Genomic DNA, 72089 nt, shown 5'->3' on the forward strand with positions numbered 1-72089 from the left:
CCGTATTATTTCAAGATATTATTAGTATACATAAAATATTACGACGGAGTGCTGTTCGAGTGATTTCGAAATTGTTTTTCGAGTTGGATAGGATTAAGGAAATTATGGGTTATAGCTATGGAGGTGATTGAATATGGTTCATGGGTATGCTCGTGAGGTCAATATAGTGTTTATCATTTCCGTTGCGTCTACGTACCTTTCCTGCAATATTGAATCTCGATATTGATACGTGAGTACTCATAATTTAACTTTTACATACTAATAGTGTATCCCTGACTAGTGCTCGAGTATTTAGGATTATGCATGCTTGTACTTTTGATATTGCCCTTAGACAGGTTAGGTTGAATCTTGAATTAGTTACACTTGCAGTTGAGATAAGGTATAAGATATGCATGTCCTTGGAAAGCTAGCGAAAAATTAAGAACTTTTTCTTTAGATATCGAATGGTTTCGATGAACGGATTAGAAGTTATAATCAATTGAATTTTCGATATTTTTATTAAAAATGATTATTATTATCGTCGTTTTTATCGTCGTTCTAGTTTTATCTTATTATTATCATTATTATTATCTTTATCAATAAAAGGGATTTATCATTAAAAATTGTTATTTTTTTTATTTATTACTATCGTTATTATCGTTAAAGTTATTATTAGTATTATTATTATTATTATCATTATTATCATTATTAATATATATATCATTATTTAAAAATGGTTATTGTTATTGTTATTACTATTATTACTATATTATCATTAAGATAATTATTAGTATTATCGTTAATAATGTTATAGTAACTATCATTATTAATATTAGTGTAATTAAAACAAATATTTGTAACACCTAATTATTTTGATTACTATTATTATCATTATTATGGACACGATATAAAAGATGATTTAAAAGCTATTAAACGAAACGATTAGGAAATAATGAGTAAGAGTATCATGATGAAATTAAAATATTATAAGATATTGATTTAGATAAAATTATCGTTCTTATTATTTTTATCATTACTATTATTATTAAAAGTATCGTTAGTATTAAAACTATCATTTTAACAAAAATTATCATTTTAATAGAAATGTCATTGTTACTATAAAATATCATTATTATTATTATTTTAAATTTAAATAGAATTATTATTTTAAAGATAATATTAAAATTTATCGTAAATATTAAAGTTATCATAATTAGAATTATCGTTTTATCATAATGTCATCTTAGTAATTATAAATATTGATATTTTTATAATAATAATTATTATTACAAAATAATACAACTTTTACTTACTATCAGTATAGATATTATTTTATCAAATAAATATGTGATACAAACATATTTTACTACGTGTAATAGCTTACTTTAATAATACCTATCATATTATCTTTATGATATTAAATGAACCCTATAAATTTTATTAATTATTATATATAAAAGTATATTTTATTATATAAATTTAATATAAAATTTTATTTATTAATAAATAAATTATATTATTTACTCTAATTAATCTTTTAAAAATATTTAAAAATATAAAATGACGATATTTAAACTATATATTTTTCATGTATAGATTTTTGGAAATTATTTTGAGTCAAATTTACTTTTGTTGACTTTTGCATATTAGTCTCGAGCATTAGGATTGTGGTACACTATGACTTGACCTAATTTGTTAGACAAATATTGACCAACATATAAATATATATAATTAATTTAGGTTCGTGAATCCGAGGCCAACCTTGCACTTGTTCAATGACGTTATATGTATTTTTACTACGAAATACAGTATGGTGAGTTTCATTCGCCTTTTTTACCCTTTATATTTTTGGGCTGAGAATACATGCGCAATTTTTATAAATGTTTTACGAAATAGACACAAGTAATCGAAACTACATTATATGGTTGAATTATCGAAATCGAATATGCCCCTTTTTATTAAGTCTGGTAATCTAAGAATTAGGGAACAGACACCCTAATTGACGCGAATCCTAAAGATAGATCTATTGGGCCTAACAAACCCCATCCAAAGTACCGGATGCTTTAGTACTTCGAAATTTATATCATGTCCGAAGGAGGAACCCGGAATGATAGGGGATATTCTTATATGTATCTAGTTAATGTCGGTTACCAGGTGTTCACCATATGAATGATTATTTTTGTCTCTATGCATGGGACGTATATTTATGAGAACTGGAAATGAAATTCTTGTGGTCTATTAAAATGATGGAAATAAATGATTATGATAAACTAATGAACTCACCAACCTTTTGGTTGACACTTTAAAGCATGTTTATTCTCAGGTGTTAAAGAAATCTTCCGCTGTGCATTTGCTCATTTTAAAGATATTACTTGGAGTCTTTCATAGCATATTTCGAAGAACGTTGCATTCGAGTCATTGAGTTCATCAAAGATTATTATTAAATCAATTTATAGTTAGATAGTAGATATTATGAAATGGTATGCATGCCTGTCAATTTTTGATGTAAAGAAAGTTTGTCTTTTAAAAACGAATGCAATGTTTGTAAATTGTATCATATAGAGGTCAAATACCTCGCAATGTAATCAACTATTGTGAATCGTTTATAATGTATATGAACGGGTCCTTTCATTGCACGTGGTGTACGAAAATACTATTATTTTTAATACAAAATACTACAAAATATGACACAAGTTTTATTAATTTACGGATGGGATATACCTAAACCTTGCTACAACACTATAGGCAGTGTACCTAATCGTAGAGTAGTGTAGTTTTTAGTAAGTCCGGTTCGTTCCACAGGGAGCTGGTGATACTTACTATATTTTTAACTATATTTATACAAAATATATATAATTATATAAGTAGTAATATTATTATAAAAGGGGGGTTTTACCGTTTAATGACCGGTTTGTCGATTCTATATTTTAAGCGTAAAGATAAATGACGATAATTAAAGTGCGTAAAATAATGACAATAAATAAAATGACAGTAAATAAAATTGCGAGTAATAAAATGACAGTAAATAAAGATACGATGAGAAATATAATAAAAGAATTATGCTTATTTAAACTTCCGTAATCATGATGTTTGACGTGTTGATTTTAATTTATTACCATGGGTTAATTGTCCTTTGTCCTGGTTTATTTGATACGTCTATCTGGTTTTTGTCCATAATAGTCCATCGGTCATAAATATAAAGTGCGAGTATCCTCGTCAAATTACCCTTATACCCGAAGTCAAATATTCCAACTGATTAAGGATTTAAAATGTGACGCAGCTATCACTTCTGTCAACAATTACACCAGTTATCACTGTATGTAATCCACCCCTGTTTTAATTAGTTTATGAATATTAATTCATCCACTTGATCAGAATGAATAATCAATTACCCAACCCAATTGATTAATTAAATGATTATAACAGATTCCATATGAACGTCACTAAATAGGACAACCATAATCATTATTAATTATTAGGTTAATTAATTTGAAGATAGGTTCGACAGACTCCAATGAGTTGTCACTCAATTAGACAATACCCCCCATCTATTAATAGTCAATAGTTCAATTTCCACAAGTGTCGGTCTTTTGCCCAAACCTTAATTATGGTCCAAAGTTCAATAACCCCTTCTTAATATTTTAGCCCAACATCACGATTACTTCGGCTCAAATAAGCATAATAATAACTTAGTTACGATACATTAATTTAAAAAGGAAGAACATAGCTTACAGTGGTGATTAATCGCGTAGCGTTACACGGGCAGAGTTTCGACTTTAAAACCCGTAAAATATTTCTTACAATAACCTAATTATTATTAAACTTAAATTAAACTTAATATTATAAATATAAATATATATATTCTTACAGAGGGAAAGAAAGAAAAATGAAGTGAAGGTGTTCTTTTTCATTACTACGTGAATTCCATTTTATAGGCAAATGTTGATTTGAAATTTTCACTTATGACCCCTTAACTATGCTCAATTAACAACTTTTTATTATTTATTATTTATTATTATTCTTATTATGAATTATTTAAATATTATATTATATTCTTGTGCATAGTTGACTTGTACTTTCAGCTCCGTTGCGTCGAGCGTTGATAGTTGGCTCGGGTACCGGTTCCGGATTTTCGAACGTCCTTTCGTATAATTTAATATCTTGTACTTTGCGTTTTGTAACTTGTACTCTTGTCATTTTTAGACGTTTCTCATCAATAAATTGAACCTTTTGAATTTTATCTTGTACATTTGAGCTTTTTGGACGTTTTGGTCTTTCAAATCTTCGTTTTTGTCTTTAAATCTTCATTTTCGAGCGATTTGCGTCTTTCGTCTTCGCACTTATTTATTTAACTATTACAACTAAAAATAAGGAAATTACATTTAAAAACTTTACATATTGGAACGATATTGCTACTAAATATATGTTCATTTGGAGCACTATCAAATATCCCCACACTTGAGCGTTGCTTGTCCTCAAGCAATACAGAACTTGAAATAAAAACATACATGAATCACTTTTTTATTCATCACATTTTGTACATCAGTGATTTTGATATAGCGGTATAAACAATGACAGTAACGATGGTTAAAGGTGGGTGTGTCATCCACAGTTGCCTCGGGTTTAGGTCAAAGACACTTGCAATCAAATAGCCGATTTACTTTCGGTTTCCAAAGCAAAGTGCACATTTGAAAGGTGGTTTACAGTCCCACATGACTATGAAAATGTAGATCCTTAAGGAAATTGGATCTTTATGAAAACATTTGATCTTTTTGAAAATTTAATCTAGCTTTTACCCTAGATAAGTTTTCCGGAATAACCCTTCATCGGTGTTTGCAAAATATTTTTGTGGGTTGTGTGGGTTTCAGATTTGAAAATTTTAGCTCAACACTTGTGGTTTTGTGTTACCCACTTGCTAACCTTGTATTAGGAAAGCAACACATCCAGTTTACTTGTCCCGTATATTACCTTTCGGCAAACTACCGTCCGGTTGTAAAGGAAAGCGATGAACAAGAAACTGTTAAGGCAATGTCCCGTGACAGGCTTTTAATTATGGTCCAAAAACGTGTCGGATGCTAGTACTATCCTTGGTAGGAGCAATAGTAAAGATCATCCTTTGATTTTTCGGTCTGGCACAAGGTCCTGTCTCCGACCATGCTATGCAACCACCGTTCTTACGGTTGACACCCGATTTGGTTCAGGTGACCTAATGAATTCCAATGAATTCTCAGGATTTTACGTTCAATGGTAATGAACGCATTGAAAATAGGTTTTCAGAAAACAAATCGGTTTTATTTTTGATCAAAATATTTTCTCGTTCAAGCTCGAGTTTAGATATCATTGAATTCCATGAGTTTGTAATTCTCAATCTTTAAGGTCAATCTCTAGGATTGAGTAATATCAGTCTTAAAAGCTGATTTTTGATCTTTAAGGAGATTATCCTTTCTGGGGATTTGATTCATTAGTCTTATCAAGCTAATTTGCACGGTGCCCCCCATTATGCGAGATAAATCCTTCTCATGGTTAGGATAAATCTGACCACTTGGCGACCCTGTTTGATGCTGAGGTCCGTGGATTTCCTGCTGATTTTAGAGATGACTTTTCTAGATTTTTCGTCAACCTACAGCTGGTCTGGACGACAACTTCATGACCTAAATCAAGAAGCGCGTGTCTTTTTCGGAAGACTTTACTTCCTTTTAATGATGGAATTGATTCATCGTGTAGATCCATCTTTCTTACAGTAAATCGGGTAAACCAGTTAATTTAGTCCAAAGTAAAAGCACCTGCAATAACTTTACAAAAACATGTGATAGATAGTTTTTAATTGAATAACTTGGTACATTCTCCCCACACTTGGCTTTTTTCATGCATCTTTTTATATCTTAATAAATAAATTCAAGCGTTTTAGTTGTTTCTCAATTTATGTCCTTTCCGAGGTAACAATAATTTCGGCATTAACACCTAGTTTTATCGTTCATAAATATGTATAAACATGATTTTGAATTCATTTAGTTAAAAAATTTTAAAATTTTCATAATATTTAGAAAATAAGCCAAGTATAAACCCGAGAGAATTTATAACCCTTTCCCACACTTGAGATCATGCAATGCCCTCATTTGCATGAAATCAGTAAAAATTTAAATTCATGAGGGTGATTAGTGTAGAAAAATGATTAAAAATACCGAGTTTGCAAACATATTGTTGTTATTTCACATTTGATATTTTGTTTCTTGTCGTCAAAATTAGTACCTTTTTCTGAACTTAATGACAGTCTTTGAAAGTGCGTTATTTTACCCTGTTGTTTACATGATAAAATACAAACATATATACATATTTTTAAAGTTGGGTATATTACCCCACGTTCAAAAATTTATAAAATCAAATATATTTTTTTTTTTGCATACTTTAAATCAATAAAATTAAAAATAATGATGACAAAATTTTTCACCCCGCCCTCGGGTAAAGTAATTTCGGCTCAACGACCTAGTCTTCAACTCACGACGAATTTTAGAAATCATTTTTTTTCAACTTAATGAAATAAAATAAATTTTTGTTTTTAAATTCACACAAAACTTAAAAAGAAAACATATTAATTTCATATAAAACCTAAAAAAACAAAAAAATTCAGAATGGGGGGAGAAAACTAGTTCTTTAGTGTCTGCTAGCGGAAAAGACCAATCGGATTCCATTCTCGGAACTACACGAGAACAGAACAACTAACTCTAGAGAGCATTTTCTTTTTAGAACACTTGAATCTCCCCACACTTAGGTAGCTGTGGTGTCAAAATTGTGATTAACTTCATCGTCAATTTCTCTTGGACCATAATCAACTTGCATATCTGTGACTTTTGCTTTAAGCCAGTGACCAGCTTTTTTCGTAATATCCACAAATTCAACTAGCTTCGCCTTTTATTTAGGCGACAGATTGGATACTAACCGGTTATATAACTTAAAGTTCCCCTTACTTTTAGCATCAATAACCCGTTTAAAAAGTTTCTTCATTGAACTGTTAATAACGGGGTCATTTAATTTCGTATCAACTATGGGGTTCTTTATTATCAAGTCATCATTAGGTGTTACTTCATTTTCCCCACACTTAGGCGTTATATTATTGTTAAGCATTACCGTTGGAGTTGGTAAAACAACATGGTTCTTACCAATCGTTTTTGTCGGTTCAACGGTTTTGGTTTGTGGATATTTAGACTGTCGAATCATAAAGGTGATCGATTTCTCATCATTACTAAGTGTCATTCTACCCTTTCTTACATCAAATAACGCCCCGGTGGACGCTAAGAATGGTCGACCTAAAATTAGAGGAACGTTTGAGTCCTCTTCTATGTCAATGACAATGAATTCGACTAGAAAGGTTAAATTACCTACTTGAACGGGTAGGTTGTCAGCAATTCCAACTGGGTGCTTAATGGTTTGATCAAGGAGTCGAACACTCATATCCGTTGGAGTTAACTTGTAACGACCCTGGTTTTTCCAACGTTATTTATTAATAATTATTATTATTAATACGCTTGATTAAACGAATGTATGTTATTACATTTACATGTTGCTTTAATTGCCCGTACTTGAACTTTAAATGCCCGAAACGTCTTTGTGACACCCGGAACTTGCACGAATAATATTTTAAGATATTATTTACATTCATGATTAATTTTATTAATCATTTTAATTAACTAAGGTGATTAGTTAAGTACTTGGGCTTTAATTGGATTTAATTGTTAAACTACTTGCACTTGGGCTTTATTAGTATAATGGACTTTTGACTTGGGCTTCTAAGCCCACCCTACTTATATTATGGATTAATTAGCCCACTCTTGCTACTTGTAAGTATTAGTTTGGAGGTTAACTAGTTAGTTTGTTCAATTGGAATATAGTTGGCTCATTATCCCCATGAACACCACCCTTTTACCCAACTTTTGTAAGCTTTTCCACCAAGTAACCATCAAACAACTCTCTACTCCCCTTGGGAGCTGCTGGCCGTGGGCTAGGAGTACACAAAAGAGATTCAAATCTTTTTTTTTTACTCACTTGTTCACTTGCAATCTTCATTTCAAACACACACACTTGAAAACCTCTCAACTTTCCTCTCTTTTTCTCTAATACTTGTAAGCTACTAGGAACTTTTCTTCTTCTTCTTTTGGTTACTAAAACCGTGGCCTTTTACCCCTTAAACATCATCATCAATTGTTGTTTGTTTACTTGTTCTTACTTAATATTTGAATACATGTAGTTACTAGTTATATGTTACTTACTTTCTAACTTTCAAGAACAAACTTACTAGTTTGATTTCTTCATCTTTATCTTGTTATAACAAGAACATTCAAGAACATAATCTATCTAGTTATGTTCTACATATTTTGTTTCAAAATATTAAAGTTCATAGTTGTATAAACTCTTTACTTGTAGTTCTTGAAGTAACTTTGAAGTTACTTCACTTAAAGATCAACTTGGGTTGAATCTTTAAAAGTAAGAGCAACTATAAATCATCTTCTTGTTTAGTTAGCTTTCTACTTTATTTATTTCAAAGATTATGAGTTCTTGTTGTTAAAATCATACTTGCAAGTCATGGAAGTAAACTTAAGGTTTACTTTGCTTAAAGATCAACTTTGGTTGAATCTTTAAAGTATGAGCAACACTTGAACTAGCTACTTGTTTAATTAACTTGTTTCTTTACTTTATGCATTTAAATTACTTGTTTGTTGGTTTGTTGGTCAAGAACTACAAGTTGGCCTTGATCTCATACTCTTGAACTTAAAAGTTAACTTATAAGTTTCAAGAACATAGAAGTGTAACTTACAAGTTACAACTTCAAATACCTTTGAAAGATCTAGGTTATCTAGCTTATGGTCTTCTTAAATTGTCATAAACAAAAGCTATAAAGCTTACATACACTTTACTAGTTGTTGATTTAAGTTTATAACTTGTTTTTACTTCTAAAGTTCATGTAAGTGTTGAAACTAAGCCTTGATGTAACCTTGGTTCATCAAACACTTACAACACTTGCACTTGAGTTATGATGGACAAACCTTGGTCAAAATGATGTTAACACATCAACGAGTTATACACTTGAAGCTATACGCATCAAGAATGAGAACCGTGATGAACATCAAGCACCGAGACAACCGGAACTCTCCAAAACCCACTGTTCTGTCCAAAACCTACTGACCTGATGCTTCTGGAACAGACCAGTAGACCTGGGCTGTTCTAACCTTGATTTTTAGATAGAACTTTTCGAGCAGATAACTTTTCATATAGGACTCGTCTTAATCCGAGTTACGGTTTAGGATTTATGGCCCTCCGATCGTTACCATGTCCTTTAACGTTGTGCAGAAATTTCTGACCTACTCGCACTTAGACCGTCGCCACGGTCAAACCAAGACGAGTTTGCTTCTGTAAATTTTACCACACATAAGGGACTCGTAGACGGAGCCATGACCACTGGTCTCACCTTAATTCAGTAAGGGTAGAGGCTGTGGTGACTGACCGAAGTCAGCCTTTGTTTTAAACGACTTTCATAAACGAGTCTTACTTGTTACCTTTTGTTTAATGATGATTGATGATGACCCTTATGACCTTAATTACGTACTTGTAAACCTTTTGAGACGACTTATTAACTTAGTGCTATTTGACTTAGGTTGAGGACGTTTGGACCGTTACTTGCACACCACTTTCCGACTACTACCTTACCATTACTACTAATCATTGTGAGTTATAGCATTCCCTTTTTACTTTAACTTATTTTGGGAACTGAGAATGCATGCGGATTTTATGTTTTACATACTAGGCACGAGTACTTAAACTTTATATATGTGTGGGTTATATAACGGCAGAAACATTCCCTTTAGCTCGGTAACGTTTAATCATTGGTTTTTGAACCGTGAACGCGAATCTTAGATATGGATCCATAGGGTTTGACATCCCCACTCGGGCTAGTAGCGCTAGCATTTAACGAGTGTTTAATACTTCGAGGTTATACGCACTTGCCAAGTGCACTTTAAGGGGGTACATTAAACGTTAAGTTAGTTACCGGGTGCCCACGGTTAAGCATATACTTTTACATACTTTTGAAACGCTCGTTGTAGCACTGAAATCTCGTGGCCTACTTACATTACTGTTATACTTAAACTATAGCTCACCAACCTTTGTGTTGACCTTTTTAAGCATGTATTTTCTCAGGTGCTTGAAGTCGCTTCCGCTATCTTACTAGTCGTGCTGTAGAACCCGCTGCCTAGAGTTGTTATCGCATGACTACTTATGTTGCATTCAAACTTTTTACTTATGAACTTATGTTATGTAACGAGCATTATGGTCACGTACCCTTATTTAATGCTTCTACTTAGTGAAGCATACTTTTGATTTGTAAAACAATTGACGTATGTTATGACGTCACTTTTATTAATGAATGCAAACTCTGTTTTTAAAGCGCATATAGTACTTAACCTTGTAATGATCCTGTTGATGATGGTCCGTACATGATGATTTAGTACGGGGCGTCACATTTGGTATCAGAGCATTGGTTGTAGGGAATTAGGATGCATTAGTGAGTCTAAGACCGACCCGAGTAGGATTCACTAATAGGGCTAATCTACAACTTGTTAGTTTACTTGTTTCCGCTGAACTTACTGCATGCTGCTGCTTACTGTTACTGCTATATGCCGTATGCTACTACGTGATTTCACTACTGCATGCTATTACTTGCTTCCGATGGCATGCTAGTTTCATACGATTACTGATATTGCCATGCTACTTATTGTTATACATAATTTAAACTGTTGGCCTATTATTTGCTTGCTTTATGACATACTGACATGGAAAATTTATTTTTCCTTGTTCAGATGTCGGACGTTCCACCTGCTGACATCCCGAGCGGCTCAGGCCCCGTTGTTCCACCCACTGCTGCACCTGTTGCTGCTGCTGCTGCCGACATTCCGGCCCCGACACCCACTGGCAACCCCGGCGCCTCTAGTTCTGGAGCTAGCTCTAGTGTGCCTATCCCGGCGTCTTCTTCCAGACCCCCGAGGCAACTGGCTCGCATTGGTGGCATGGAGATCCCCGCGGAGTTCGGGGAAGGTCCCTTCCGTAATCACTGGCGCACACCTTGCCGACGCACTGCCGACGACCGCTTAGCCGTGATTACGCCAGGCCGACACCGACAGATGTTGGCCGCTTTCGGATATGTTGAGCCACCCGCGCCACCACCGCATGATTCAGACGACGGTTCTTCCACCGATGCTTCTTCAGACGACACCTCATCTGACGACTCCAGTGATGAGGAGGATCCCGCTGACCGACCGATTCAGGCACCTTCTACCCCGCCGAAGAAGCGGTATCGCTTCGCTGGCATAATTCCTGGTCGTACTGTCACTGACGCTTATGGTCGGCGTCTTAGGATCACTGCTCGTAAACGGCTGGTGCCGTACCCCGCCGACCCACAGATATTACCGTCTCCACCCAGAGCCGGACCATCCACTTCAGCACCACCGGCTCCACCTGCACCGCCAGCACCACCTGCCCCACCATCTTCCTCTAATGAGGAAATGAGGCGGGAGATTGAGATTCTCCAGACTCGAGTTACTGAGCTCGAGGAGCAGTTGACTCATGTTTTGGACATCTTGTACCCACCATCGCCGTAGGACTTAGTACTAGATTCTGTATTGTAATTTCTTTTGTAATTTCATATTTCACTTATGTAATGTACGAACTTATTGTAATGTATGAACTTATTATCATTAATGAATGGAATTTGTGTTGCTTACTTCTTGCGCAAGTGTTCTATTTACGTTATCATCTCATGGTTTTGTGGTACTTATATCTACTTGCGTTATTTAATCAACATGTGTTGTGCTGTTTTCATGTTGGTTGTTATATAATGTACTATTATTATTTGCATAATGGATTTTGACTTGAGTCAAAATGATTGTATAGAACATCATGGCCAACGGGAGATCTATCCCCACCGCGGCACAAATTGAGGAAATGATTAACGAGCGAGTCGCTGCTGCACTAGCTGAAAGACAACCCCAAGCTCCACCACCACCGCCTGTCAATCCACCTGTCATTCGAGATGGGTGTACTTACAAGGAATTTCAAAGCTGCAAGCCACACTACTTCAATGGCACTGAGGGACCCGTCGGTCTCACCAGATGGTTCGAAAAGTTGGAATCGGTATTCAGGGTTAGCAATTGTTCTGAGGCTAACAAAACGAAATTTGCATCTTGCACACTTTCTGATGGCGCGCTTACATGGTGGAATACCATGGCCCAAGCGCAAGGAATTGATGAGGCGTATGCTACGCCTTGGGAAGAATTTAAATGTGCTATGATCGAGGAATACTGTCCGAGAACCGAGATTCAAAAGATGGAAATCGAATTTATGCAATTGAAAACCGTAGGGAACGACCTTAACAGCTACAACCGTAGGTTTTTGGAATTGGCTCTTATGTGTCCAACCATGGTCACCCCCGAATTTAAGCGTTTGGAGAAATACTTCTCGGGACTTCCTAAGTCCATCAAGGGTAATGTTACCTCATCCAAGCCACCAAGTGTTCCCGAAGCAATGCGCATGGCGCATACTCTCTTGAATCAAATCATCCTTGACGAGCCGGAGAAGGCTAAGTTTGAAACTGTTAGTGGTGAAAAGAGGAAATGGGACAACAACCACAACAACAACAGGGGTAGGAACTATGATCAAAACCCGGCAAAACGACATGAGGGGTTCAGGCAAAACAACAACATGCACAACAACAACACCAACCCCAACAACAACAACCGCACCAATCCGAACTACAAAGGAACCTTACCACAATGCAATAGGTGCTACAAGCACCACACTGGGTATTGCAATGTTATCTGTGAGAAGTGCCAACGATCTGGACATGTTGGCAAGGATTGCAAGGTTACCACTTTGAATGTGAAGCCAAACCACAACAACAATGGGCCTAAGAAGTGTTATGAATGTGGAAAGACGGGCCATTTCAGAAACGAGTGTCCTAACAAGCGTAAGGATGGCGGACCACCACGTGCTAGAGCCTTCAATGTTAATGCAATAGATGCACGCGACAACCCCGACTTGGTAACAGGTATATTCAAAAACAACAATCTTTTAGCTTCTGTCCTATTCGATATTGGTGCCGATAGGAGCTATGTGTGTAGACATTTTTGTGATAAGTTAGATTGGTCGTTAGTTCCTTTGAAGGAAAGTATGCTTGTCGAGGTCGCCAATGGAAAACTTGAAAAGGTTGACCATTTTAGTCGTGGAGCTATTATCAACATAGCTGGTGCAGATTTCGAAATTGATCTGATAGCTATCAAACTGGGAAGTTTTGACGTGATCGTCGGTATGGATTGGTTGAGCAAGATAAAGGCCGATGTTATCTGTGGAGATAAAGCACTTCGCATACCACAAGGAGATGGCGAACCACTGGTTATCTATGGAGAGAGATGTACCTCGAAGTTGAACCTCATTAGTTGCGTGAAAGCGCAAAAGATTATGAAGAAGGGACGCTTTGCTGTCCTAGCACATGTGAAAGTGGTAGAAACTGAGGTGAAGAAAGTGAACGACGTTCGAATTGTGAACGAATTTTCTGATGTCTTCCCAGAGGAATTGCCTGGATTACCGCCGCAGAGAGCAGTAGAGTTTCAGATTGACTTAGTGCCAGGAGCTGCACCTGTAGCTCGCGCACCTTATAGACTCGCACCTTCCGAGATGCAAGAATTACAGAGTCAACTACAAGAGCTATTAGATCGAGGGTTTATCCAACCAAGCTTCTCGCCTTGGGGCGCACCTGTGTTGTTTGTAAAGAAGAAGGATGGATCCTTCCGTATGTGTATCGACTACCGTGAACTCAACAAATTGACTATCAAGAATCGATATCCTCTTCCACGAATTGATGATCTTTTTGATCAACTATAAGGATCGAGCGTTTATTCAAAGATCAATTTGCGATCCGGATATCACCAGCTGAGGGTGAAGGAAAGTGACGTGATGAAAACTGCATTCAGGACCCGTTATGGTCATTATGAGTTCCTCGTGATGCCATTCGGTTTGACAAATGCACCTGCCGTGTTCATGGATCTCATGAATCGTGTCTGCAAGCCTTACTTGGATAAGTTTGTTATCGTCTTCATAGATGATATCCTCATCTACTCTAAGAGCGAAGAAGAACATGAGCAACACCTTTGACTAGTGCTTGAACTCTTAAGACAAGAGCAACTTTACGCCAAATTCTCCAAGTGCGAATTTTGGTTGAAGGAAGTACAGTTTTTGGGTCATGTTGTGAGCGACCAGGGTATCAAAGTTGATCCCGCCAAGATTGAAGCCATCAGCAAGTGGGAGACCCCCACTACTCCAATGCATATTCGCCAATTTCTAGGTCTCGCCGGTTATTATCGAAGGTTTATCGAAGGATTTTCTCTGATTGCGCGTCCTTTGACCGCACTGACTCACAAGGGCAAGAAGTTCATTTGGGAACCCACACACGAATCAGCATTCCAAACTTTGAAGAAGAAGTTAACCTCCGCACCTATCCTATCACTTCCTGAAGGCAGTGACGACTTTGTTGTTTATTGCGATGCATCGAAGAGTGGTTTTGGTTGTGTATTGATGCAACGATCAAAGGTTATTGCCTATGCCTCCCGCCAATTGAAGATTCACGAGCGGAACTACACTACACATGATCTTGAACTTGGAGCCGTTGTCTTTGCACTCAAATTGTGGAGACATTATTTGTATGGAACTAAGAGCACTATCTTCACCGATCACAAGAGTCTCCAGCACATCTTCGATCAGAAGCAATTGAATATGAGACAGCGTCGATGGATCGAGACGCTCAACGACTACGATTGTGAACTCCGTTATCACCCTGGCAAGGCCAATGTTGTAGCTGACGCTTTAAGCCGAAAGGAGAGGACGGCACCTCTCCGTGTTAGGGCTCTGAACATCACCATCCATTCGAACCTCAACAACCAGATCAGAGTAGCCCAAGTTGAGGCTCTCAAGGAGGAGAACATATCTCACGAGCATTTGAACATACTTGTCTCTCGATTCGAGGTTAGAGAGTCTGGACTCCGATGTTATGCCGGAAGAATTTGGGTACCTTACTATGGAGATCTACGAAGCCTGATACTTGATGAAGCACACAAATCGAGATATTCGATTCACCCCGGTGCAGGTAAGATGTACCACGACCTTAAAGAACAGTATTGGTGGCCGAATCTTAAGAAGGACGTTGCGACTTATGTTGGTAAGTGTTTGACTTGCTCGAAGGTTAAAGCCGAGCATCAGAGACCTTCTGGGTTACTTCAACAGCCGGAAATCCCACAATGGAAGTGGGAAAGGATCACAATGGATTTCATTACTAAGCTGCCGAAGACGGTGGGCGGATGCGATACTATTTGGGTTATTGTTGACCGCCTCACCAAATCTGCACACTTCCTAGCGATGAAGGAAACTGATACAATGGAAAGACTTGCTCAGCTGTACATCAAAGAGGTTGTATCTCGTCATGGTGTACCTTTATCAATCATCTCCGATCGCGATCCCCGTTTTGCTTCCAGATTTTGGCGTTCTTTGCAAGAAGCCATGGGAACTCGTCTTGACATGAGTACTGCTTATCATCCTCAGACTGACGGGCAAAGTGAACGAACGATTCAGACCTTGGAGGACATGCTGCGTGCATGTGTCATTGATTTTGGAAAGGCCTGGGAAAGGCATTTGCCACTCGCCGAATTCTCGTACAACAACAGTTATCACTCAAGCATTAATGCTGCACCTTTTGAAGCATTGTATGGTCGTAAGTGCCGATCTCCTATTTGTTGGGCCGAAGTAGGCGAAAAGCAAATCACCGGACCCGAGGTAGTTCACGAAACCACGGAGAAGATTGCTCAGATCCAAGCTAGACTTAAGACTGCCCGTGATCGCCAAAAGAGCTATGCCGATCTTAAACGGAAAGACTTTGAATTTAATGTTGGTGATCGTGTAATGTTGAAGGTTGCACCTTGGAAAGGTGTGATCCGTTTTGGAAAACGTGGAAAGTTGAACCCACGATACATTGGTCCTTTCGAGATCTTGGAACGTGTTGGACCAGTTGCATACCGTTTGGATCTACCAGCACAATTGAGCTCAGTTCATCCTACCTTCCATGTGTCAAACTTGAAGAAGTGTCTTGCTGCACCCGAACTCATCATACCATTGGAAGAACTTACTATTGATGACAAACTCCACTTTGTGGAGGAACCGGTTGAGATTATGGATCGTGAGATCAAAACCTTGAAACGCAACAAGATTCCGATTGTACGAGTACGATGGAATGCCAAACGAGGACCTGAGTTTACTTGGGAACGAGAGGATCAAATGATGCGGAAATATCCTCATCTTTTCCCGACTCCTCCATCTACTTCAGCTTAAATTTCGGGACGAAATTTTCTTTAACAGGTGGGTAATGTAACGACCCTGGTTTTTCCAACGTTATTTATTAATAATTATTATTATTAATACGCTTGATTAAACGAATGTATGTTATTACATTTACATGTTGCTTTAATTGCCCGTACTTGAACTTTAAATGCCCGAAACGTCTTTGTGACACCCGGAACTTGCACGAATAATATTTTAAGATATTATTTACATTCATGATTAATTTTATTAATCATTTTAATTAACTAAGGTGATTAGTTAAGTACTTGGGCTTTAATTGGATTTAATTGTTAAACTACTTGCACTTGGGCTTTATTAGTATAATGGACTTTTGACTTGGGCTTCTAACCCCACCCTACTTATATTATGGATTAATTAGCCCACTCTTGCTACTTGTAAGTATTAGTTTGGAGGTTAACTAGTTAGTTTGTTCAATTGGAATATAGTTGGCTCATTATCCCCATGAACACCACCCTTTTACCCAACTTTTGTAAGCTTTTCCACCAAGTAACCATCAAACAACTCTCTACTCCCCTTGGGAGCTGCTGGCCGTGGGCTAGGAGTACACAAAAGAGATTCAAATCTTTTTTTTTTACTCACTTGTTCACTTGCAATCTTCATTTCAAACACACACACTTGAAAACCTCTCAACTTTCCTCTCTTTTTCTCTAATACTTGTAAGCTACTAGGAACTTTTCTTCTTCTTCTTTTGGTTACTAAAACCGTGGCCTTTTACCCCTTAAACATCATCATCAATTGTTGTTTGTTTACTTGTTCTTACTTAATATTTGAATACATGTAGTTACTAGTTATATGTTACTTACTTTCTAACTTTCAAGAACAAACTTACTAGTTTGATTTCTTCATCTTTATCTTGTTATAACAAGAACATTCAAGAACATAATCTATCTAGTTATGTTCTACATATTTTGTTTCAAAATATTAAAGTTCATAGTTGTATAAACTCTTTACTTGTAGTTCTTGAAGTAACTTTGAAGTTACTTCACTTAAAGATCAACTTGGGTTGAATCTTTAAAAGTAAGAGCAACTATAAATCATCTTCTTGTTTAGTTAGCTTTCTACTTTATTTATTTCAAAGATTATGGGTTCTTGTTGTTAAAATCATACTTGCAAGTCATGGAAGTAAACTTAAGGTTTACTTTACTTAAAGATCAACTTTGGTTGAATCTTTAAAGTATGAGCAACACTTGAACTAGCTACTTGTTTAATTAACTTGTTTCTTTACTTTATGCATTTAAATTACTTGTTTGTTGGTTTGTTGGTCAAGAACTACAAGTTGGCCTTGATCTCATACTCTTGAACTTAAAAGTTAACTTATAAGTTTCAAGAACATAGAAGTGTAACTTACAAGTTACAACTTCAAATACCTTTGAAAGATCTAGGTTATCTAGTTTATGGTCTTCTTAAATTGTCATAAACAAAAGCTATAAAGCTTACATACACTTTACTAGTTGTTGATTTAAGTTTATAACTTGTTTTTACTTCTAAAGTTCATGTAAGTGTTGAAACTAAGCCTTGATGTAACCTTGGTTCATCAAACACTTACAACACTTGCACTTGAGTTATGATGGACAAACCTTGGTCAAAATGATGTTAACACATCAACGAGTTGTACACTTGAAGCTATACGCATCAAGAATGAGAACCGTGATGAACATCAAGCACCGAGACAACCGGAACTCTCCAAAACCCACTGTTCTGTCCAAAACCTACTGACCTGATGCTTCTGGAACAGACCAGTAGACCTGGGCTGTTCTAACCTTTATTTTTAGATAGAACTTTTCGAGCAGATAACTTTTCATATAGGACTCGTCTTAATCCGAGTTACGGTTTAGGATTTATGGCCCTCCGATCGTTACCATGTCCTTTAACGTTGTGCAGAAATTTCTGACCTACTCGCACTTAGACCGTCGCCACGGTCAAACCAAGACGAGTTTGCTTCTGTAAATTTTACCACACTTAAGGGACTCGTAGACGGAGCCATGACCACTGGTCTCACCTTAATTCAGTAAGGGTAGAGGCTGTGGTGACTGACCGAAGTCAGCCTTTGTTTTAAACGACTTTCATAAACGAGTCTTACTTGTTACCTTTTGTTTAATGATGATTGATGATGACCCTTATGACCTTAATTACGTACTTGTAAACCTTTTGAGACGACTTATTGACTTAGTGCTATTTGACTTGGGTTGAGGACGTTTGGACCGTTACTTGCACACCACTTTCCGACTACTACCTTACCATTACTACTAATCATTGTGAGTTATAGCATTCCCTTTTTACTTTAACTTATTTTGGGAACTGAGAATGCATGCGGATTTTATGTTTTACATACTAGGCACGAGTACTTAAACTTTATATATGTGTGGGTTATATAATGGCAGAAACATTCCCTTTAGCTCGGTAACGTTTAATCATTGGTTTTTGAACCGTGAACGCGAATCTTAGATATGGATTCATAGGGTTTGACATCCCCACTCGGGCTAGTAGCGCTAGCATTTAACGAGTGTTTAATACTTCGAGGTTATACGCACTTGCCAAGTGCACTTTAAGGGGGTACATTAAACGTTAAGTTAGTTACCGGGTGCCCACGGTTAAGCATATACTTTTACATACTTTTGAAACGCTCGTTGTAGCACTGAAATCTCGTGGCCTACTTACATTACTGTTATACTTAAACTATAGCTCACCAACCTTTGTGTTGACCTTTTTAAGCATGTATTTTCTCAGGTGCTTGAAGTCGCTTCCGCTATCTTACTAGTCGTGCTGTAGAACCCGCTGCCTAGAGTTGTTATCGCATGACTACTTATGTTGCATTCAAACTTTTTACTTATGAACTTATGTTATGTAACGAGCATTATGGTCACGTACCCTTATTTAATGCTTCTACTTAGTGAAGCATACTTTTGATTTGTAAAATAATTGGCGTATGTTATGACGTCACTTTTATTAATGAATGCAAACTCTGTTTTTAAAGCGCATATAGTACTTAACCTTGTAATGATCCTGTTGATGATGGTCCGTACATGATGATTTAGTACGGGGCGTCACATAACTCACCTACACCTAATCTCTTATATAATGAAAGAGGCATAACATTCACACTTGAACCTAAATCTGCTAGTGCATCATACATGACACAGTCACTAAGTAGACAAGGAACAATAAATTCACCCGGATCACCTACCCTAGGTGGAGGATTTGGTGGAACTGTCTTCACCGGGTTTACTTCTACTGTTTTTGTTTCTTGCACTTTTTTATTCTTCTTCTTCTTCTTTTCAGAGGTATCACAAACTTTATTACCTATTACTTGCTCATACTCAACTCCTTTTCTTGGAAACGGGATGGGTGGTCTGTATGGTGCCACCACTGGCTTTACATACTCGGGTGGTGGTGGTGGTGTAACTTCTTCATTGTTACTTACATCTAAAACCTCCCCATCTTCTGATGCTGGTTTTTCAGAATTTGTTGAAACCATATTAACATTTTCATTCCGAGGATTTACTTCAGTATTACTCGGTAGCTTTCCTTGTTTCCTTTCACTCATCAATCTAACAAGAGTACCTACTTGTTTTTCTAGATTCAAAATAGAAGCTTGTTGAGTTCTAAATGACTGATCAAACCTCTCATTCGTTTGAGTTTGAGTTTCAATAAATTGTGTTTGAGATTCAACTAGCTTAAATACCACTTCTTCCAGATTTGACTTTTTCTCTTCGGTTTGTTGTGGTGGTTTATACAAGCCAGGTCTTTGTTGAATGAAAGTGTTGTTTTGAGTTGGTTGGTTATTCGGACCTTGTTGGTTATACGAGTTATTGTCGGGTCCTTTTGGATTGTAAAGAATGTTTTGATTTCGATTAAAGTTTAGCCTTGGCGGTTGATAATTATTCTGATAACTATTTTCCAGCCTTTGGTTCATGTAGACAACATTCTTACGTTGTTCCATCGTTTGTTCAATGTGACAGTCTTTCATTAAGTGTGGTCCACCGCATTGCATTCAACTGATTCGTATTGCGTGAATATCTTTATTCATCTTTTCCATTTGTCTCTCGAAAGCATCTATTTTTGCGGAAACGGAATCAAAGTCATGGCTAGAATCGGCTCTAGCTGCTTTAGATGATCGAAAGATATCTTTTTCTTGATGCCACTCATGAGAGTGGGAGGCTGTGTTATCAATAATTTTGTAAGCTTCAGTTGCGGTTTTCTTCATAATGGAACCACCAGCTGTTATGTCGATGTCTTTTCGTGTAGCGATGTTTACGCCTTTATAGAAAATTTGCACTATTTGAAAAGTATCTAATCCGTGTTGAGGACATCCTCTCAACATCCTTCCGAATCTTGTCCACGCCTCATATAATGTTTCATTTGGTTTTTGTGTGAACGTAACAATTTCTCCTTGAAGTCTCACGGCTTTAGATGCCGGAAAGAATCTTTGAAGAAATTTCCCAACTAAAACATCCCATGTGTCAATCGTTCCTTCAGGTAATGATTCTAACCAATCTTTGGCTTCTCCCTTTAAAGTCCATGGGAACAACATAAGATAAATAGTTTCATCCTCAACTTCTCGGATTTTAAAGAGATTACAAATCCGATTAAAAGTTCGAAGATGTTCGTTTGGATCTTCTTTTGGCGTACCACTATATTGGCACTGATTAGTTACCATATGTAGGATTTGTCCTTTGATTTCATAATCTGGCGCATTAATGTCTGGCTTAATAATGGCGTGACCTTGGCCCGTGCGTTTAGCTCTCATTCGATCTTCCATACTTAGAGGTTCCGTTACTTCCATAATTGAATTCGTTGAATACGAATCACTAGAGGACTCTGATTTAACGGTTTGTGGTTCAGGAGGAATGATTAGTGGTTCTGGATCTTGGAATTGTCCCTGAATATTCTCCGGATTCTCAATTGTGAGGTCGGGTTCAAAAGATGGATTTTCGGAAATTTGAGTTGGAGTTCTTGGTCGACTAGATGATGATTCTAAAGAAAAATCAACGGCGACAATATTGGCTAGATGTCTTGATCGAGTTACAGGTAGTGAATGTATGAAAGGTGGTGAACGTTTTACTCGGTGCATTCACTGAATATCCTATTAGTTTTTAAAAGGAAAGAAAAATTATATAAGTTATCCAATTAATAGACTTTTCTGATTTTGCCCACGTTTCGAATAGCCAAAAGATGCAGCAGAGGGGCAGGATTCGTTTGGTCTCAATATAATTGAGTACTGTTTGGCTCCAATAACCAGGTCCACGTACAAATCCAACTATTACTACGAACCAGAAAATTTTGATGTCTATCAATTTAACCACTTAAAATAAATTTTCGTAATTTTAAGAAATTTAGATAAGAAGTAGAATAAAAATCTATGTCCTAAAACTAGAATAGCGAGAAATAAGAAAGAAAAAGATTGCGCGTCGAAAAAGGTCGAAAAATAAAAGGTCGAAAAATAGGCGTCGAAAAATAAAAATAAGAAAGTAGCGCGAAAAACGGCGTCGCAAAATTCTAAAGCACATAAATCTTAGTCTAAGGAATAAGCACTTAAGGGATTTTACAGCAAACCTAAAAATTCTAGAAATAAAAATAACTATGCAAAACTAAACTTAATACTAAAAATTGTAACTATAGTCTAAAAATCTAAAGGTAATAAAACTTAAAAAAAAATTATTATTTATTATTTTTAAAAAAAAAAATTTTTTTTTTTTAAAAAAACGATTTTTTTTTTACAAATTAATAATTTTTTTATAATTATTATTTTTTTTCAAAACTTTTTTTTAATTCATTTACTATTCATGAATAGTAAATGAAAAGAAATTAATTAATTTACTATTCACATGAAAGCGACATGATAGAAATTATTAATTACAAGTTACATAATATACCCCTGAAGTATTTAATAAATACGACTTTTTAAAACTTTACGTATCAAATTTTGATTCTAAAATATTATTATATTATTATATTCTATTTCAATATTATTATATTATTATATTCTATTTCAATATTATTATATTATTATATTTTATTTCAATATTATTATAATTAAAAATATAGCGTTTTAGCGCTCCCCGGCAGCGGCGCCAAAAACTTGATGTGTTGCACGTGGTGTACGAAAATACTATTATTTTTAATACAAAATACTACAAAATATGACACAAGTTTTATTAATTTACGGATGGGATATACCTAAACCTTGCTACAACACTATAGTCAGTGTACCTAATCGTAGAGTAGTGTAGTTTTTAGTAAGTCCGGTTCGTTCCACAGGGAGCTGGTGATACTTACTATATTTTTAACTATATTTATACAAAATATATATAATTATATAAGTAGTAATATTATTATAAAAGGGGGGTTTTACCGTTTAATGACCGGTTTGTCGATTCTATATTTTAAGCGTAAAGATAAATGACGATAATTAAAGTGCGTAAAATAATGACAATAAATAAAATGACAGTAAATAAAATTGCGAGTAATAAAATGATAGTAAATAAAGATACGATGAGAAATATAATAAAAGAATTATGCTTATTTAAACTTCCGTAATCATGATGTTTGACGTGTTGATTTTAATTTATTACCATGAGTTAATTGTCCTTTGTCCTGGTTTATTTGATACGTCTATCTGGTTTTTGTCCATAATAGTCCATCGGTCATAAATATAAAGTGCGAGTATCCTCGTCAAATTACCCTTATACCCGAAGTCAAATATTCCAACTGATTAAGGATTTAAACTGTGACGCAGCTATCACTTCTGTCAACAATTACACCAGTTATCACTGTATGTAATCCACCCCTGTTTTAATTAGTTTATGAATATAAATTCATCCACTTGATCAGAATGAATAATCAATTACCCAACCCAATTGATTAATTAAATGATTATAACAGATTCCATATGAACGTCACTAAATAGGACAACCATAATCATTATTAATTATTAGGTTAATTAATTTGAAGATAGGTTCGACAGACTCCAATGAGTTGTCACTCAATTAGACAATACCCCCCATCTATTAATAGTCAATAGTTCAATTTCCACAAGTGTCGGTCTTTTGCCCAAACCTTAATTATGGTCCAAAGTTCAATAACCCCTTCTTAATATTTTAGCCCAACATCACGATTACTTCGGCTCAAATAAGCATAATAATAACTTAGTTACGATACATTAATTTAAAAAGGAAGAACATAGCTTACAGTGGTGATTAATCGCGTAGCGTTACACGGGCAGAGTTTCGACTTTAAAACCCGTAAAATATTTCTTACAATAACCTAATTATTATTAAACTTAAATTAAACTTAATATTATAAATATAAATATATATATTCTTACAGAGGGAAAGAAAGAAAAATGAAGTGAAGGTGTTCTTTTTCATTACTACGTGAATTCCATTTTATAGGCAAATGTTGATTTGAAATTTTCACTTATGACCCCTTAACTATGCTCAATTAACAACTTTTTATTATTTATTATTATTCTTATTATGAATTATTTAAATATTATATTATATTCTTGTGCATAGTTGACTTGTACTTTCAGCTCCGTTGCGTCGAGCGTTGATAGTTGGCTCGGGTACCGGTTCCGGATTTTCGAACGTCCTTTCGTATAATTTAATATCTTGTACTTTGCGTTTTGTAACTTGTACTCTTGTCATTTTTAGACGTTTCTCATCAATAAATTGAACCTTTTGAATTGTATCTTGTACATTTGAGCTTTTTGGACGTTTTGGTCTTTCAAATCTTCGTTTTTGTCTTTAAATCTTCATTTTCGAGCGATTTGCGTCTTTCGTCTTCGCACTTATTTATTTAACTATTACAACTAAAAATAAGGAAATTACATTTAAAAACTTTACATATTGGAACGATATTGCTACTAAATATATGTTCATTTGGAGCACTATCACAACTATGTACTAGTTCCTGTTGAAGATTAACAACACCAAACCACTTGAACACCATGAGAACCCATCTACTATTCGCTGCTGTTTTATGGTTCGATAAACTCAACAGCACCTCACCTACAACTTCTCTTGTTGTTAATTGTTATTGTTGTCCGATGTTGTCACCATTAAACCACAACCAAACCACCTACTACACTCACTATTTTCTTAATTCTATTCGAACACCATGACTACAACTACCATCATGAACCCACAAATCACCACCATCACACGTTTTCCTTTTCGTTTCCTATTTCTATTTCTTCAATCATCATCACGTTTGAAACCATGACCTGCTACAACCATTTTACTAAATCGAACTAGTGTTCTGTTGTAATCCTTAACTGCTACTGTCGTTGTAAACCATCACCAAACAACCACCATCAAAACTCAACAACCACCTTCCTTTATTTTATTTTTCTCTGTTTCTGGTTAAACAAATCAAACAGCATGCGTTATAATATTTTTATACATACATTCTAACATTGAGAAGATGAATGTATGAGAGCATAGGGTAACATTAGTGGCCGACACTTTTACAAATAAGCAACCCCCACTTGAATTAATTATGGTAAAGTGGTTTGCTATTAATATTTCTCCGCACAGGTATATTTTTTTCTTGTGTTATGACTACCGAAAAATTTATATTACACAACTAAAGCCTACAAATTTTTCTAGTGGGCCGTGTGATAAAAGGTTGGGCCGCTACCAGTTAACTAGATTGATAATGGGATTGAATTATTGGGCCGTAAGAAGTTTAGTCATATTTGTTGGGCCGTGTACTAGATTTTTGGACTGCTTTGTCATATAAAAACCACGAAGACCTCCTGTACCTGCTACGATATATTTTTTTTTTATTATTCGATCCCTATGGTAACTAAGATACGAATGATAATGATATACGTTTGTATATTGGGAGGATGTTACACGATGGAGGGGATGATAGCATGTTATGTGGATGAGAATGAAGCAATTAGGAGATGACTAAATGATGATTAGATTAGAATACGATGATGATGAGGTGTTATATTTATGATACCGTATGATGATAATATAAGATTTATGATGTATAAGATAATGATGAGGTTAGGATACATGTTTTGATGATGATGATATTGATGATGATGCCATGATGAAGATGATGATTGATGACTAGGTTATGCTGATGATGATGATGATAGTGTCGATGGTAATATTGATGATGTTGATAACGTGATTACAATAAGATGATGATGTTAGAAAAATGATAGTGGGTATTAGGATGAACACGTATATAGATGATGATAATTAAAATGATAAACGATAATAATAATGGTGACGATGAATATGATAACGAATGGTTGATGATGATAAATGGCGATGATACGATTAGATGATAATGATTCAAAACAGAAATGATGAAATGGAGGGACGGTTAAGGATGTTATTGGGTTAGCGGGACGTCGCGGGTTCAAACCCGGACTTGGACACATTTTTTTAGGACTATTTCTTTGAGGTAGTTTACTTATTACTCATTATTATTATTATTATTATTATTATTATTATTATTATTATTATTATTATTATTATTATTATTATTATTATTATTATTATTATTATTATTATTATTATTATTATTATTATTATTATTATTATTATCATTATAAGTATTATTATTTTTAGTATCATAATTATTATTATTATCATTATTGAGTATATTTACTAATATTATTATTATTATAAAATAATACAACTTTTTATTTAATATTATTAATATTATTTTATCAAATAATTTTTAGTTATATAACACTATAGTTAATACATATCAATATTAACGTTTTGTAATAAATACAAATTATTTTACTTAAAGTACATAAAATAGAAATATTTAAATTAGTTATTTTTGAAACATATAATTTACTAAAATAATAATTATATCCCTAATAATATATATAAATTTGTTCGATTACAATTATATGTGTTAATATATATATAAATGATATAGGTTCGTGAATCCGAGGCCAAACCCTGCATTGTTCAATGTCGTCATATGTATTTTTACTACAAAATACAGTATTGTGAGTTTCATTTGCTCCCTTTTTAAATGCTTTTGCAATATATATTTTTGGGACTGAGAATACATGCGCTGCTTTTTTAAATGTTTTACGAAATAGACACAGGTAATCGAAACTACATTCTATGGTTGGATTATCGAAATCGAATATGCCCCTTTTTAGCTTGGTAGCCTAAGAATTAGGGAAATTGCCCCTAATTGACGCGAATCCTAAAGATAGATCTATGGACCTTGACATGTCCCATTCGGGTTACGAATGCTTTAGTACTTCGATTATCATGTCCGATGAGAGTCTCGGAATGATGGGGATATTCTATATACATCCTGTTAGTTCGATTATCAAGCGTTCACCATATGATTATCAACCTTTTGGTTGACACTTTAAAGCATGTTTATTCTCAGGTACGAAAGAAATCTTCCGCTGTGCATTTGCTCATCTTAGAGATATTACTTGGAGTCATTCATGACATATTTCAAAAGACGTTGCATTCGAGTCATTGAGTTCATCAAGAATATTATCAAGTCATTTATAGTTTAGATATATTATGAAATAGTATGCATGCCTGTCAACTTTCGATAAAATGAAAGTTTGTCTTTTAAAAACTAATGCAATGTTTGTAAAATGTATCATATAGAGTTCAAGTACCTCGCGATGTAACCAAATGTAATGTATTCGTCCAGATGGATTAGGACGGGTCGTTATACTTAATCTATTTAATTTATTTAATTAACAAAAAAGAATTGTATTCACCCCATCTACAAACTTCCTGTTGTTAAATCGGGGCCAATATCAATTATTAAAAATGGTACTTAGATTATTAATGCAGGAAGTAAGATGAGTGGACACACCAGTATCCATATTCCATCCAGTTGTACTGTAATCCCGGAGAGTCATAATACTAAAAGAGTTAGGTAAAATGGTCTCATGTGTTGGTGCACTCCGGTCCACAGTAAATGATCCAAAAGTGGGTTGTTGAGCTGCAAAAGAAATGTGAGCTACCGGGCAAAAGGAGTTAGGCTGGACACGGTTACAACTTGTAGGAGTTGGTAATAATTCACCCTGGGCTAGGGCAACACGATTGACAGGCCCATATGTTGAAGGCCCAAAAGTTAGGGTACCATATGCAGAAAAAGGAGCCTGGACAAAAACAGATGGAGAATAGGGCCGGGTAGCAAGAGATTGGGCTTGTAACATCTACTGGTGGTGTAGGACCATAGATCTACATGAATACGGTGAATGGAACGAATAACCACATAAAAGACAAGGAAGCTAGAGAGAAAATGCGAGAATTCTATTCCACGGCTTCCTTGAATCATTGAAGTACATTGGATATTGTTAGTTTCTATGGAGCTCCTAGGTCCTTTATATAGCCCTCATCTAAAGGACCTCTTGGGAGTATGATTGACTCATTTCTAGGGTTCTAACAATCTCCCCTCATGAGGTAATCATACTTCCAAACGAATACTCCATAGGAAATACATACAAAATTACATGAAAGAAAGATGCTATTGCTAACTAGCTCCCCTCACGAATATTGCATGCCCGTTGAAGTAGATCTTGAATGTTGAAATTCCTCTACCTTCAATGGTCTTTAAGAATGCATAGTGGAATGCGCATAAAACTAGTCATTCATCGTTGCATCACTTCATGTTGTTGGAAAGACACTTCGAATTCTTGGAAGCTCCCCTCTCAAAGTCAACAAACTCCTAATACCTCATTGAAGCACAATTCTAATCTCAATTAGAGTCTTTGATATTGGAGCCAGTGAGGAAAAATCTTCTTCGAATTCTCATAACTCCCCTCCGACACTTTCCTTGATTAGTAAGCTCGAAAAACTTGAGAATCCCATCACAAAATATACGGGAACGAATTAAACCTTATAGATTGTTAGCTCCTTTGAAGTTCCTAACATCTCAACTAATCCCCCAAGGATGTGGAAGTCGCTTGTCGTTTTCCTTTGCTCACTCGTCAAACAAGTAATGCTTTGAGTTTGTCTCTTTGAAGTTCGAGTCCAATACCGTATGCGTATTGAAGTCATAGTCGAATCATCACCCGTCTTGATTAGAAATATCAAACGTACTACTTGTGAATGTACTTCTTCAAAGCACTCGTGGGCTTTCAATCATGATAACAAGACTCTCACCTACTTGAACTATGCATGACTTCGAAATCCACATATAGGTGGGTTCAAATCTTTATGATACCCCCGTCGGATTAAGGAATTCTTTGAGACTTTAGACTTTCCTCGAAGTCCCGTGAAGTTGCTTTCCCTCGGACATGTATTCATCGACAAGCTCTAATTCAACCTCAGTGAAGCGGTATTTCACTTTCGATTTTCTTCACTTTCTTTGTCAAACCAAGTAATAACTCGTATATGTACATCAACCATATACATATCTCTCCCACAATGATGCTTTCACAGAGAAAAAGCTTCATTTTTCCAAGTGGTTGATGTAATCGACAATTCCCCAAAGTATCTCAAAGAACGTGTATGAGAAAAGTCGAGCGAATCGGACACTCAAAACTTTTGAAAATTTTGCATTTGAAGTCCAGATTCTCACAAGGACCATTCTTGCAAAAACCGAGATCCTAACAAGGACTGAAGTGGTAACTTCTGATTCGGATAGGGACCTGTTTTGCAAAGTCCTTGAAACTGACAGGGACTAAAATTGTACATATTATCAGATTCTCACATGGACTTGTTATGTAAAGATTCAAATCCGCACAGGGGTATTATAGGTAAAATAGTCAGATATGCACGTTGGGCCTTGTCAGATTCGGACAGGCCTATTGCGCTTGAGTGATTCTGATAGCCCAAATTAATTTTGCTGGACTTTAGAGGTTAAACAACCCAATTCCCATTTGGACGGCCCAATAACTTTTTAGATGGATCATAAGCCATTCTCACAGTAAGTTAGAGCCAATTAAACAATCCATTCGGAAAGTGAATCGTCCAATACAACTGAAGCATCTGCTCTTCATCTGTTGCTCGAATATGGATTATCATTGTAAGATTATGCAAAACTGTTGTTGAGAAAATTTGTAATATAAGTACTTGTTGTGTGAATCAGAGTCATAACCGCCATCGTCCGAATACGATTAAGAATTGAAACCTGGAATTGTTGTATATGTTCCACGATGTTCTTCATCAGAATTTTGCCAATATTTCAATGATGATGAATTAGAGTACAAAATCACTTCCTATTACTTCCATAAGCAGTGACTAAGTTTTCTTAATATGAATTCAGCATCAAAACATCATCAATCATGGAGAATTAGTGATGAACAGGTGAAGAAACCTTCGGTTGAGCTTCAAAATCAAACACGAGATCGACATAGTTTCAGGCCATAATTCATGAATAAAATATACTTAGAATCATTATAGGAAGACTCGTCGATCATTCTCATAACCTGAAACTCATTACTTCTTTCGAATTTGAAGATTGAACATACGTTTGACTTTTGTTCATGAACTTTGACTTCGAAATTCATCATCGATTCTTCGAATTAGGATTTGAGAACTTGTATAAAGTTGCACGAGGAGAATTCACACACATCTGAACTTTTACTTTTCTCGATTTTAATCTGAAACGATCCGGAGCTCAAATCACGTTGACTTTTTGAAGAACGAAGGACTTTGAGATATAATCACTCAAATTTGTTGTTGTTTGAGAAAATAGATGATGAACAAGTGTTAGTATTTTGTATAGGAACATTTTGCTACATTCAACTTGAGATGAGAAACATCCTTTGATAATTTGAGTGTTTGAGCTATTGAAGAATACGAACAGTAGCAATTTTTCTTCAAATCTGAAAATATGAATTTCTGAAATTTGTAACTGAATGATAATCAGATAATGATCAGAAATGTTTTTGTGAATTTATGTTTGTGATTTGTGTTGATTTTGATAAGTTTTGGTGATGTCTGAATGTCAGATTCTCACGGTTAAATATGATTTGAACGGATGAACATTCATCAATATTCATGCGGATCATCTTCGATTTGTTGAAGATACGACATGTAGGACCATAGATCTACATGAACACGATGAAGGAACTAATAACCACATAAGAGACAAAGAATCTAGAGAGAAAATAAGATAATTCTATTCCACAACTTCCTTGAAGCATTAAAGTAAATTGGCTATTGTTAGTTTCTATGGAGCTCCTAGGTCCTTTATATAGCCCTCATATAAAGGACCTCTTGGGAGTATGATTGACTCATTTTAAGGGTTCTAACAGCTGGGCCGCAAGTAATTGGAGAATTTTAGGCCTGATTAAGGCCAGTAGAGCGGCCGGAGGTAGCGCAAGAAGTATTTGATGGCCTTCGATTAGATCCACTGTTCAAATACCGATAATGATTCTCAAATCGGTAGGTTCCCTTTAAAAAAATTGCTGCAGACCTGGGTGGTCTGTTGCAGTGGATTGTATAACACCTCGCCAAATTTCAACTGACGGCGTGTTAATCATAGGTCCCACAGTAACGATTACGCCCTCTATATTAGACGTTTCAAAAGCATTCACATTCAATTTTATTAAAAAGAATTGACTTAAAACACTAGTCAACAATTGTAAAGAAATACCATTATGATCGTAACCACAAGCCAATAGTATTTAAAAAGTATATATGCGAATTAATATTATATGTGACAATATCTTATTTAAAATAAAAACATGCTGACTCCACAACAAGACCATGTACCAAGTAGCAATCAGCGAAAGCATACCTCTTAGGACCTGAGAACAAACACGCAAAAATAGGTCAACTATAATGTTGGTGAATCTACAGGACTACATGTTTAAGTAATCATAAACAGTATATAAAAAACAGTAGTTCAGAAAAATATAGTTTGTTTTTGAACAACGAGATTTGTTGAGTAACAACCCAAGTGTTGTAATAAGTATATACTTTCCAATGAGCACTTGAATACTAACTTAACACCATGAATAGCATAACGCTATACGATTTCCTTTTACCCTATGCTATATACACTTGTCTGAGTGAAAATAGTAACAAAGAACATGCACCCAAGTTATGTAGGGTGAGGCTCGTCTAACCTAACGGATCTGTCCATCTAGTTTGCGCTTACCGAAAGGTAATTAAAGTATTCAAGCTAAGGATTTGTGGACATAATTCATATGTATACAAATTACTCATGTCAGAAGTAAATTTTTTTGTAAACAACGTGTTTTATCATCCCAAAATAGTAAGTAAAAGTGGGACTGTAGACTCACCTTGCACACACGGTAAATAGTAGTCAAAAGTAATACGTAGATCGGATGATTACAATACTATAACGCAACCTAATCATTTTGATTGTTCAAGTAAGTTTATAATATCACACTATGTTATCCCATAGTGTACATGTACGTGGTTATGTAGCTCGGTCCGACTCGGTAAGGTTGTAAAAAGTCAACAAAAGTCAACACAGTTTATGCAAGTCAACAAAAGTCAAACTTGGTCAAAGTAGTCAACCAAAGTCAAATACCTCAGTAATTTATGTAACCTTGGTCAATGAATCAACCTTAGGTCAACTAGCGCTTTTACTAGTTATCGTATCATTTCGGTTTCATATAAGTCATACAAAAAACAAGCATAATATACAACTCATAAATCATGGAAATATGATAAACTCTAGATCAAAATAAAATGTTGTAAGCTTTCTATAAATTCTATCCATGCCCTTAGATGATTTCTATAACTCATGTTTCATACAATTTTCACCAATTCAGTTTTTGCACGAGCAACAGTTTTATTTCATTTACCATTTATTCTAGAAAAATTCAATTGACACATGTCCAATGGAATTTGATCACTAACATCCCAAAGTTTAAGTGGTAAAAATATCTAAGTATTTTGTTTAGCCATTTGGTACAGTTTTGCAAAGAAGTCGGACTTTCTGATTTGAACAGAATCCAGACATGCTGTTTTAGGACACATGTAACACATAATGTATAATGTTTTAGATGTTGACATATAAATGAAATGTGTTTCTAATCATACAAATACCAACATATCAGAAGGAAAAGTCTTTAATCAACTTCTAGTTCATGTTAGACCAAACTTTGTGCATACAAGACATAATTGACTCTAATCAGGTAGTCATTTTCGGACGCTATTATCCGGACATCTAAAACAATTATCATACATAATATATATGAGAAGTGAATAAATAATTATGTACTTTTAAGAAATTAAAATCTCTTATTCCAAAAATCATGTTAAATTAGTCGTTTGCATCAGTTTAAAGTGTTAATCAACAAAAGTAGTCGTTAATATTTAATCTAGCATAACACCAGCAATCCGAATCCTATTTGCATGAATCTTAAGTCTAACTTGAGTGATTTTTGATTATCTATCTGATGGTACACATTTCATATTCCAAATCAATAAGCATTCAACTCATAAAATTCGTATTCAACGCATAATCATTTCAAAACTTCAATTAAGCATAACCGGAGCAATTCTAAACAAAATTGAGTGATTCTTGCGAGAAAACTTATTAATGTTTTGATCGAATTCCATCTAGATATATAACCTACTTATTTCATGTCATACATACAGTTTAGGTCAGTTTCAAAAATGAATTTTACACATAATGCATAAACAACACAATCTAACAATCAAACACACAGAATTGGTCATGGATTGAGCTATTACAACATGTACTCTGAGTAATTGATTGAAAATCAAAAATTAAAAATTTGGGTTTTGAGTTTTATACCTCTAGATATCAAATTACTTATATCAATTCGTAGAGGATGACGAGAACAACAACCTTCGTGTAGATTATTTTAGCAAACGAACAAAAATTGACGTGGTTGTGTAGGGTATGATGATCGACGAAGAGGGAGAGAGCAGGAGGGAGTAGTCAACTTTTTTTTGGGGTTTAATTAGGTTTAGGGAGTTTATCTTCTATTATATACTTTCCATATTAGGGCCTAATGCATCAATTTAAATTACATGACCACAAATTAAGTCCATTAAGGGGTGAAAGGGGAGGGGTCGGTCGAATGGGGCCCAAGGGGTGTTCCTGGGCTCGTTTTGTCTAGTTACATGTACTCGTGGTCCCTTTCTGGTGTCATTTAACCGTACCGAAGTCCCGAAATGTTAAACCGATCGTTAAAACGCAACCAAGTGATCCAATTTATTAAAATCATTAATAAATTGAATTTTATTTATCTAAGTTAATAATTATTAAAAATAAATGTTAATTTTTTACTTCGCGTAATTCGCTATCCTAAAAGACATCTTTGCAGTTATTCAAACCGTAACGTCTTCCTACGTATTTCACTATCCGAAATAAAAGTATGCATTTAATTAAATTAAACACACAAGTTTTTAGGTAAACACCGTTAATTTAACTAACAGACAGCTAACTGAAGTAACGGAAAAAGTAGGGTTGTTACATTACCTAGCCGTTATTGAAAATTTTGTCCTGAAATTTTAGTGAACTTCCGTTGAAGTCGTTTCGTCAGGAAAAAGTTGCAGATACTTTTATCTTATCTAATCTTCACGTTCCCACGTAAACTCTGGTCCTCTCCACGCGTGGCACCTAACTTTGACAATAGGTATGTTGCTTTTCTTGAGACGCTTAACCTCACGGTCCATGATTTTAACGAGTCATTCAACAAAATGAAGCTTGTTATCGATACACATTTCCTCTAAAGGAATCACTAAATTCTCATTAGCTAGGCACTTCTTCAAGCTTGACACATGGAAAGTGTCTTGTATCTCACTGAGCTCCTGTAGCAGTTTCAATATGTAAGCCACTGATCTAACTCTTTCAGTTATCTCGAATGGTCCAATATATCTTGGACTCAGCTTACCTCATTTTCCAAACTGAACTACACCCTCCCAGGGTGATACCTTGAGCATGAATTAATCGCCCACTTGAAATTCTAAAGGTCGACTTCTAACATCGGCATATCTTTCTGACGACTTCGAGCCATTTTCAATCGTTCTTGAATTTGCACGATATTCTTCGTTGTCTCCTGTATAATCTCACGACCTGCCAATTGACTATCCCCTAGTTCGCTCCAGCATACGGGAGATATACACTTTCTGCTTAGAGGTCTCGGACCCTGAGAGGTCTATCTCTCTCTTTTCTACTTAGAGCATCCGCTACCACGTTCGCCTTGCCAGGATGATATTGGATCTCACAATCATAGTCATTTAGCAATTCCACCCAACATCGTTGTCTCATGTTGAGTTGGTTCTGATCAAAAATGTGTTGCAAACACTTATGGTCAGTGAATATAGTAAACTTGGTTCCATATAGGTAGCGTCTCCACATTTTGAGTGTGAAGACTATAACTCCTAGTTCAAGATCATGCGTGTTGTAATTTTGTTCGCGAATCTTTAATTATCGCAACCCATAAGCAATAACCTTGTTTCGTTGCATCAGCACATAACCTATTACTTGATGCGAGGCATCACAATAAATAATGAAGTATTTATTCTCCTCGGGTAGAGATAATATCGATGCAGTCGTTAATTTTCCTTCAACAATTGGAATGAAGTTTCCTGTGATTCTGACCACTCATACTTCTTGCCTTTGTAAGTTAGCGCGGTTAACGGTCGGGAAATTGTAGAAAAACCTTCGATGAATCTCTTGTATTAACCAGCTAGACCCAGAAATTGTTGGATCTGAGTTGGAGTCTTTGAAATTTCCCAATTCTTAACCGTTTCTATCTTGGCCGGATCGACTTGATTTCCATTGGCGCCTACAACATGACCAGGGAATTGTACCTCTTGTAACCAAAAGTCACATTTTGAGAACTTCGTATACAATTGTTCTTCTCTGAGCATCTTCAATACTGAACGCAAATTTTGTTCGTGTTCTTCCCTGTCCTTCGAGTACACCAATATGTCATCATTGAATACAATGATGAATTTGTTCGGGTATGGCTTACACACATGGTTCATGAGATCCATGAACACTGCTGGTGCGTTCGTCAAACCAAATGGCATTACTTTAACTCATAGTGTCCATATCGTGTTCTAAACGCCGTCTTAGGAACATCAACTTCTTTGACCCTTAATTGATGATATCCATATCTTAGATCAATCTTTAAGTAACAACTAGATCCCTGCAATTGGTCGAATAAGTCATCAATCCTCGGTGCTAGGTACCGATTCTTGATTGTCAACTTGTACAATTCTCTATAGTCAATACAAAGTCTCATTGACCCATCTTCTTCGAACAAGACCGGAGCTCCAACTCTGAACTCCTTGGCCTTAAAGCCCATCTGTTTGCACCTATCACGGATTAGAGTATTACAACCCTGATGTTCTTCACCTTGGGGAGCTCTTATTCCTTATGAGCAACTTGCTCCTCATCTTGGCATTCATAGCTAACAATGCTTCAGCAATCAAGTTGTCGTTCCCTAGTTCTATAGAATACATGTTATCTAAAGAAGAGATAGGGTTCTTAACATTGTGAAAAATATCCTTAGATATAAAACTTCTATCAGTGCCAGTGTCAAACAAAACATAAACATAAACATGTTGATCATTGAGTGAAAACGTACCCGTAACTAACTTTGGATCATCAAGAGCTTCTATGGAGTTGATGTTAAACGCCCTGCCTCGAGCTGTTCCAGTATTGTTGTTCTTAGGACACTCTTTCCTAAAGGGACCCGATTGTCTACAACCATATCAGTTCTTGCTCTCGGTGTTAGTCTTGCAGTCCTTGGCCAGATGACCAACTTTCTTACACTTGTCACAAATCCTAGCAGTACAGTTTCCAGCGTGGTGCCTGCCATACCTTTGAGATTGGGGTAGTTTACCCTTATACCCAGAGTTTGCATTAGGGACACCAGTGCCATTCTTTGGAGTTTCCTGCTTCTTGAATGGTTATTAATTAGGGTTTTTATCTTGTCCACCATTCCACTTTCTCTTGCCGTCATTCGACTTAACTTCACTGGCGGTAGCATTCTTCCCTCTATGAAAAATCTGATCAATCAATTAACTGGCCATATCTATAGCCTCTTGAACAGTTCATGGCTTAGAAGTAGTAACACCGCCTTGTAAATTCTCAGCTAGGCCTTCAATGTACTGTTCAACTTTTCGATTCTCAAGAGTACTGACCATTTCGGGACACATCAATGCCAATTCAAAAAATATCTTATTGTAGCTGGTAAGATCAGTGCCGAATAGCTTCAGTTCATGGAATTCTCACTCCATCTTCTTGATTTCATTACGAGGACAGTACTCCTCGATCATTCTTTTCTTTAGAGTTTTCCATGGAAGAGCATAAGCTTGATCATGACCTAGGGGTTGCGAGTAGGAATTCCACCAAGTAAGCGCACTGTCAGATAGCGTGCCTGTAGCAAACCCAACACGATCAACATCATTACACCCACTGATGCGAAAAACCAACTCTAGCTTCTCAAAGCATATGTTAAGACCAACTGGTGCTTCAGTTCCACTGAATGAGTGTGGATTACAGCTTGTGAATTTCTTATAAGAACATCCAACTCGACCATTATTGCCATTGTTGTTGTGGTTAGGACCACCGTTGTTGTTGGTTCCATGATTGTTGTTCAACTCTTGCAGCAAATCAGCCATTTCTGCCGCAATACCTTCGGCAACAAGTCTTCAGATTTGAGCAGCGGAAGATTCCTTAGGAGGCATTATCTTCACAGTAAAATAATACACCATATTAGTCTCAATGGAAACAACGTCTTGAAAGTATACTAGCAACAAGTAATGATGCATAGTAAGTAGTAGAAAATTGTAGAGATTTTAGTAATGAAGAGTAGTGTTAAGTGGTAATAGTACTGATAAATAGTGACAGTAGTGATATGTAGTGTTACTAACAATAAGTAGTGAAAAACTGTGATAATCATAGTAGTGTTCCTACAACACATGCAATTATCCATCACACAAGCATCAAGTATACTAACTATATAATATCACACACGCACAAAGTATGTAAACCAATATCACACAATATGTAAGATAAAAGTCATTCATATATAATGAAATAACCATCATATCCAAACAAGATAATAACCCAAGTGATAGCTCAAGTACTAGTAGCCCGGTAAAATCACACAGGTAAGTCTGATAAAGAATAAACAGTAGTAGAAATAAAGTCTAAGAAGTGGAAGAATAAATCTAAATAAGTCACTTCTTGGTTCTGGTAGAGAAAATAGGACCATCCCTCATCTTCCCCTGGCCTCATAGCTGCTTAACTTCTCCTTTGTTTCCTTTAGCTCCTTCTAGAGTCCGGCAACCAACGCCTCAAGTTGTGTAAATCTCACGCCGACTTCCTTATCACACGTTCCGAGCTCATTTTCTAAAGTGTACTGATGACTATGGTAAATCTCCATCCTTTCTTCTAGACGATCAATCACGTCAGGGTAGGGTGTGACATTGAGGACGTCACTCAAAGCATTCACTCGAACTTTCAATGAAGAACTTCCGTTGGCGTGAATCAAAGTGCTGAAATAGACATTCACTGGGGTTCCGTCGATAGGAACAATAACGTTTCTTCTGGAGTTCGACATCTGTCACAGCAACACAAGCACGAGAAATAGAGAAAGATGAGACAAGAAAGAAATCATAGTTAGTCACATAAGATAAGTCACGTTGCAACTAAGTACACATACAGTTATAGATTAGACCCACTAGTGTATCCTACAGACACACTAACGTAATCCTAGTTCCCTATAACCGTAAGCTATGATACCAACTATACCACCCCTCCAAATTCCATCTGACGACGTGTCAATCATAGGTCCCCCAGTAACGGTTAGGCCCTCTATATGAGATGTTTCAAAAGCATTCACATTCAATTTTATTAAAAATAGTTAACTTAAAAACACTAGTCAACTATTGTAAAGAAATACCATTGTGATCATAACCACAAGCCAATAGTATTTAAAAAGTATAAATGCGAATTGTATGTGACAATATCTTATTTAAAAGAAAAAGATGCTGACTCCACAGCAAGACCATGCACCAAGTAGCAATCATCGGAATTATACCTATAAGGACCTGAGAATAAACACGTAAAAACAAGTCAACAATAATGTTGGTGAATCTATAGGTTTAAGTAATCGTAAACAGTATCTGAAAAATAGTAATTCGGAAAAATATAGTTTATTTTTGAACAACGAGATTTGCTGAGTAACAACCTAAGTGTTGTAATAAGTATATACTTTCCAATGACAACTTGAATACTAACTTAACACCACGAATAGCATAACGCTACGCGATTTCATTTTTCCCTATGTTGTGTACACTTGTTCAAGTGCAAATAGTAACGAAGAACATGCACCCAAGTTATGTATGGTGAGGCTCGTCTAACCTAACGGATCCGTCCATCTAGTTCGCGCTTACCGCAAGGTAATTAAAGTATTCAAGCTAAGGGATTTTTGGACAAAACTCATATGTATACTAAGTGCTCGTGTCAAAAGTAATAACATTTGTAAACAACGTGTATTCTCATCCCAAAATAGTAAGTAATAGTGGGACTGTGCGCGCACGGTAAATATTAGTCGAAAGTAGTACGTAGACCGGACGATAACAATCGTATAACGCAACCTTATCATTTGGATTGTTTAAGTAAGTTTATAATATCACACTATGTTATCCCATAGTGTACATGTGGTTATATAGTTCGGTCCGACTCGGTATGGTTGTAAAAAGTCAACAAAAGTAAACAAGTTCATGCAAGTCAACAAAAGTCAAAATTGGTCAAAGTAGTCAACCAAAGTCAAATAACTCAGTAAGTTATGTAACCTTGGTTAATGAATCAACCTTAGGTCAACTAACAAATTTTAGATCATAGTTTTTCATGTACGCGTTTACTAGTTATCGTATCATTTTGGTTTCATGTAAGTCATGCAAATAACAAGCACAATTCACAACTCATAAATCATGGCAATATGATAAACTCCAGATCAAAAGAAAATGTTATAAGATTTCTAAAAAGTCTTACCATTCCCTTAGATGGTTTCTATAACTCATGTTTCATACGATTTACACTAATTCAGTTTTTGCACGCGCAACAGTTTTATTTCATTTACCATTTAATATAGAAAAATGAAATTGACACTTGGCCAGTGAAATATGATTATGAACATCCAAAAGTTTAAGGGGTAAAAAGATCTAAGCATTTTGTTTAGCCATTTGGTACAGTTTTGCAAAAGAAGTCGGACATTTTGATTTGGACATAATCCAGACATACCGTTTTTGGACACATGTAGCACATAATTTATAATGTTTCAGATGTTGACATACACATGAAATATGTTTCTAATCATACAAATACCAACATATCAGAAGGACAAGTCCTAAATCAACTTTTAGTTCATGTTAGATCAAACTTTACGCATACCAGACAGAACTGACTCTAATCAGGTAGTCATTTCGGACGCGATTATCCGGACATCTAAGAATAATTAGCATACATAATCTATATGAAAAGTGAATAAAAAACCATGTACTTTTAAGAAATCAAAAGCTCTTATTTCAAAAATCAAGTTAAATTTGTCGTATGCATCAGTTTAAAGTGTCAATCAACATAACACATTCCAAATCCGATTTGCATGAATCTTAAGTAGTCGTATATATTCAATCTAGCATAACATTAGCATTCCCAATCTTATTTGCATGAATCTTAAGTCTAACTTTCACATTCCAAATCAATAAGCATTCATCTCTGAAAATTCGTATTCAACGCATAATCATGTCAAAACTTCAATTAAGCATAACGAGAGCAATTCTAAATGAAATTGAATGATTTTTGTGAGAAAACTTATTAATTTTTCGATAGCTTTCCATCTAGATACATATAAACTACTGAATTCATGTCATACATATAGTTAGGTCAGTTTCAAATATGAATTTTACACATAACGCATAAACAACGCAATCTAACAATCAAACACACACAATTGGTCATGGATTGAGCTATTACAACATGTACTATGAGTAATTGATTAAAATTAAAAATTAAAAATTTGGGATTTGAGTTTTATACCTCTAGAGATCAAATTACTTATATCAATGCGTAGAGGATGACGAGCACAACAACCTTCGTGTAGATTGTTTTAGCAAACGAACAAAAATTGATGTGGTTGTGTTGGGTATGATGATCGACGACGGGGGAGCAGTTGACTTTTTTTGGGGTTTAATTAGGTTTAGGGAGTTTATCTTCTATTATATAGTTTCCATATTAGGGCCTAATGCGTCAATTTAAGTTACAAGACCACAAGTTAAATCCATTAAGGGGTGACAAGGGAGGGCTCGGCTGAATAAGACCCAAAGGGTGTTCCCGTGCTCGTTTTGTATAGTTACATATACTCGTGGTCTGTTTCTGTTGTCGTTTAACCGTACTGAAGTCCCGAAACGTTAAACCGATCGTTAAAACGCAACTAAGTGATCAATTTATTATAACAATTAATAAAAAAATTCATTTTTCTAAATTAATAATTATTAATTTTTACTTCGCTTGATTCGATATTCCAAATGACATCTTTGCAGTTATTCAAACCGTAACGTTTTTCTACGTATTTCACTATCTGAAATAAAAGTATGCATTTAATTAAATTAAACACACAAGTTTTCAAGTAAACACCGTTAATTTAATTAACAGATAGTTAACGGAAGTAATGGAAGAAGTAGGGTTGTTATAGATTGGGCGATTGAGCAGGGGATTCGGTTGCACCACCAATGCCAATGAGTGAGATGAATTCAGAGGGCATTCAATCGAGGTATGATTTTTTTCTATTAAGTGTCATTTCTTCCATAGCTAACATATATCGAACGGTTTCAAGAGACATAAAGGGTGTACGATGTATGATGATATGAGAGGCATGTGAGTATTTCTCAGGCAGCCATTAACCGCATACATGACAGGGTCGTTGTCTTCAACCTTTCTTCTGAGATTGGTAAGTTGGTGTAGTGACCCAAAAGTTTCCATGATTATATATTATATGAGATTAATATTTATATGAATAAATGTTTCCAACATGTTAAGCAATCAAACTTGTGAAAACTTGATTAACTAAAACGGGTTTAGTGTTAACGTTTGACCACCCAGTTTGTCCGATGATTCACGAACGTTATAACATGTATATGATATGATATTATATATATGAACATATATAGTTTAACATTATGAAATTATTATTAAGTATCTCATTATGTATATTAACAATGAACCTTATACATAAAACAAGACTACTAACTTAAGAAATTCAAAATGATATCTATACGTAACGATTATCGTTGTAATAACGTCTTAATATTTATATATCATATTAAGATACATTAATACATCATGTTATCATGATAATGTAAGAATTTAACATCTCATTAGATTTAATAACAATGGGATTACTTACATTTAACGAAATCGTTAACTTAAAGGTTCCGAAACAACATGTACATGTAAGGACTAACGATGACTTAACGACTCAGTTAAAATGCATATACATGTAATGTATTAAGATGTATTGATACACTTTTGAAAGACTTCATGACACATATCAAAGTACTTCTACTTAACAAAAATACTTACAATTTCATTCTCATTCGTTTTCATCAACAGTTCTACTCGTATACGTACAGTAGATGTACTCGTATTGTACGTAGCTTTTAGATGTATTTACTATTGATCTATACCAATAAAAATCTACTCTTAGCAGCCCTCATTTAGTCAAAAAACATGTGGAACCATCATTTGGCAACTAGCATGAATTATTAGACTAAAAATCAAATTACAACTTGCATATAATGGACACCATATTCACGTTTTCCTTCATCATACACACACTTTTATTTTTCAATTTTCTTTCATCCATTTAATCTCTCTTGTTCCATGATGATGTTCTAAGTGTTCTTCATCATTTTCATCAAAATCTACTTCAATCTAGCTCATAAATCCAACCTTTGATCAACCTACAAAACAACTACTCAAGAACACTTCAATAACACTTTCAAGTTTACTAGTTTACTTCCAAGCTTTCTAATCCATTCCAATCAATCATCTAAGATCAAGAAACCTTTGTTATTTACAGTAGGTTATCTTTATAATTCAAGGTAATGTTCATATTCAAGCTTTGATTGAATTTCTATAACTATAACTATCTTAATTCAAGTAGTAATCTTACTTGAACTTGTTTTTGTGTCATGATTCCACTTCAAGAACTTTCAAGCCATCCAAGATCCGTTGAAGCTCTAGATCATTTCTTGTCATTTTCAGTAGGTTTACTTACTATACTTGAGATAGTGATGATGTTCATAGCATCATTCGATTCATATATATAAAACTATTTTATTCGAAGATTTAAACTTGTAATCACTAGAACATAGTTTAGTTAATTCTAAACTTGTTCGCAAAAAAAGTTAATCCTTCTAACTTAACTTTTAAAATCAACTAAACACATGTTATATATCTATATGATATGCTAACTTAATGATTTACAACCTGAAAACACGAAGAACACTGTAAAACCGGACATACGCCGTTGTAGTAAAACCGGGGGCTGTTTTGGGTTGGAAAAATAAAAACTATCTTAATCTTTGAATTTGAAGTTTGTTTTCTGGAAAAATAATATTTCATATGAACATGATACTATATCCAAAAATCATGGTTAAACTCAAAGTGGAAGTATGTTTTTCAAAATGGTCATCAAGATGTCGTTCTTTCGACGGAAATGACTACCTCTTTCAAAAATGACTTGTAACCTGTATTTTTGTCTATAAATTTATACTTTTTATGTTTAGTTTCATAAATTTCAGTTCATTATGAAACCATAGCAACTTGATTCACTCAAAACGGTTTAAAACGAAGAAGTTATGGGTAAAACAAAATTGGATATTTTTGCTTGTTTTAGCTACGTGAAACTTTGTAACAAATCTATACTAACCATAACTTAACTAACTTATATTGTATTATACATGTAATCTAACATATATAATGTAATCTTGATAGACCATAGACACGTATACAATATTTTGACATATCATATGGACGTCATCTATATATATTATTTGGAATAACCACAGACACTCAATATGCGGTAATGCTCGAGTTAGCTATATAGGGTTGAGGTTGATTCCAAAATAATATATATAATTTGAGTTGTGATCGAGTCTGAGACTTGTATACACTGGGCCGTGGATTGATTCAAGATAATATATATTGATTTATTTCTGTACTACTAACTGTGAACAACTAATTGTGGACTACTAACGTTGGACTGTTAACTTAACAAATTTAAATCGTTAAAACGTAATAAAAAATATTATTAATATATTTCGATCATACTTTAATATATATGTATATATTTTTTATAGGTTCGTGAATCGACCCGTGGCCAAGTCTAATTCTCGACAAATTGATAATCTGTGAAAGTGAGTTATAGTCCCATTTTTACTATCGAATATTTTTGGGATGAGAATACATGCAGTTTTATAAATGTTTTACAAAATAGGCACAAGTACTTGAAACTATATTCTATGGCTGGATTATTATATCAAATATCACCCTTTTTAGTCTGGTAATCTAAGAATTAGGGAACAGACACCCTAATTGACGCGAATCCTAAAGATAGATCTATCGGGCCCAACAAGCCCCATCCTGGTTACGGATGCTTTAGTACTTCGAATTTATCATATCCGATGAGAGTCCCAGAATGATGGGGATATTCTAGATGCATTCAGTTAAGGTCGGTTACCAGGTGTTCACCATATGAACGATTTTGATACACAGGTTATGTGTATCATGTTTTGTACACGGGTTACGTGTGCGATAAAATTTAAATCTTGTGGCCTATTAATAATACGATTTGATATATAGGATAAACCTATAACTCACCAACATTTTTGTTGACTTTTAAGCATGTTTATTCTCAGGTGATTATTAAGAGCTTCCACTGTTGCATGCTAATTAAAGACAAGAATTGGAGTTAGCATGCTTGTATGATAATGTTTAAAGAAAAACTGCATTCAGAAAATAAATTGATGTAATATATTATTGTAACCCATTATGTAATGGTCGTGTGTAAACGTTGTACTTTAGATTACCAATATTTGGTAATCTACGCTATGTCTTTTAAACTTTTATCGATAAAATAAAGGTTATGGTTTGTTTTAAAAATGAATGCAGTCTTTGAAAAACGTCTCATATAGAGGTCAAAACCTCACAACGAAACCAATTAATATGAAACATTTATAATCGATATGAACGGGACATTTCAGTTAGGTAGCTATATGGTCGATTTTTATGCAAGTACTCCTTAACCGAGAGACTGACCATATCTAAGCCACGGAGTTTGACATTTAATTACATGGTTTTAGCTTGTTTGTTGTCGAGAAATAGGTTTTCAAGAAACATCCACGCGTCGTGGGTTATGTCGGGCTCAGATTTCAATAGTCATTCAAGCAGGGAGTGAGATATGGTGTTGAAAATCTAGGTTGATACAACAACGTTGGCTTTACCCAATCGGCATCGCCTTGTTCTTTGGGAGTGGGCGAACGGAGAATAAGGTCTGAAACATCGAAACTGACATAGTGGGCTGTGAAGAGTTTCTTCCAATGTGAGTAGTTTAATTTTGCAAGATCAAGCTTTACGGGCATCAAGTGATGGACAGAAGTGGCGATGCATATTTTGTCATATTTGTTGGGAGCCATGATAGGTGTAAATGATTTGTAGGATGAGGTAGGAAATGTACAGGATGAAGAAAATAAAAAAAAGAATTAACGAATTGCTGTATGTTTTTGGTTTTGCAATGGCCTGATACTGATATCGGGTAAAAAGTCATGTTTTTACCCTGATATTATGGCCCAGAAATAATAAAGTTCCAAACTTTATCACCAAAATAATCGCTTTGTCGGTTAAAATTGAAGATCAAGTAATTACAAAGACGATGCAAAAAGAATCAAGCGAAACGGATCTAAAACGAAGGATTCTAGAGCGAAAATGGTGAAAGACAAGTTATGATCCTGGAAACCAAGTTACGATCCAGGGAATGAGCAAGACGATCCAAGCAAACAACAGACCAGAAGTCCACACCGGCCTGCCACACCGGCTTGCACGCTGGCTTGCCAGTGTGGCGCCGGCTTGCCATGATCACCCTACACCGGGCACTTGGAACGGGCTTGGCAGCCGGATTGCCTGGCACCAGCCACCCACGCCGGCCTGTGGCACCAGCTTGCTAGGCCGGCTTGCCAGCCATTGCTAGCCAAAATCAAATCTATAAATTGGCCATTTATCATCCAATTTTACACACACTTCAATTCACTTCTTTCTCTCTCTTTCTACTATAATTAGTCATACTTTCAAGGTCTTCAACTCCGAGTGGGAAAATTAGTACGCAGATAAGAACGCCGAAGATTGTATTATGAACGATCTAGAGTTTGAAGTTGTCAATTTTGTACTTTCAGAACTCCTTTAATCTACTGGTACTTCTATCATTTGTCTTTATATAATGTCTTCTATTATTGTGATTTATGATATTGTTACCATGATTAGGAAGTAGTTATCTTTAGTGTATACTGTGATGTAGTTAGTTATAATACCGAAATAATGTTATGGTTTGTGTATGTTGTTGATATGCTCTCCGATTATGCTTTAAACTCAATCGCTTTTCCAACTAATAGAACGTAGTTATTGGCTTTGTTATTGGGAAATCACGAACCCCGATTCAGAGTATACTATCTGTGTCACCCCTTGGTAAGAGAAGTCTGTCAGATACAACGCAAGCTTGACCGAGGCACACCAGTTGTAGTAAGTCCACCGAGCTTTGGATTCCTCCTGAGGACTCTTTCGTAGTGAAACATCTAAATAGGCCCATAGTACATTGTCGGTCCTAGACCATTGTAGTGTAGTCACCAAGCATATAAACTTCGTACGTGCATGCTAAAGCACAACGGTCGTTGTAAGCTGTACCTCTGCTAAGTAAGGCCATGGAACCCGGCCAGTGATGATTAGTACACTTCACCATAACGCGATCTTAAGCAATGCACCTCGTTCGAGGGATTCATAGTTAATTAAAGAACTGTTTGTTTAAACTCATAAAGGATTAGACTATTAGGATAATCGAACATGTTTATGGAAGTCACACCGACTTGGCATGGTGTTCTTTATGGTTAAACTCCTTTTAAGGGCCTAACTTTCTTTTAAAAACCAATCATTAACGAAAGCATCGACACACATTACTTCTTTTGGATATGGCATACTTTGTAGTTCATTATGCTTAAGAAAGTTTAGACCTTTTGGAATGTTAATACGTCACCTAACCGAGTCGCTCAATTGGATGAGCCATCTGAACATGTATGCCTGTAGTCAAGTTGCACAGGCATCGGGGTATGGGACATTGCTGTCTATTCAGAATCTTCAAGCCTAACGCATTACCCAGTGACATATCTAATGACAAGGGCGGTAGGACCAGTGTAATGAATACAAAGCCACTACCTATCCATGAGCCATCACTCCATAATCTCGGTAAAGTAACTAACAAAATCATAGTATACACTTGCTTTAACCTTATCTGAATCACAAATTTTATCGCATTTACTTTCTTTTATCTTATAAACTAGAAAACCCAAAATTAGATAATTTACAACTACTCCTCTACTTTAGGATTATCTTAAGTTAAATAGGTTCGATTCTTCTGACTTCTTAAAAAGTCGACCCTAGGTCATACTTCCCTTACTCACCATAATAAGGAGTAGTACGATTTAGGCCCCGCTAAATATAAATTTAAAACTATTGATCCCAACCTGATAGCTAATTCCGTCATCCTGCGACCTAACGACACCGCATAAATAAAACCATCCGTTTTGGTTATATGAAGAGAGGTGTGAGTTTTTGGCAGCGCTGTCGGAGAACTGGTGTCAGACAATGCTGCTTCTATCAAACCTATTTGCAAGCCTTAAGTGGTGTCTAAGAAAGACAATTATACACGAACTTGGTTGTTGGATTTTTCAAACAGTCGCCAATTATATTGGGACCAAAAGGATCCCACCTCTCCGTAGTCGATATGGCCACTAGGTTTGTTAAATAGTTCGTGCGAAGCTGTGTTGTCGAAATACCAGGGAATCAGTAGCAAGAACCAAAAAGATATTAAACTTAGGATAATTACGTTAGATTACCTTAGATTACTTTAGACTAAATTAGGAACTTAGCATATCTACCTAAAATTTAAAAACAAAGGGCATTCTCAGTGTATGAACCATACCCGATCAAGACCAGGGCCATTGTTATTCGTACCTGATCCAGACACAATAATATCTAAAGCACGCAAGGAAGAATGAATCATAAACTAAATGGCATTACGCATTACTCTAGCAGAAACACCAAACCCTCGATTGAAGGTCGAGGAGGTCGTTCGAATTAAAACATCATATTATACAGCTCATTCAAAATGGCTGTCAATTTCATGGATAACCGAATGAAGATCATAATTCTCACCTTGATAAATTCATATCTCTTTCGAACTCCTATAAACAGCCAGGGATAGTACAAGATATCGTCCGGCTATACTTGTTCCCCTATTCTCTCACTCATCATGCACATACATGGTTTGAAGGATTGGAAAAAAGATTCCATCACATCATCGACGGAGATGGCTACTAAATTCCTAACCAAATATTTCCCTCCTTCTAAAGAAACCAAGCTCAAGAATGACATCACTAACTTTAAGCAAAGTTACAGTGAATCTCTTTACACCGCATGGGAGCGATTCAAAACCCTACTGAAGAAATGCCCTAATCACCAGCTAGAACGTTCAGCCCAAATCTGTGCCTTTTACAATGGTCTTACGGTAAATCATAGGACGACAATCGATGTAGCAGCTCAAAGAAATCTGATGAACTAAACTGCAGACGAAGCATGTGAGTTGTTCGAAAACATGACAATGCATCATCATGACTGGAACAGTGGTAAAACAACTTCATCATCTGCTCCACTCTCTGCACTTAATAATCAAATGGAGGCCATCAAATACCTCACGGACAAGATGGAGTCTCTTGCCAAACACCTTGGAGAATTGAAGACGCAACCGCAGCAGGTTAACTAGGCTCAGTCCTGTACTAACTGTACCAACCCGCAACCTATAAAAGAATATCAAGTTAAGTACGAGAATCCTGACGGTTCGGTCTTTACGTTCAATATCCTGCTCGTCAACCAAATCTTGGATTCAATCAACAACCCAGAGTTAACCAATTTCAAAGAAATAACCAACTTTTTTGCTATCGTTACCCTCCTTATCTACCCCAACAACCTCAATTGACCTACGATGAACCACTTCCACTCACTGGACCACCGGCTGAGGAGAACTCTCCAACCACCCAAATTACAAAAGTAGCCAACCCTGCTCTCGAGACTGATGATCAGTTGACTCAGTTCATTCAAGGACAACAACAACAACTAAATTAGAGAACCGCATCTAGAAAAGACCAGACGGAGATACTCATGCGAAACCAATTGGCTCTGCTCAAAACTCTAGAAACGCAGCTCGAACACTTATCACAACGCCTTGAAACCCGACCACAAGGAAGATTACCTAGTAATACTATCCAAAATCCCCACATAGAAGAAGCTAAGAAAATTGATTCCATAATCCCAAAGGAAGAATCAATGAGGAGGTCAGCTAGGCTCAAGAACAAATCAACAAATACCCAGAAGCTTCCCGCTCCGAATCTAGTTCATGTAGCTTATCCTGGGAGGCTAATGGAAGAACCATCCAAGCTTGATACCTACAAGCTTGACGGAAGATTCCTGGACACCATGTCCAAAGTTCCCAACCAGAAGAGGCATATACGAAGGCTTCTCTCTACAAAGGAAAGAATACCAGACTCCAACAAAATTCCACTGAGCGAAGAATGCTCAGCATTGCTCAGAAACTCTCTACCCAAGAAGCTAGGAGATACAGGCCGATTCATTTTCCCATGTTCAATCTACTAATTTGGAACCTTTCATGCACTAGCAGATTTAGGAGCAAGTATCAACCTCATACCTTATTCTCTCTATAAGAGATTAGAGCTAGGAGACTTAACACCAACCAAAATGACAATCCAACTTGCCGATCACACAATCCAATATCCTAAGGGCATAGTTGAGAACGTCTTGGTGAAAGTCGACAAATTCTTGTATCCTACGGATTTCGTAGTAATGGATAATAAGGAAGACCTACATACGCCAATAGTATTAGGAAGACCTTTCATGAACATGGCTAGGACTATCATTGATGTGTACAATTAAACCCTGATCTTATGTTAACATGGGGAGAGTGTTACCTTCAAAATTGACCGACCTACCAATCTTTCTGGACAGGCAGAGATGTTTGCTATTTCCACCAGACGAATCACTTTCGATGATGAGTCCCCACCACCAGCCGATGATATCGAAATGGGTGTCGAATCACAGTCTGCTGACGACCCAGAAATGGAAGAAGAGGATCCCAGTGAAGAAATAGAGGAAGAGTCTGAGGATGTAGAGGAAATAGGAGACGTAGAGAAAACTGCGACAATATCCTCTCTAAGCTCGAAAACAAATCACAAACGTCACGAAGAAATAATGAGGCTAGAGACAGAAGATCACAATTTAATATTTGTTTCAAGAAGAAAACTGATAAGGCTGCCAAATTTAAGGATATAGAGATTGACCCCGCCAGTGTAGAAGTGAAACACCAGAATACTGAAGAAGCCCTTTTATCAGACGAATCTACAGAAGAAAGCTATACCAGTGATGATGAGGAAGAAGAGCAAAATGAAGACATTCTGAACGATTCATATTCTCTACCAGCAGCACCAGATCAAGAGGAGTCAGGCTCTTATTCAGATCACTTAGATATACCAGTAATATCTAATCACACTGATATGATAACCTTCATCAATGATATCGACGAGTTTTAAGATATTCTCGAAGCCATCCATAAATCAACAATCACTTTCACACCTCGTTTGAAAGAGCGGATCAAGGCTATCGAAGATGAATACAACCTTTATCTACTAAGAGAAGATGATAATGTTGAACCCTTAGAAAGGCGCATTCAAGACTGTATCACTACTCTTCACGATCATATCTACCATGAAGAAAGGCTACGAGAGCACAATTCAGTGGTTTGCACTATTCTCGAGACAAGATTTTATTGAGATCAGAAGATCATTTACTCTAAGGTTTACAACGCCTTAGCCGGATCTGCACTTCCGTTCTCAGCAAACCAACGAGCACTACTGACTCTCATCCGGAAGCATATGGATCTTTACAACAGAGACCTGACTTATCACTCTGATTCACAAATGATTGAAGATATTCACAGCCTCTTCGTTCTCTTGGAAAAAGATAATTTCGAAAGTACACCAGGCATACTAGTGATCTACGTAACAATTGATCACCATGCCGATCTGATCATAAAGGAATTATGAGATGTAGTAGCAGAAGAGGAAAGACGCAACAATCCGTTCTCACATCTGGAACCCGACCGAGTTAACATTACCACCTTTGTTACAAAGCAATTGGAACGTATCTTCCACGAGTCCACGGATCCTAGTTTCACATTTAAAGTTGGATGCCGGGAGGTATATTCCAAGACGGTGACATTAATGCTTAATTCATGATTGCTTCTCACTTCTTTCTAGCTTCGCCTCTTATCAAATCTGTGCTGAGCTACAGTTTCCTTCTGTGGAGACCACTGTTCAGAAGATTTTGAGATACTAAAGATACAATTTTTGAAACTATTCAAATATCTCCGAAATGAACACCCAGTTAGAGAAACAATTACCACCAGTACGACCTCGATGATTGACATTTATAGATCAATCAGCAGAGCCGTAGATTATGTTCTTATCGGACTCCAAAATTTGTCACGAGCTGAAACAGCCCATTATCTCACCTTCAGAAGATCTTCGAGAGAATTGATCTTCTACCACTTTTGGTCTGACATTTTCTCAGATGCTATCTACTAAGACTCACATTCCCTCAAGAAAACTACGATTACAACTACAAGAGAGGAATGTCTGCTTTTCAACAGTAGGCCTCATTATGATCGAGCCAACGAACCTAAACAAAAGCGCTTCTCGGGAGACAACTTGTGCAATAAAGTAGAGTAGAGGATAATAAAGGATGACAAATGAGCTGATCAATAAAGGATGTAACTTACAAGCCAGCCAGTTTCTTCACAAGCAACCTCGACAGTATGTTGGGAAGTACTCATTCCTTTCCACTCGTTATTAGCTCTAAAAATTATCCTACATCCTAGCTTATCATTAAGTGTGGGATTCCAACCCAATAAACACTAGGCAAATAATCCCAAAAATATCTAAAACTTCTAAGTGTGGGATACACTAGGAACATTGGGGACAATGTTTGTCTAAGTGTGGGATGATGGTGTAACCTTTTAAATGATTTATCACAATATACATGTTACAAATATTCTTAGTTCTTAAGCCAAATTTCAAAATTTTTAAACAAAAGAAATCCTTTTCGAAAAAGTACTTTCGAAAAACAAAAATGTTTGTAAATGAAAATTAAGGCTTAACCAAGGCATAAATCTTTTTGGGACGAACCAAATCTGTAATAGAGCATTGCATGACTGGGCATTATAGACCTAAATTGATTATGGTGAGGCACCCAAATAAGACCATATACGCATTCATCTTTAATGCTTTGCTATTTTCTATTGAGAGTGCCGATGTTTGTGCTCAGAATCAGAACTTGCAATAGATCTGCATTTCTGAGTAACGAAATGTGATATAGGTATAGCCAGAAGAGCTAGCCATTTGTCAAAGAAACCCTACACACATACACCACCACCTTTATCACATCAAAACCGTCATCCAAATCGTTTGCATTTTCACTATCACTTAAAAAATCCAGAAAATGAGATTTCCTCAGAAAAAACCAATGTTGTAAACTTCTCAAGTATCACGGCAAACATCTTGGAAAAAGTTTATCGACAGAAAGTTTCTCGAGATAAAATCTCCAAAAAAATAATAATTTGTTATTCAAAGTTCTGAGAAAAGATGCAAAACTTATAAACAACAAAAATGAAGAAACGTCGAAGAAGAACTCGATCGAAAATTGCCTGTGCAAAATCACTCCAAAAGGAGAAAAGTTCAAAAGTGCTTCTCAAAAATATCAGCACTCCTATCTATCTTCCCTTTCTGAAATTCAGAATAAAAGTATTTAAAAAGACTATTTTACCCCTTCACACCCTTTAAACAACTTCACCATCACTCCAAAATTCCTTTTTCACCCTTCAAAATTGACAAATGACCTAGAAGCTATGGTTATTACCGCCTTCACATTAGTAGCAACTATTTTACCTATCTATCTTCCCTTTCGCGCTTATAATGAAAACGCAAACCACTTAGGCCAATAGAAAGAAAACTTCGAAAAGATTTCTTGAAGTTAAAAACGGGGAGTTTGCTTGAGGACAAGCAAAGTCTAAGTGTGGGATATTTATTATCGGCTAAAAAGTCATGTTTTTACCCCGATATTATGGCACAAAAATAATAAAGTTCCAAACTTTATAACCAAAATAATCGCTTTGTCAATCCTTACCGGCAGCCCCTTCACATATGCGTCAATCTGTTCTTCTTCGTCTTCAAACACTCCTGGGCACAACAGAGATAACTCCGTGAATCGTCGCTCATACGAGGTGATATCGTACCACTGAGTTTGTAATTCTCTAATCTCTGCCTTGAGCTTATTATTATTCATTCCTGGGACGGTACTGCTCATTCAACATGTGTTTGAATGCTGACCATGGTAGTGCGTAAGCAGTATCTTATCCCACCTGCTCGAGATAGGTGTTCCACTAAGTTAACGCAGTACCTGCGAAAGTATGCGTGGCGTATTTCACTCTATCCTCTTCAGCACATTTGCTTATAGCAAATACAGATTCAACCTTCTTGGTCCACCATTTCAGTCCGACTGATCCTTCGATTCCATTGAACTCAATGGGTTTACAGGAAGTGAAAGCCTTGTAGGAGCATCCTACACGATTTCCTGTGGAATTAGTTCCACTGCTAGACCCTGAATTATTGTTGTTATTTTGCATTGCAGCCTGTACTACGGCTATGTTCGCAGCAAGGAAAGCACGGAAATCTTCCTCCCTCATGTTCAGAGTTTGTCTGGTCGTTGGAGCCATTTCCTTCAAAAATAGCCAAAAGAGTTAAGTTAACCATATAGAATATCAGGACTAGTCAATAGTATTTTGTAGCATAATATGAACTTATTATAAAAGCTTTTTCTTCATATTAGCGTTTTATAATTGTAATTCGGGTAGTACCTACCCGTTAAAGTTCATACTTAATAGCTAGTACAAAAATTAACTACTACTATTAAGATAATATTCTACCATGAAAAACTTAATTCATTAATACTTCACGCTTAAACTTCTGGTACAATATCTTACAATCATACAATACCGCTATATTACATAAAACATAGCATACGATAACTATATACAAAATGCGAAGCAATGGTAGCTGTTGAGACGAATCTAGATAGACTCAAGTCGTTCAGTAAAAATACACAACTCATAGGAGCAAAAATAACACATGCACTCTGGTTTTACCAATACTATTTCCCACTGTAGGTCAAGTGGAAAATAACCTTTGTAGCCCTTAATAGTGTAGCACGTTGTGGTGTCGTCAAAAGGATGGGAGTTACGTAATACCTAACAGCGTCGTAATAAATCAAGAACCTTGGTTGTCACCTCAACCACCAAATCCGATACCAGCGGAAATGTTTGATTAAGGATTTGTAATCCCATGTCTTTTTCCTCTGTTTGGCGAGAGGCAAACAAACCAACCCAAATACATAACATGCTTCTTTTAGTTGTATATTTGCAGCTTTTTTTAAATAATGAAGTCCTATATCGGGATATATAGAATCAAAATAAGTTCGCAAACCATGGCCAAAAATCGCATTAGGGTTTCCATAATGTATAGCCATAGAGAAAATACTGGCCAACTTACGATTTCCCCAAGGTGTGATACACCACCTATCAAAGGAAAGCCTTTTATAAACCAAGGCATGTTCGGAATGCTTATCAAATGTCTTGCAAACTAATTTCGCCATAAACAACTGAGTCGATGAATCCTGACCAACGCTAGACAAGATTTCATCAAGCATTTCCTGCGGCAGATCTTCTAAAATGTTCGGTTGTCTATCCCTAACATCCATTTTGTATTTCGTTTTATACTGTAAAAGAGACGAAATTATACCTAAGTCTGTAGAAGATAATGGAAATAATAAGACATTTTAAGCAATTTTTACATATAGCATAAAAGCACAAGCACGTTAGCATACATATATTACAAGACATGGTAAAACTTATTATTTGCGAACTCTTGAATCGGACTCACTTGTTTCTTCCTCTTCTGACTTAGTTCGTTCTGCTAATTTCCTAGGGATAAACCCGCCACACCTAACATGAGCAGCCCTTTTCACAACTATTTAAAAAAAATCTAGCTTCTTAGATGTTCCCGGTTGATAATTAAAATTTAAGTGATACTGGTGTTTACGGTATGAATGGTCAGGGTTATTCCTGATAACTAATGGTCCATCGGGCCTGGGATCGGATTTCTCTATCTTAATAGATGGAGATTTTCCCTTATTTTTTTTTTCTTTTCTTTAAACTGAATCAGTGTAATTTCTATCATTTCATCAGAATCCTCATCGGGATTCTCTTCCGGTTCCTCAGGAAATTGGGAGTCTTCCCAGTATTTTTCTTCCTCAGCGGAGACACCATCGACCATTTTTAACTTTGGTACATTGGTTGAAGATTTTGACTCAATATCTGAGTTGCTTGAGTGACTACTATAATTGGAGTCGTTTGATAGCCTAGCATGATCGGATGAAGTCATCTAACACATAATAGCAAGCACGTTAAGAGATTAATATATCACATAATATTTACATGTTAAGAGTATATTGTTTCCAACAAAAGTGTTAAGCAATCGTTTTTAAAAAAGACACGGTCGAAGTCCAGACTCACTAATGCATCCTAACAAACTCGGTTAGACACACTAATGAAAATTTTCTGGTTCTCTAAGACCAACACTCTGATACCAACTGAAATGCCCCGTTTATATCGATTATAAACGTTTTATAATAATCAGTTTCATTGCAAGGTTTTGACCTCTATATGAGACGTTTTTCAAAGACTGCATTCATTTTTAAAACAAACCATAACCTTTATTTATATGATAAAGGTATAATTGACATAATATAGATTATCGATCAATGATAATCTAAAACTACAAAGTTTACACACGACCATTACATAATGGTTATTAATATGTTACAATAAAAGATGTTTTCGAATGCAGTTTTTAAACAATATAATACAAGCATGCTTACTCCAAATCTTGTCTTTATTTAGCATGCAACATTGGAAGTCTTTTAATAATCACCTGAGAATAAACATGCTTAAAACGTCAACAAAAAATGTTGGTGAGTCATAGGTTTAACCTATACCATAAATCGTAATAATAATAGACCACAAGATTTCATTTTTCATAAATAGCATACATGCATATAGCAATCTATATAAAAATCATTCGTATGATGAACACCTGGTAACTGACATTAACATAATGCATATAGAATATCCACCGCATACCGGCACTTCGCAATCAGTATGCCATATATACCGGAAATCGCAATCAGTATATATATAAATCGAAGTATTAAAGCAGTTCATATCTCTGACTGGGGTATGTCAAAGCCCATAGATCTATCTTTAGGATTCACGTCAATTAGGGGCCATTTCCCTAATTCTTAGGTTGCTAAGCTAAATGTGTGATATTCGGTATAGTAATCCAATCATAGAATGTAGTTTCAAGTACTTGTGTCTATTTTGTAAAACATTTACAAAGCTGCATGTATTCTGATAATGCTAAAAACGAACATATATTTCATAACATTATCCCTCAAGAAAGACAAGCTTTTAGTTGCAATTGTTCTATTTACAAGTGATATTCGTTTAAATAATAAAAGGTGAAGACAAAAGACAGATTCGACGAATTGAAGACGCAAACGACCAAAAAGCTCAAAAGTACAAAGTACAATCAAAGTGGTTCCAATTATTGATGCGAAACGTCTAAAAATTACAAGAGTACAAAAAGCGAAACGCAAAGTACAAGATATTAAATTGTACGCAAGGACGTTCGAAAATCCAGAACCGGGACCAAAGTTAACTCTCAACGCTCGACGCAACGGACTAAAAATTACAAGTCAACTATGCACACGCATATAATATAATATTTAAATAATTCTTAAAATTATTTATATATTATATATATTATTATAAACCGTCGGCAAGCAAAGAAACAAAGTCTTGTGAGCTGGAAAAAGGGGCCATGCGATCGCATGTCCTGGAAGGCAAAAAGCCATGCGATCGCATGGTAGTAGGTGACAGGCCTGATGCTATAAATTCGCGTGTTTTGGCTCAGTTTTTAATCATATATCCATCTCTCTATCTTACTTAACGTATATATATATATATACATATATATATATATATATATATATATATATATATATATATATATTTATATTGTAATTTTAATTTTAATTTTAAATTCTAATAATAAGGGTTTGTTAGCGAATGTTGTAAGGGTGTAAGTCGAAATTCTGTCCGTGTAACGCTACGCTATTTTTAATCACTGTAAGTTATGGTTAATGTTATTTTTAAATTAATGTGTAATGACCCGGACTTTTTCGATCAATTTATACTTATAAGATTAATATTTACATAAATTAAACCTTACCAACATGATAAGCAATCTAAATTGTTGAGACTTATGTTTTTGAAAAGAGTTTTACACAACGTTTGACCGTCCAATTTGACCGATGATATCACGAACTATATAACATACGATAATTATACGTTTGTGTATATATATGTATTTTTATATATTTAACATGATCTAAGAATGTTTTAACATCTCATTGTGTACTAATAACAATGAGTTATAAGTATATTTTGAGACTACTAACTTAAGTTTTCAAAACGATAACTATATGTGACGTTCTTCGACTTAAATACTTAAAACTTATAATGCTTATACATGTATCGTATAGATATGTATTTTATCACTTTTAAAGGATTTATATACATAAAATAATATAAGTATATTTACAAAAGATAGCTATATTTGAATCCTTGTTCCGTTTTCTCAAGATTTTTATACGTATATCTAGGGTATATGTACCCGTATCATACCCAGCTTCTATACGTATTTACTATTGGTATATACACATCACAATCACTTTATTAGCAGCCATGAGTCAGCCAATTTTGGATCTTAGCATGCATGATTAATCAATTTGGCATATTACAAGACTTTTGCACAATATTACAAATTTATACATCTTTTCACCACCATTTATACTCCATTCCATTTTCATTTTTACTACACATTTTCTCTAACCAAAAACACACTCTTAGGAACCTTAAGTGTTCTTCACAATCTCAGCAAATAACCATGAAGATCTAGCTTCAAAAACAACCCTTAATCATCATAAGAAAATCCATTCAAGAACACTTCAAAAATCCTTCCAAGTAAACAAGTTTACTTTCAACCTTTCAATCCAACTCCACCACTCTTTTGATTCTAGGATTTTTCTCATCTCTTACAGTAACTTTGTCCAAGTAACTTGAGGTAGTAACCTTATTCATAATCTTATTCAATTCATATTCATATAGCTATCTTATTTTGTGGTATAAAATTTTAACAACAAGAACATAGTTTGAATGATTTCAAACTTGTTCACAAACTAAATAGATCCTTCTAACTTGACTTTTAAAACACTTCAAGACCTGTAATATATCATAATGATATGCTAACTTAACAAGATATAACTTGGTTTTACAAAGAACACCTTAAAAACTGAATCTACGTCGTCGGAGTGCAACCGGGGGCTGTTTTGGGTTGGATAATTAAAAACCATCTTAAGCTTTGAATTGGAAGTTCATATTCTAGAAAAATTATATTCCTTATGAATATGTTAACACATAAAAATTTCATGGTTTAACTCAAAGTGTAAGTATTTTTAGAAAAATGATCATTAAATGTTGTTTTTATGATGGAAAATGATCACTTTCATAAGTTTCACCAAAGTTTGACCTATAACCTGTGATTTCGAATACAACCTAAGGTATTTTCAGTTCATATTCTTAAAATTTGACTCGATCCAAGGAAGTGGCAAGTTGAACCAACAAAAACGGAGTTGTAATGAAGAAACTACGACTAAAACAAGATCGGGTATGCGAAGCTAGTTTAGCTACGAAAATATTTGGAGAAAAATTAAATTAATCATATATTTCTAATTAATATGGTATTTCATATATATTTACTTATGATTTGATTTTATATATTTCAGGACCACCCGTAAACAACACGAGAAGATTAATCATAAGACCTCATGATTGTACGCAACACGTCATTTGACAACACGGTACTTTATGTACGCAACACGTCATTTGACAACATGGTACCATGGGTCAAGATTAATTCTGATCAATACGAATACTATGGGGTCTTTATTTATTTTATTGAGAAACTAATTGTGGACCACTAACATCGGACTGCTAACAACGGACTAAGAAAATATTAAAAGTATATATATATATATATATAACGATTACTTAAAAAGAAAATATGTTGATATATTATATATATGGTTAGGTTCGTGATATCTATCGGAGACCAAGTCGTGATAAATACCTTCAAGGCAAAAGTGAGTATATAGTCCCACTTTTAAACTCTAAATATTTCGGGATGAGAATACATGTATTTTATGTTTTACGTTATGGACACAAGTAACTGAAAATATATTCTACGTTGAGTTGTACCACTGGCATACTTCCCTGTAGCTTGGTAACTAATATTTACAGCGGTATTGTAAACGCGAATCCTGTTGATAGATCTATCGGGCCTGACAACCCCAACCGGACTGGACGACCAATATTCAACGGTTGCACAGTACTTCGTTTTGTGACTACACTTGGTACGGTGTAGTAAGATTTCATATTAAAGGGAATATGCGACGTGATTAAATGTTAAGTATGGTTACCAAGTGCTCAACCACTTAGAATATTTTTATGAAAATGTTTATATATGAAATCTTGTGGTCTATATATATATATATTGCTGCCGGCACTAAACCTATATCTCACCAACTTTATGTTGACGTTTTAAGCATGTTTATTCTCAGGTGATAACTAAAAGCTTCCGCTGCAACATGTTGAATTTAAGCAAGATCTTGAGTATGCATATTTGTGTCAAAAATAAAACTGCATATCGGAGGATTTGTAATGTAAAATATGTTGGAAGTCGTATTGTTATTATCACATGTAAAGTTTGTAAGTCTAAGATTATCGCTAAACGATAATCATTATTAAGTTGTTTAAACCTTGTATTTGTAATAAAAGCTATGGTTTGTATTGTAAAAACGAATGCAGTTTTTGAAAAATGTCGCATATAGAGGTCAATACCTCGCGATGAAATCATATGTTATTATATTCGTCCTTATGGTTAAGGTTGGGTTATGACATGTGGTATCAGAGCGTTGGTCTTAGAGAACCAGAAAATTTGCATTAGTGTGTCTTATCGAGTTTGTTAGGATGCATTAGTGAGTCTGGACTTTGACCGTGTTTGATTTTGAAAACTATTGCTTATCCTTGTTGGTTAAAAATTAATATGTAAATATTATGTGGTATTAACGTGCTAGTTGTTATGTGATAGATGTCTGGCTTAGAACTTATTATCACATTCAGTGACTCCGAACCAGAATCTTCAGATGGTGTTCCAGTCATTAACCTATCCGATGATGAAAACGACACCTTTGGGGAAGACTCACAAGTTCCGGATGAATCAATTGAAGAGGAACCAGAAAGTGATCCTGAGGAGGAAGAAATACAGGAAATTACGAAAGACAAGTTCGAACGAGGAAAGAAACGAAAGGCTACTGAAATGGAAAATCCAAATCCCGAGTCTAGAGAGGATGTTGTGGCACCAACTCCACCAGATACTTCCACACCTATTCCCGCTATTCCTATTAGTCCTACCCCGACATCCAGTTCTTCGGTTCCTCAGCCAAAACGCAGGGAGACAACCAAGATAACCTTTAAGCGATTTCTTTGAACACAAATGCTTTGGGTTAAATGATGCGCTGTTGTTTTAAACCATGGGATCATATAATGTTTTGTATAATATTACTAGTGTGGTTTGCTTAATGTTTGATGTAAGATAAGCATATGTAAAATGGTGAAGTGTGAAATGCAATAATTTTCCATGGTTAAGTATTATTTGGGTGGTAGTAATTGATTTTTGTACTAAGCTATTAAGTATGAACTTTAACGGGTAGGTACTACCCTAGATATAATTATAAAACGCTAATAAGAAGAAAAGGCTTTTATAATAATAACTGGTTCATATTATTAATAAGCTATGATGTACTGTAAATACATACTACATCTATAATATTCCATGTGAATAATTATTTTTTTTCATTCTTGTTGAAGATTATGGCGCGATTGAACCGAATGACGGAACAAGAAATCCAGGAACTCATCAATCAGCGAGTGAATGACAGAATGTTATGGGTCGAGGCTGCAAGAGGTGTTGCAGTTAACCCAAATCCTCGTGTGGGGTGCACTTACAAAACTTTTCAAGGTTGCAAGCCCTCATCATTCAGTGGAAGAGAAGGACCGGTTGGTTTAACCCGGTGGATCGAAAAGATTGAGTCTGTGTTTAAAATCAGTGGTTGTATTGAGAAGGACATGACCAAGTATGCATCGTGCATCCTACAAGATAGTGCACTCACGTGGTGGAAAAACTATGTGAAGGCCGTAGGAGGAGATGTAGCTTATGATACTCCTTGGGAAGAATTCAAAACAATGCTAATCAACGAATATTGTCCAAGGAACGAGGTTAGGAAGTTGGAAGCTGAATTACGAAGCCTGAAAGTTGTTGGTACTGAACTCACCAACTATAATCAGCGATTCATGGAATTAGCTTTGCTATGTCCCGAATTGGTACCAACCGAAGAACGAAAGATTGAACTGTACAAAGACGGTTTGCCTAAAAAGGTCAAGGCAAATGTTACAGCATCCAAACCCAAGACTATTCATGAAGCTATCACCATGGCGAACGAGTTGATGGACCAGATTATTCTGGATAAGAACACCGATGTCAAGACATCGGGAAATAAAAGAAAGTGGGAAGGTAATCATCAACAATCCAACAAGAAACAAGAAACCACGCAAGGTGCGGGTAGCGGTTCAAACTCAGGTTACAAAGGACGAAATCCTTTATGTAACAGATGCCACAAACATCACTCTGGTTATTGTAATGTGGTGTGCAACAAATGTAATCGAAAAGGTCATCTTGCTGAAGATTGTAGGGTTCCCGCTACAAATACAAACGGTACCAAGACTCCTGCCACCAATGCAAATAGAACTGCCTTGGCCACTGTTACTTGTTACGGGTGTGGGAAACAGGGTCATTATAAGAGCCAGTGCCCGAATCCAGAGAAGAATAACGGATCTGCACGTGGAAGAGCATTTGTTATTAATGCTAGAGAGGCGTATGAAGACCCGGAACTTGTTACGGGTACGTTTACCATTAATAACTTATCCGCATCTATTATATTTGATACTGGTGCCGATAGAAGTTACGTGTGTAGAGACTTTCACGCTAAATTGAATTGTTCATCATTACCTCTAGATGCTAAGTACATGATTGAGTTAGCTAATGGTAAACTAATTAAAGCCGATAAAATTTGCCGTGATTGTAAAATAAATTTAGCCGGAGAAACATTTAAGATTGATTTGATACCCGTAGAATTAGGAAGTTTTGATGTAATAGTCGGCATGGACTGGATGTCCAAAATAGGAGCTGAAGTTGTGTGCGCCAAGAAGGCAATTAGCATTCCTCGTAAGGATAGAACGCCATTAATGATTTATGGAGAGAAGGGTAACTCAAAGCTAAAACTCATTAGTTGTTTGAAAGCTCAAAAGTGCTTGAAGAAAGGGTGCTATGCTATCTTAGCACATGTTAATAAAGTCGAAAAGAAAGAAAAAGAGAAGTGCATCAATGACGTGCCTGTGGCAAGAGATTTTCCTGAAGTATTTCCGGAAGAGTTGCCGGGATTACCTCCATTTAGATCTGTAGAATTTCAAATAGATTTAGTACCAGGAGCTGCACCAGTGGCTCGTACTCCCTATAGACTTGCACCGTCCGAGTTAAAAGAACTTCAAAGTCAGTTAAAAGAATTACTAGACTGTGGATTCATACGACCAAGCACTTCACCGTGGGGAGCTCCAATTTTATTCGTCAAGAAGAAAGACGGATCTTTCCGAATGTGGATAGATTATCGTGAATTAAATAAGTTAACTATCAAGAATCGGTATCCACTACCGAGAATTGACGACTTATTTGATCAACTCCAAGGATCATGTGTGTACTCGAAAATTGACCTAAGATCGGGTTATCATCAATTACGTGTCAAAGAAGAAGATATACCGAAAACTGCTTTTCGGACACGCTACGGTCATTACGAATTTTTGGTCATGCCGTTTGGATTGACGAATGCGCCAGCTGTATTCATGGACCTCATGAATCGAGTTTGTAGTCCATATTTAGATAAGTTTGTTATCGTTTTCATTGATGATATTCTTATCTATTCCAAGAGTGAGCAAGAGCATGAACAGCATTTAAGGTTGATATTAGAGTTATTGAGAAAAGAACAGCTATATGCTAAATTTTATAAATGTGCTTTCTGGTTGAAAGAAGTGCAATTTCTTGGCCACGTTGTTAGTAGCAAAGGAATTCAGGTTGATCCAGCAAAAATTGAAGCCATTGAAAAATGGGAGACTCCTAAGACACCAATGCAGATACGCCAATTTTTGGGTTTAGCCGGTTATTATAGAAGGTTTATTCAAGATTTTTCCCGAATAGCTAAGCCGTTGACAGCGTTAACGCAAAAAGGGAAGAAATATGAATGGACTTCTGAGCAGGAGAGTGCATTTCAATTACTGAAAAAGAAGTTGACTACGGCGCCTATTTTATCGTTACCAGAAGGGAACGATGATTTTGAAATATATTGTGACGCTTCGCGACAAGGTTTTGGTTGCGTTCTTATGCAACGGAAGAAAGTTATTGCATACGCATCCCGACAATTAAAGATTCACGAGCGGAATTATACGACGCATGATCTAGAACTGGGAGCAGTCGTGTTTGCATTGAAGATATGGAGACACTACTTGTATGGGGTTAAATGCACTGTGTTTACTGATCATAAAAGCCTTCAACATATTTTCGATCAAAAACAGCTGAACATGAGGCAACGTAGGTGGGTTGAGTTAATAAATGACTATGATTGTGAAATTCGTTATCATCCCGGGAAAGCGAACGTGGTGGCCGACGCTCTAAGCAGAAAGGAACGAGAACCAATTCGAGTACGAGCGATGAACATAAAAATTCGCATGAATCTCAACTCACAAATCAAAGAAGTTCAACGAGAAGCACTTACTAAAGAAAATATAGGAAATGAAATAATGAAGAAGTATGAGAAGCAACTCGTTATGCGGGAAGATGGAATTCGATATTTTGCAAATCGTATTTGGGTACCGAAGTTGGGTGGATTAAGGAAGTTGATATTGAATGAGGCACATAAGACAAGATATTCGATACATCCTGGAGTTGGAAAGATGTACCAAGATCTTAAGACGCATTATTGGTGGCCTAATTTGAAGACAGACGTTGCAACATATGTTGGGGAATGTTTAACTTGTTCCAAAGTCAAAGCAGAACACCAGAAGCCGTCAGGGTTACTTCAACAACCAGAAATTCCAGAATGGAAATGGGACGGTATTACCATGGATTTCATCACGAAGTTACCAAAGACTGCCTGGGGATACGACACCATTTGGGTGATTGTTGATCGTCTCACCAAGTCTGCACATTTCTTGCCTATAAAGGAAACGGATAGAATGGAGAAACTATTACGATTGTATATAAAGGAAATTGTTTCAAGGCATGGAATACCTATTTCCATTATATCTGATCGTGATAGTAGATTTACCTCAAAGTTCTGGCAATCACTACAGGAGGCCCTAGGAACTCGTTTGGATATGAGCACCGCATATCATCCGCAAACCGACGGGCCGAGTGAAAGAACAATTCAGACTCTTGAAGACATGCTCAGGGCATGTGTGATCGATTTTGGAAACGGATGGGATAAATATTTACCATTAGCAGAATTCTCGTATAATAATAGTTATCATGCGAGCATTAAAGCTGCGCCATTCGAAGCATTGTACGGAAGGAAGTGTAGATCTCCTATCTGTTGGAATGAAGTAGGAGATCGACAATTAACTGGTCCCGAGATCATACATGAAACTACTGAAAAGATAGTACAAATCAAGGAGAGATTGAAAACAGCCCGTAGTCGCCAAAAGAGCTACGCCGATGTCCGAAGGAAACCATTAGAGTTTCAGATCGGTGACATGGTTATGCTAAAGGTGTCACCTTGGAAAGGTGTAATACGTTTCGGTAAAAGAGGTAAACTGAACCCAAGATATGTAGGCCCGTTCAAGATCATCGAACGCATTGGACCGGTAGCTTATCGACTCGAGTTACCGCAACAACTCGCCGGAGTACATAATACATTTCACGTCTCGAACCTTAAGAAGTGTCTTGCAAAGGAAGACCTCACCATTCCTCTTGAAGAAATTCAAGTTGACGAGAAACTACAATTCATAGAAAAACCAATCGAGATCATGGATCGTGAAGTTAAACGGCTCAAGCAGAGCAACATACCGATCGTTAAAGTTCGTTGGAATGCACGAAGAGGTCCCGAGTTTACTTGGGAGCGAGAGGATCGAATGAAACAAAAATACCCGCATTTGTTTCCCGATGACGCAAAATAGGTACGATTTTAATATTTCGGGACGAAATTTATTTAACGGGTAGGTACTGTAATGACCCGGACTTTTTCGATCAATTTATACTTATAAGATTAATATTTACATAAATTAAACCTTACCAACATGATAAGCAATCTAAATTGTTGAGACTTATGTTTTTGAAAAGAGTTTTACACAACGTTTGACCGTCCAATTTGACCGATGATATCACGAACTATATAACATACGATAATTATACGTTTGTGTATATATATGTATTTTTATATATTTAACATGATCTAAGAATGTTTTAACATCTCATTGTGTACTAATAACAATGAGTTATAAGTATATTTTGAGACTACTAACTTAAGTTTTCAAAACGATAACTATATGTGACGTTCTTCGACTTAAATACTTAAAACTTATAATGCTTATACATGTATCGTATAGATATGTATTTTATCACTTTTAAAGGATTTATATACATAAAATAATATAAGTATATTTACAAAAGATAGCTATATTTGAATCCTTGTTCCGTTTTCTCAAGATTTTTATACGTATATCTAGGGTATATGTACCCGTATCATACCCAGCTTCTATACGTATTTACTATTGGTATATACACATCACAATCACTTTATTAGCAGCCATGATTCAGCCAATTTTGGATCTTAGCATGCATGATTAATCAATTTGGCATATTACAAGACTTTTGCACAATATTACAAATTTATACATCTTTTCACCACCATTTATACTCCATTCCATTTTCATTTTTACTACACATTTTCTCTAACCAAAAACACACTCTTAGGAACCTTAAGTGTTCTTCACAATCTCAGCAAATAACCATGAAGATCTAGCTTCAAAAACAACCCTTAATCATCATAAGAAAATCCATTCAAGAACACTTCAAAAATCCTTCCAAGTAAACAAGTTTACTTTCAACCTTTCAATCCAACTCCACCACTCTTTTGATTCTAGGATTTTTCTCATCTCTTACAATAACTTTGTCCAAGTAACTTGAGGTAGTAACCTTATTCATAATCTTATTCAATTCATATTCATATAGCTATCTTATTTTGTGGTATAAAATTTTAACAACAAGAACATAGTTTGAATGATTTCAAACTTGTTCACAAACTAAATAGATCCTTCTAACTTGACTTTTAAAACACTTCAAGACCTGTAATATATCATAATGATATGCTAACTTAACAAGATATAACTTGGTTTTACAAAGAACACCTTAAAAACTGAATCTACGTCGTCGGAGTGCAACCGGGGGCTGTTTTGGGTTGGATAATTAAAAACCATCTTAAGCTTTGAATTGGAAGTTCATATTCTAGAAAAATGATATTCCTTATGAATATGTTAACACATAAAAATTTCATGGTTTAACTCAAAGTGTAAGTATTTTTAGAAAAATGATCATTAAATGTTGTTTTTATGATGGAAAATGATCACTTTCATAAGTTTCACCAAAGTTTGACCTATAACCTGTGATTTCGAATACAACCTAAGGTATTTTCAGTTCATATTCTTAAAATTTGACTCGATCCAAGGAAGTGGCAAGTTGAACCAACAAAAACGGAGTTGTAATGAAGAAACTACGACTAAAACAAGATCGGGTATGCGAAGCTAGTTTAGCTACGAAAATATTTGGAGAAAAATTAAATTAATCATATATTTCTAATTAATATGGTATTTCATATATATTTACTTATGATTTGATTTTATATATTTCAGGACCACCCGTAAACAACACGAGAAGATTAATCATAAGACCTCATGATTGTACGCAACACGTCATTTGACAACACGGTACTTTATGTACGCAACACGTCATTTGACAACATGGTACCATGGGTCAAGATTAATTCTGATCAATACGAATACTATGGGGTCTTTATTTATTTTATTGAGAAACTAATTGTGGACCACTAACATCGGACTGCTAACTACGGACTAAGAAAATATTAAAAGTATATATATATATATATATATATATAACGATTACTTAAAAAGAAAATATGTTGATATATTATATATATGGTTAGGTTCGTGATATCTATCGGAGACCAAGTCGTGATAAATACCTTCAAGGAAAAAGTGAGTATATAGTCCCACTTTTAAACTCTAAATATTTCGGGATGAGAATACATGTATTTTATGTTTTACGTTATGGACACAAGTAACTGAAAATATATTCTACGTTGAGTTGTACCACTGGCATACTTCCCTGTAGCTTGGTAACTAATATTTACAGCGGTATTGTAAACGCGAATCCTGTTGATAGATCTATCGGGCCTGACAACCCCAACCGGACTGGACGACCAGTATTCAACGGTTGCACAGTACTTCGTTTTGTGACTACACTTGGTACGGTGTAGTAAGATTTCATATTAAAGGGAATATGCGACGTGATTAAATGTTAAGTATGGTTACCAAGTGCTCAACCACTTAGAATATTTTTATGAAAATGTTTATATATGAAATCTTGTGGTCTATATATATATATATATATTGTTGCCGGCACTAAACCTATATCTCACCAACTTTATGTTGACGTTTTAAGCATGTTTATTCTCAGGTGATAACTAAAAGCTTCCGCTGCAACATGTTGAATTTAAGCAAGATCTTGAGTATGCATATTTGTGTCAAAAATAAAACTGCATATCGGAGGATTTGTAATGTAAAATATGTTGGAAGTCGTATTGTTATTATCACATGTAAAGTTTGTAAGTCTAAGATTATCGCTAAACGATAATCATTATTAAGTTGTTTAAACCTTGTATTTGTAATAAAAGCTATGGTTTGTATTGTAAAAACGAATGCAGTTTTTGAAAAATGTCGCATATAGAGGTCAATACCTCGCGATGAAATCATATGTTATTATATTCGTCCTTATGGTTAAGGTTGGGTTATGACATGATGTCTCGTAGCTAAGTTATTATTATGCTTATTTAAGACGAAGTAATCATGATGTTGGGCTAAAATATTTAAAATTGAGTAAATGGGCTTTGTACCATAATTGGGGTTTGGACAAAAGAACGACACTTGTAGAAATTAGACTATGGGCTATTAATGGGTTTTATATTAACTAAACAATACCTTGTTAATTTAATATATAAACTTATAATTTGACGTATTTATATATAACCACATACGCTTGACTGGGTACGGTGGGCGGGATATCTATAAATATCAATAATTGTTCATTTTACCGGACACGGAACTGGATTAATAGTTAATAGACTTGTTGAAACAGGGGTGGATTACATTCAAGGGTAATTGGTGTAATTGTTAACAAAGAAGTAAAACCTTGGTTTACACGCAGTCGATAACCTGGTGTATTCATTAAACAAAGTATTAAAACCTTGTTACAATTCGAATCCCCAATTAGTTGGAATATCTGACTTCGGGAATAAGAATAATTTGACGAAGGCTTTCGCACTTTATTTATGACTGATGGACTATTATGGACAAATCCGTATGGACATATCGAATAATCCAGGATAAAGAACAATTAACCCATGGGAATAAACTAAAAATCAACACGTCAAACATCATGATTATGGAAGTTTAAATAAGCAAAATTCTTTTATTTCATATTTAATTGCACTTTTAATTATCGCACTTTTATTTATTGTCATTGTATTTAATTGCACTTTTAATTATTGTACTTTTTAATTATCGCAATTTTATTTTATCGCACTTTTATTTATCGCAATTTCATTATCACTATTTAATTTACGTTTTAAATTAAGTCTTTTATATATTTAAATATTTTACATTAGGCTTTAACTGCGACTAAAGTTTTAAAATCGACAAACCGGTCATTAAACGGTAAAAAACCCCCCTTTTATAATAATAATATTACTTATATATATATTTATATTTTTATAAGTTAAAACTAATATAGCGTTAAGCTTGTTTAAGAGATCCCTGTGGAATGAACCAGACTTACTAAAAACTACACTACTGTACGATTAGGTACACTGCCTATAAGTGTTGTAGTAAGGTTTAGGTATATCCATTCTATAAATAAATAAATATCTTGTGTAAAATTGTATCGTATTTAATAGTATTTCGTTGTGAAAATTATAACTATTTCCTAGTACACCTCGCACACATCAAGTATTTTTTGCGCCGCTGCCGGGGAACTTTCTTGCTTAAACGCCGGAAGCGCAACGCTATAAAAAAAAGATTTTTATTAATTTTTAAGTTTACTTTTATAAAAATACACTTTTGTAAAAATACGTTTTAATATTTTCAAAAATATAAAAAAAAAACAAAAACAAAAATATAAATATTTTTAAGAGTTTGTTAAATATATAAGTTTTATAAAGTTTCTTTATTTTTATTTTTAAGTTTGTAAAAATATAAATTTTATTTAAATATTTTGTATTTATTTAAAACAGAAATTTTAAACAGAAAACTGAAAAAAAATATAAAAGAAATCTACTCGGCCCGTACTGTAGCAGCCCAATTTCAGGCCCGAAAACCTACTCCATGCGATCGCATGGATTTTCAACGTGAGGACCATGCGATCGCATGGCCCTGTCAGACACGCCACATTTGACCTAGTATCGCATTAATTACGGAGTATATTTAATTATTATTATTATATAACCCTAATTAGGTTTAGTTAATTAATTAATATTAGTTTTAGTTTTTAGTTTTAATTTGTATTTTTAGTTTATTTAGTTTTAATAATTTATAAAATTAATAGTTTTATAAAATAAATAATATAAAAATAATATTTTTATAAAAATTGTACTTTTTACAACTTTAAGTTTATTTTTTATATTTTGTATCTTTTTATTCGTTTTAGCGTAATATTTGTATTTTTCGCTCGTATTTAGTTCTAAGATATAGTTTTTGCCATAGTTATTTTTATTTCTAGATTTTTAGGCTTTGCCGTAAAATCCCTTAAGTGTTTTTTCTTTAGACTAAGATTTAGGTGCTTTAGAATTTTGCGACGCCATTTATAAATTTTAGTACCTTTTTAAGTTATTGCCATTTGGGATATAGTATTTCTTTTAAGCTTTAATATTTTTAGACGTAACTTTTAATTTTTAGTTTTTAGTTCCTTTTTAAGTTTCGACGCGCTACATTCTTATTTTTATTTTTTGACGCCTATTATTTTTTTCGACATTTTTCGACGCACTCTTTTTCTTTCTTATTTCTCGCCGCTCTAGTTTTTAGGACTTAGATTTTTTCTATTTCTTATCTAAAATTTCTTTAAATTACGAAAAATTATTTTAAGTGGTTAAATTGATAGACATCAAAATTTTCTGCTTCGTAGTAATAGTTGGATTTGTACGTTGACCGGGTTATTGGAGCCAAACAGTACTCAATTATATTGAGACCAAACGATTCCCGCCCCTCTGCTGCATCTTTTGGCTATTCGAAACGTGGGCAAAATCAGAAAAGTCTATTAATTGGATAACTTATATAATTTTTCTTCCTTTAAAAAAAACTAATAGGATATTCAGTGAATGCACCGAGCAAAACGTTCACCATCTTTTGTACGTTCACCACCTGTAACTCGATCAATACATCTAGCAAATATTGTCGCCGTTGATTTTTCTTTAGAATCGTCATCCAGTCGACCAAGTACTCCAATTCAAATTTTCGATAATCTATTTTTTGAACCCGACCTCACAATTGAGAATCCGGAGAATATTCAGGGACGATTCTGAGATCCTGAACCATTAATCTTTCCTCCGGAACCACCAATCATTCAAGCAGAGATTGTTGAGGAACGAACCATTAAATCAGAATCCTCTAGTGATTCAGATTCAACAAATTCAATCATGGAGAATCTGGAACCTCTAAGTATGGAAGACCGAATGCGAGCTAAATGCACTGGCTAAGGTCACGCAATTACTCAACCAGACATTAATGCACCAGATTATGAAATCAAAGGATAAATCCTACACATGGTGACAAATCAATGCCAATTTAGTGGTGCGCCGAAGGAAGATCCAAATGAAAATCTTCGTACCTTTAATAGGATCTGTACACTATTTAAAATTCGAGAAGTTGAGGATGAACAGATATATCTCATGTTATTTCCCTGGACTTTAAAGGGAGAAGCCAAAGATTGGTTAGAATCGTTACCTGGAGGAGCGATTGATACATGGACGTTTTAGTTGAAAATTTTCTTAAACAATTCTTTCCGGCATCTAAAGCCGTAAGACTTCAAGGAAAAATTGTTACGTTCGCACAAAAGCCAAATGAAACTCTATAGAGGCATGGACAAGATTTGGAAAGTTATTAAGAGGATGTCCGCAACATGGTTTAGACACCTGTCAAATAGTACAAATATTCTACCAAGGATGCGACATCACTACAAGAAAAGACATCGATATAGCAGCTGGTGGTTCCATTATGAAGAAAACAGCAACTGATGCTTACAAAATTATTGATAACACTGCTTCCCACTCACATGAGTGGCACCAAGAAAAAGATATCGTTAGATCATCTAAAGCAGCTAGAGCCGATTCTAGCCATGACTTAGATTCCATTTCCGCAAAGATAGATGCTGTCGAGAGACGAATGGAAAAGATGACTAAAGATATCCACTCAATACGAATTAGTTGTGAGTAGTGTGGAGGACCACATTTGACAAAAGATTGTCTCAGTATTGAACTAACAATGGAACAAAGAGAGAATGTTTCATATATAAACCAAAGGCCTGGAAATAATTATCAGAATAATTATCAACCGCCAAGACCAATTTACAATCAAAACCAGAATTATAACCGAA

The sequence above is a fragment of the Rutidosis leptorrhynchoides genome, chromosome 4 (assembly GCF_046630445.1).
Source record: "Rutidosis leptorrhynchoides isolate AG116_Rl617_1_P2 chromosome 4, CSIRO_AGI_Rlap_v1, whole genome shotgun sequence".
NCBI lineage: Eukaryota > Viridiplantae > Streptophyta > Magnoliopsida > Asterales > Asteraceae > Rutidosis > Rutidosis leptorrhynchoides.